Here is a 72089-nt window from a genome sequence, read left to right on the forward strand (position 1 = left end):
GATCAAAGAGAAACAGGATAGGAAGCATGGTTGAGGAGAACCAGGAGGACAGGAAGAAAGTAAAGGAAACCAACATGAGGGGTTCAAAAAACAAGGTTACTTGAATTCATCCAATCAATATTCATTACACCAGAGATCTAAGCAAGGAAAATATCCTCAGGGGAAGTGATTCTGGAGCGAGATTAGAAATGGATGAGGCTCTCAATCAGGACCCACGGAAAAAGTAGGGGAAAAGCTGTGGCTGCAGGAATACCAGCAGTCCCAAGAGTCAATTAGGACTTCCAGAGCACCCCCAAGCCTTTGAGAGTGACAGAGATAAAAGAAATAAAATTACAGTGCCCAGACCACAGGAGAAGTCTACTTTAGATTAAGGGTCTACCAAGGAGTTGTTACTGCTTCTAAGTAAGATAGCAGTTGGAAATGATTCACTACTAGAATAAATAGCTAAATGCTGCTGTGATCAGCTGTCAGAACTTTCTTTGATACCTAGATTTGAGCCCAAGATACTATGGCATCTTAGCATCTTATCATATTATCTTCCTATAGGGCATCTGAAAGGTGTGAGGACAGATTAATTATAATTCAGATTAATAACCTGGATTATTAATGAATATATATATCTATATGCTGTATAATGTAAAACGGGATAATCTCACTAAGGACATTTAATGTATTTATATAATTATATAATGCAACAAAATTTGCATTTAATAACCAGTGGAGGAGAAAGATTGAATTGCAAATTCCCTATTATATGTCAATGATATCATTACACAAATGATGCAGATCACCATGAAAGTCAAACAATTAAAAGAATTTAACTGACTCATCCAAAATCAGATGCAGAGAAATGTCCATTATTCCAAGGAGATGTCTAGACACAAATTTCAACTTTTACATTTGAAGTCTGCTAAACTGGAGTCCATTATATGATGGGTTCACTGTGTTATACAGGCTAGGCCAGTACATGTTGATCATGTGTTACACAAAGGCACTTTATTTCTCAGACGTGATACAATTCATATTATTTGAGGAGCAATCGTGACATTCTATCTTTGAGGCTTTGGCATATCCAGGACCCTGAAGGCTTTTGTGCATCTTTTGTAAAACAGCTTTGATGGCATCCATGTCTGCAGTAAACTGAACTTACGTGAAAATGAAGCTATTGTAAATGTGTGGCAAGATCAGGAGATAAATGCCACTTTGATGAACAAGGTCTTGACATTTAATGCAATGTAGGTTTATCTTGTGATGTCCATTTTCTCACTCGCGTCCTCCCAGTTCTCCTAAAGACCCCCTTTTGAAGGACTGCTGCAACTGCTTCATCACATCAATTGTTTCATCACTTTCAAAGTTTTGCACATCCTGGATATAAAATCAGTTTTGGCAGCAAATGCTCCTTGCACGTAGATACTCCAAAGCAATTTCAATTGATTTTTTTAATGTATAGTTATACTGAACTCTTTTTAATTTTATTATTGATATCCTGCCTTTCTTGATAAAAGCCATTCCAAATATTTTGCAAGCAATATGAACAGGTGGGAATAAAAAACACTGTACAATAGGATCTAGAATCCTTCCCACAGGGCAATTGTTAGTACAGCTTGTATCAGGTTGCAGAGGGAGAAAAGAGTCAAACTGAACGAGCTTCTGTGCTTCTTTTCATCTGCCTTCCTTTCTCTCCTTCAGTGTTTATCTTTTCTTGAAACTTAATACAGTCTTATAAAAAAGAAAAGAAACTTTGGGGTCTTGCTCCTCAGAGAAGCTGCAGGAGCAGTTCAATTCAACAGGCTTCTGGGACGGCTGTCATCAACATCCCCTTTTTTCGGTCTCTTCTCCAAATTATTGGTTTCTATGGTTTCAACCTCTTAGCTTTAGGCTCACTAACACATCTTACAAACAAATACAATGATTAATTATAATCAAATAGCTAGTGCTATACTATCGCACATTCCACACAAAAACCCTCCAACTTGTTATTTCAGTGAAAGCAGTCTCTCTCTGAATGTCTACGGAGATTCTCAGTCATCCAAGTTATGGTTGTCCCGAAGGTGCTTTTTAAAAAGGCAACTGGACTTTGTTTGTTTTTCCATGAAGACATCTCACTTCTCATCCAAGAATTCCAGTTGTCTTTTGAAAAAGCACCTTTGGGAAAGCCCAAAATTATATATATAGAGAGCTAATATGTGCATATGCCGGCTGGCGACCCCCAGGGGGAGAGCCTTCTCTGTGGCAGCTCCTGCCCTCTGGAATGACCTACACCCCCCCCGACCTACGTACAGTTGCGGACCTGCGCCTTTTTCGCCGAGCCCTGAAGGCCCATCTATTCCGTGCAGCCGGCCTGGCGTAGTTTGATTATGTTTTAGTGGGGGTTTTGTATGGGGTACTTGTAGAGCAGGCCTGTTATTTAATTTGATTTTAGAACAGAAACTTGTGTATATTTATCGTGGTTTTTATTATCGCCTGTTCACCACCCTGAGTCCCGTAAGGGAGATAGGGCGGTATATAAATTCAATAAATAATAATAATAATAATAATAATAATAATAATAATAATAATAATAATAATAATAATAATAATAATAATGATATACCCATACAAAGTTTTGATAAAGAATGTTCACAATAATAGGCCATATATAATACTGTATACATCTAAAAGGAACTTATTCGTGAATTGCAAATAATATCCAGTTTACCAATTACTCAGTGGGTTGAAGATCTGATGAAAACAATCTTTTAAAATTGTTTTATTTGTGTGTGTGGGGGGGTGTCACTTGTTTTTCTTTTCAATCATAAAGTCATCCTAAAACATTTTTTTTGACATTGCATTCCTCTCCTTTAGAAGCAAGGGCAGTACTGTGTAACTGTACTAAATTTTCCCCCCTGGATTTTTTTTAATATATATGTTTCTGTGTTGTTTGTTTGTTTCTTGCAGTGAGATGAGGCAAATTGTTTCAAAGTTCTTTTCCTACTGAAACATTTTTAACGATGCACATCTCGCCATTCATGCTTAGATATGAAGACCTTACATTGGGTACATCTAAGATGAATGCACCCTGTTTCTTCAAACTAAAGGAGCTAAATTTAGTACCTGGCAGAGATAGCACAATGCAGGAAATGAAGCAGAGCAAGTATAAAAGAGTATAAAGGTTATACTCCTAAATATACTGGAAATCTGCACCTCTTTTCTTTAAAGCAGTGGTTCTCAACCTTTTTAATGCTGCAACCCCCAACTGGTCATAAGTCAAGGACTAAACCGGTCGTAAGTCGAGGACTAAACCGGTCGTAAGTCGAGGACTACCCAACCAGTCATAAGTCGAGGACTTTCCCTGCCCAGGAGCACCGCGCATGCGTGGTTCCGCCCCCTGCGCCGGCCGAGGCGTAGCTGGCAAGCGGCAGAGACGGAGCAGGCCGACCACCAGCTGGCCCAGCTCAAGGGAGGTAAGGCACCCGCCGGAAAAGGGAAAAAAAATGGCGGACAGCCTTGCTTGGCGACCCCCGTGAAATGGTCGATCGACCCCAAATGGGGTCGCGACCCATAGGTTGAGAACCGCTGCTTTAAAGCATGTTTGTTTGTTTATTTATTCATTCATTTCCATATAAGAAGCACCATTGAAAGATCTCTGAATCTTTCTTATCTCCAGTCTTTTGTTTCTACTTTGGCCAATTAGGGAACGGGCTTGCCCAAATCTTGATGCTCTCCAGATATATTAAATTACAGGTCCGAACATATCTGATCAACATACCCAATAATCCAGGGGGAAATTATTCGAATCCAACAAAGTATCCTGTTGCAGAGGGAAAAATTGTAAAAAGCAGAAAAGAGTTTACAAGAAGCAACTGCAGAATACGATTTTAAATAAGTTATAAATATCAGGTATTCTCTTGTTCATTAAAAAAAAAACCTCAGGAAATCTTGAACTGATCAGAAAGTTTTCCAACAAAGTTAATAGGAATGCAAAGCAAAATCAGGCAAACGTAGGGAGGTGAACAAAGATTTGGGGATGCCAACATTTATAAAGGAAAGTGCAAAAGCTAAGCAACATTCCGGTCAATACAGGATAAGGGAAAATGCAGTCAGTAATTAAAAAAAATAGAATATTGATAAGATTTGCATAGATTTAAAGCACAATCCAGTTAAAAATCCAAAAGGGTTAGAGTATCTCAGGATTATACTGATGCTTGTTCTGAGACTTCATTGAAAAAAAAAATATGGTATGAGGAAATAAGAAAATGAGAAGCATAATTCTTGTATTTGGGAAAAAAAGGCATTACACGAAATTTTAGGCTGATCCCTTTAACTTCCTGCTAATGAAGTTAATTAAATGAAATGCTGATTTGTATTTCATGCATTTAGGAGTAGTTTGTCATTAATCATTATTAATAGCAAAAAATACATTTGCTTATATACTGAAGTGTTATTTTTTTCAGGTTGCACTAAAAGTGTGAACTTTCTACCAGCTTGGAGAATCTGGTCAGTTCGGAAATTAGTTTTGATGCTTAGAAAAACAGGCTGAAATCATTAAAATGATTTATGCAGCCATATACAGTATGTATGTGCATATATGTATTGGAGGATATGTGATGATTTCACAATGTTGTTAGAACTAATGTGTTTTTTCAACACAATAGGAGTAATATGGGATGAGTGGCAAGAACATTTGATAACAACTTACGAGTCATATCCTGGGGAGCAGAAAAGGAAGCTGCTTTTTTGGTGGTTTTGATATTCTAAATTTAACTTCAGGTTAGAACACAAGATTGAATATACCATAATACAGTAATTCTTAATGTATTTCTCCCATTCTGTTGCTGAAATTCTTCTTATCTTTCAAATTCTTCATATCTTCCATTGTTCCTCCATCTTCTGTGTTAAGTTATTTCACTTTCTACTAAAATATATATTTGATTTCTTTAAAGCACAGTTGTGGATTTTTCCTTTATGGAGCTTTGTGAGAAGCGGACTTTGGAGCTAAAAGGAAGAGCCTCGCTCTCATGAAAAAAGAGCAGAAAAAAGGTTTTGGGATACAGTATGTAGCATTTTGATTATGCTTTTTACAAACCATGTTCTCCATGGAGATCATCAAACTAAGTGTCCTAAATTTAATAGAACTTGTATCTCCCAGATAGTCTATGAATGAGATTGGTTTTGTTAAGATGACCCATATGACATTTCAGATGCTCATGTTTCTACAGGACCATCTTTCTACCTGTGCAGCCACTTTCTGACATGAAGTTCTGTTGCCCTGGAGCTGGGTCTCCATGGTTACATTTGCTTTTCAGACACTCAATGGAAAATGCTGGTGTGGAAAGACTCATGCTGAAATACTGATTCCATCTAAGTGACTGCAACACAGAGTGAATTTTAATGCTATTTAACTTGCCTATTGGCTAAAAATATACATCAGTTCTCTTACTAAGCTTTAATAAGGATCTTAAAATAATTCCTCTTGTCACATATAGCTTCACATTTCTATGAATTGACTAGACTACAGTTAAGCCCAACTGAGTATTTTAAGAAATATCCAAGTAAAACAATCATTCATCTGATTAGTAACTTGCAAAGATTCCCAAAGAAATGAAAAAACCAGAAACAGGAAGCACTTTGTAGTAATTCAAAAGAGAGAGAAAATTAGTGAGTCACAGCACAATAATATTGCAATACATACAGTAGAACAGAAGCAACTGGGACCTACAAACAAATAATTGTCGCAAGTTGTGGTTCTGGCTGCCAGCTTGGGCTGGCTTCAAGAAAGGATTGGACTAATTTGTGGAAGTCATGGGGATCAATAGCTATTAGCCTTGATTGCTCTGGGGCTGCTCTGAACTGGGAGACTAGTGGGCTTCTCTGTGCAGTTGGTTGCTCACTGTAGGAGGAGATTAGTGGACTAGATGGGAAGAAATCCACTCCAGAAAGGCATCACTTACATGCTTATGTTCTTAAAGAATCACAAAATGCTTTTACTCACAGTGTATTCTGCTCCAGTATAATCTCTCCCCATTAACATGGTTTTCACTCCCACCCACCATCCCATTACTGTATTCTGTGGCCATTCAGCATTTCCATTTTTCATTTTTCCTTGACTACTTGGGGAAGGGGGAGGAGGAAGGTATAAAAAGGTTTTGTACTTCTTTGAACTCTGAGGTTCCCTCAAGTAAGCCTCTCACTTGCAAAGAAGGTGTTAGTTTAGCTGCATAAGTGTCAACACACATATTCAAACATTGGAAATGGAAGGAATTAATGAAAGGGGGGGGGATGAATGAATGAAAGTTGGGAATTATTTCCAAACATTTCTGTAGATGCCCTATTTTTTTCAAGCCCATTGATTTTCTTAACTTGTAGGCCAGAGATGTTCATGGCATAACTGGCAACTGAACAAAATGCGTTCATGTGCTGGTTACCTTTCATTGCTGTAATAGATTTTCTAGGACTTTCATTGCCATAACAGATTCTATTGGAAGCAATGTGGCTTAAGCCCAGCCAACTTAAGGGCAGCCAATCATCATTTTGACCAATCTCAAATAGTTGTGAGTAGCAATCATTTCAATGATTAGCTGGTTTCCATCTTCATGTGGTTACCATCTGGTTTCCATCTTCATATGCCAAGGTTCTGGTTTCCATCTTCATGTATCCAGGAGCACAAGGAAGATATGCAGAATGATATGTGGCTATCTTAAAGGAGGTTAGCAGTGACTGTTGGCAAACTAAGGCTGTTAAACCTGATGACTTGGAGAAATTTGTCTAATTTTACATTCATGGATTACATTCAAATTCTTTCTGTTGATCAGGTATAAATTCAAATGTTCATCATTCCTCAAGGATTTTTATTAGAATTTTTGGTAAGGAGTTGGGACTTATGGTGGACTGATATTTTCCAAAAGAATAGAAAGACATTACAGCTGAGAACAGTAGCTGGAAGGAGGATTCTGTCAGCAAAAATGTCTCTGGATCAAAGGGAGATTGTGAGATAATCCATGTGCACTCTGGATATCAATTTCCCTGAAAATTCCCTGAAAGTTTTTGTAGTTAGGTTGAGAATTGAGTTGCCAGGAGCCCAGGATTCCATCTACGCTCAGAACTATGACATAGCCTACATGGACATTCAGTTCTGCCTTCCTCATTTCTTAATCACTTTGGGAAGTTATTTATTTATTTATTTAAATTTCTATACCACTCATCTCCCTTACAAGGTGACTCTGGGTGGCTTACAATATGTGGAAACAAGTGAAAAATAGTTAAAAGATTAAAGGTTTAAAATGAACCGACATTAAAATATTATTAAAAACTGTGCTAAACTTAATTGATCTATAAACATAAAAAGATTTCTTTTGTGGCAAAGATAAGATTTCTTGGGGTGAATCAAACTTTCTTTTGGAATTATAAAAAAAAGAAAGATGTTAAGGATGGAAAGATCTAAGAATTTTCAGCAAAAGGTTTAACAAAAAGAAGATTTAAGAAAGCTTTAAAGTGGATAAAGGATCGGTCATGGTGAAAAATATGGTGTGCATTATGCCTTGAAGTTATAGTCATTAGACTGAAACTCTTAAAGCCACAGAAAATTAAAAAAGAAGGAGGCTTGCTTTTTCCTTTGGCTTGTTAGAGATACTTTCACTTTTGGATTACAATATACAATGGGCATCTCAGAAAAATAGCAAGAGAAGGCAGAACAGAGTTGCTAGAGCAATTGGCAGAAAAAGTTACATTAGTTTTGCTTCAGAAATTATTTGAACAAATGGGCAATAAATGGGAAGCTTTTGAAAAAGAAGAATGGATGAAACCTTTGTAAAGTTGAGAGAGGAGATGAAAGAAGATATTTGAAAGATGGAATGTTCTATAAAGCAAGTATCTGCAGAGGTAAAAGAAATGATGAAGTGGAAACTTTATACAGTAAGTTATGGACAGAGAAATGGAAACATAATTAGACAATCTGGTTTTACTGAAACTGAAAGAGAAAGAATTTTGTTTGAGATTCAGAGTTGTTTCACAGGTTTTAAATGAAGATATTAGAGAACAGTTTATTAAAATATTGGTCAATTTTCTGGATTGGGAAAAAGAAGATATGGAGATTTTAAAAAAATCTACAGATAAAGCCTATAGAATAAATTCTTGATTTGCCAGAAAAAGAAATGTCCCAAGGGATAATTTGGTTCATTTTGTTAGAAAGAAGACAAGGTCCTGCAGCACCATTTTAATAAAATATTGAAAATGGACAATACAAATGAAATTATTTTGAAAGAGATTGCTATCAGAATTCTATGCAAGAAAACAAATATTCTTTCTTGGCTACTAAATAAAAATTAAAAATAATCCATTTTGATTAAAAATGGGAATTGGAAGGTGTGGGGTTCTTTTTTTACTTTTACACAGCATGGATTCAGACTGAATTCTGTTCAGAAGGTGAGGGAATTTCTAGAAAGATTTAAAGGAAAATTGGAGGAGGTGCAAATGGAACTCTCAGAGGCTCACAACAGATGCAACAGGAAAAAGATGATACTGAATTAAATGTTACAGGTATTGACTTATCTAAATTTTTGTCCTGAGTATGAATTACAAATGTTTCACATGGAATATAAATAGAGCAAATGCTCCTCAAAGGAGAAAATAAATTTCTTTATATGAAAAAAATAGAACAAGATATTATTTGCCTACAAGAGACTCATATCAAAAAAAAGATATCAAATATTTGACTTACAAAGCTTTAGATGACGAATTTATTTCAATAGGTACTAAAAAGAGAAATGGAGTTGTTTTGTATATTAATCCTCAACTTTGACTGACGAACATCTACACCTACATTTGTTGAGGTAGAAATTAATCCTCATGGAGTTAACACTAGGGTGTTGGGAATCTACGTCCCAAATGAAAAAGTGATATTTTACAAATAACTAACGGAGAGATCAATAGACTTTTCTTATGAAAGTTGGATATATCTAAATGTATATGGCAGAGGGGGGGGGAAACCCATAAGTTAAATATAAGGTATTACAAAAAGGAAAGGAAAGAGGAGTATTGGGTCTACCTGATTTGAAACTGTTCTACTGTCTGTTGCTTAGCTTGGATGAAAGAGTGGATGTTGCTGAGAAACAGACGGCTATTGGAATCAGAAGGACAGGATTTCAGATTTGAGTGGCAGGAATATTTATAGAACAGTGAAGGTGAGGTTAGACTTTAAAAATCATTATGTGATATGCTATTTTGAAAATATGGAATTAATACAAATCTAGGTTGTGTCCAAAAACCTTTGTGGCTCTGGTTCTATATTTTCTAGTCTTAAGGAATTAATTTTAATAAAATGATGTACTGTTCATGACACCAGATAAACTACATCGAATGTATAAAGGTAATTTGAATTTATTCTGGAAATGTAAACAACATTTTATCATGTTTGGTGGATTTGTAAAAAAAAACCCAGAAAATTTTGGACACAAATACAGACCCAAATTGAGAAGATTTTAAAAACTAATGTACAATTGCAACCAAAAAATTTGCTTTTGGGGACTAATGGATAAACAGCTGGAAAAAGGTCACGGAACTTTGATTTTATATATGATAACTGCAGTGAGATTATTTATGCTCAAAAGTGAAAAGGTGCTCAGCATTATGCACAATAGAGGAATGGTTGGTAAAGATTATGGAACGTACAAAAATGACTAAATTGACTTTCTTGATTAGAGAAAAGCAATATGTACATTTATGGTTGATTTGAAACCCCTTATATATTTTTTTGCATGAAACATAAATAATGAACTTTTAATTTGTGGCTTTGATTATTAGAAAATAATAGAATGTCTATGGAGATTCTCAATCATCCAGATCATGGTTGTCCCAAAGGTGCTTTTTCACGAGGCAACTGGACTTTCTTGTTTTTCTTTGAAGATGTTTCGCTTCTCATCCAAGAAGAATTTTCAGCTCTGACTGGATTGTGGGGAATGGAAGGATTCCATTCGAATAAAATCCTTCCATTCCCCACCCTGTATTTTTCAGAACACCTGTATTTTTCATAATTTTCCTAGATCTTTGTACTATGTTTATTTATTTGTTTGTTTGTTTATATCCCACCATTTCACCCAATTTGGACAATCCATATTAGATAATACATGTTGTGATTCCGTGCCAGCCTGTGTTCCCAACAGCTGAGTCTGAGGAATCTGAGGAGGAGGTGGAGGAGGCTGTTGAGGGGCCATCAGGGTCAGAGGGAGGCTCTGATGAATTACAAGACTCACGGCTTGATGAAGAGCCTGGCCCCTCCAGTCGTGTTTCTGATGAAGCTCAGCTGTGTGAGGAGCAGGAGTCAGANCTTGTTTGCAACGTGTTCCTGTGGACTATTTCCTTCCTTTGGACTTGAGGTTTGCTGTTTGTGTTTTGGACTTATTGACAGGATTGTCACCCAAATAAAAGGGATTTTGTTTTGTTTTAACGTTTCCAGCCTATTGTATCAGCAGGGGTTGGTCCTTGTGCCTTTAACAAGGACGGCAATAGGCTGGGATAGAACAATACAACAACAATACTGGAAAAAAATAATGGAATATTGTATGCCCAAACATGGAAATAAGCGGCATTATCTGCAATGGAAGAATGGTTGGTGAAGGTAATGGAACTTGCAGATATGGCTAAATTGACTTTTTTGATTAAAAAAAATACAATATCTATGTTTATTGCTAACTAGAAACCCTTACACACTTTTTGTACGAAACAAAAAAAATAAATTTATGATTTATGGTTTTGATTAGGCAGGATAGACAATAGAAAGAAGATAATTATGTCGTAACCATAGAGTAAGAGATGAATTGATAATTGTATTTACAACTGCTGTAAAGAAGATTGGAGCTACTTATTTGAATTTTTATCTTTTCTATTTTTTCTTTCCTTTCTTGCACTTTTACCTTTCTTTTCTTTCCTTTTTTTCCACTTTGCATTAATTTGTATTGGTTTTTATCTTCCCTTTTAAAAAAAAACATTAATAAAAATTATTAAATAAGTTTTAATTTTTAATATTTTAATATTTAATAAAATTATGTTTTAAAAAGGCACAATAACAATAGAAAGAGCAAAATCATAGCAATTCAAACCATAATTACGTGCATAAACACAGAGATGTCCTTAAAACCATTCAAAAGGCCCGGCTGAAGAAGTTCTGTATGCATGTTCTGAATTAATTTGAGAAACCTTGACTCTGAAACATTCAGGTTTTATCCCTTTTGCTTGTGGAGATGATGAGGCAAGAGAATAGAGATCAGAGCCCACTGCATGAACTTCCCTTAGAAAAATCCTTTCCGTGCCAGATGCTGTGTTTTGCTTTCATGCTTATAGTGCACTTAAAAGTATAAAGTTCTTGGGTTTCTGTCCTGATGCACAAAGGAAGCCTTGCTGCTCTGCTTTTTTTTTCTCCCCTCATTCTTTTGCACTTGAAAGTCACTTGCACACTAAAGTACATCCTTCTTTGTGCTGGCAGAAACAATTGCCTTTCCTTTGCAGAGGCTTTATGCCTTAACAGATGCCTGGCACATAAATGTTCAACAAATATGTTTTTCTCATTCCGTCATCTCCATGTTAGGGAAAGCTCACTGAAATTCTGTCAGGGAAATGTTGACTCTACATAATGGTTGGCATTTTTATTTCTGTTCCTCATTACCAATTTGTTTCCACTCAGTTGTGCTCTTGTGTATTCACTGTTCTGTTTTGGAAGTATATGCTTGAGCAACTGGGAATGTGTTTTGGGATTATACAGTCTCTCCTCTTGCATTCTTGTCTTCAACAAATTAAGCATATTAACTATCATTTCTCTCTCCATTCAGAACTACAAAACTAAGGAGCAATAACTATTATAATTAGGATTTAAACCCAATAGCAGTGATATATATATATATATATATATATATATATATATATATATATATATATATATATATATATATATATATATATCACTGCTACATATTTATTTTGGATTCTTGTAGCAGCAAGGGAGGCTGTGCCCATAGAACTGTCAGTCTACATACTCTAGCTCTGTCTCCTGCCTTCATATATTATTTGGAAGTTCTCATCACCTCATCTGGCATCTTCCCACTCCCTACCCTGGCATGTAAGAGAGAGGACTCCCAGAGCCTATGGACTTTACTGGCAAAAACAGAGGGAAAAAAGGATTGCATCTGAGATGAATGAATGCTGATCGAACTCATATGCATATGGCTTTCACTGGATGGGCAAGTAACTTGCTTGCTTATTACAGCAGTTCTCTTTCAAAGTTCTGGGTGGTTTAAGAGAACTAGTAGTCATTTTAAGTATCATACCTTATAATTAAGGGCCACCAGTTCTTGACTGCAAAATATTGTAGCCTTCCATAGAATTCCCAATGCAATGTCCTTTCAGTGTTAGGATCATAATTACTAGCTAGCATACTGTACACTAGCCTAAAAATCTAGGACACATTTGTTGGACAGCAGCCAGGTTTGGGGAAGATTATATATGAGTTCATGCAATATATTAAGCAATATCAGTCTTTATAGGGGTTGTTCAACAAATGATAATTAATGAAGTCATGACTTAACATAATGTGTGGACTTGGCCATTGTTAATATTTATATAAAATGCAATTGAAGGACCCTGGAACTCCATTTGGTTACCCAGCTGTAGTAGAACTCCTGTGCAGCTGCATTCAGGGCTGAAGAGCTGTTTAGACCTACCTGCAATTATATCTTTGTCCCAGCCATCAAGGAATCTGGTCCCAGGTGCAAAATGATTCTAATCTCTTCCAAATACAGACAACTTGAGCTGTTCTTATTGATCTGTAGCAAACTTAGAAATAGGCCCTGCAATATAATATGATTAGTGCCCAAGCAATGTAGTCAAAGCCATTACAGATTCAGCAGTGACACCATTTTCAGGACATCCTTACAAATGGCTGTTCCTCATTTCAGTGGAACTAGATAGTTTCTTTTTGTATTTCCCAGAGAAGTTTTATCTGTAATTGATTCTTGGCCAGCTTCCACAGTGCAATTGTTTAGGATTTGATGCTAGTTCCCCCCCCCCCCAGATTGATGGCTGGGGTTTCAGATGAGAGGGCTTGGTGCCAGCAGCCAAACTGGTATCTTTCCAAGTGTTGGGTTTTTAGGGCAATGGGATATAGAAAGAATTCATTTCAGCATACTTGCTGTTGCTAAAATATGAAGCTTAAATCAGAACTGAGAGACAAGTCAATTCTGCCCCTAACTTTTCCACTGAGAAGAATGTTACAGCAGGAGAATTGGAATAGAAGGTTTAGATTGGTCTCTTAGCCAAGAATTGGTGCTCTAGCTAGGATGAACCATTTCATATTGGACCCTTGTGAAGCTAACAGTTGTTTTTTTTATCCCACCTCTATTGTCTATTGTCCTCCTCCTGACTTTTTCCAGCGTTCTCTTCAGTCAGGCTACCAAGCATAACCGAAGCAGACAGAGGAACAACAGTGCCACTCAAAACATTTTCAATGGTAGCAGCCCAGACAGGAGGCGGCTATAGGGAAAATAATGCCTGCTATGGGAATGTACGTCTCTCAAGTCATAATATAAAAAGCAGTTAAGTAGGGAGTTGAAAAGGCAATGCTCCCCAGTGATTCAATCCCATTTCTTGGATGACTCTGCATTTAACATACATGCAAACAAGCAATCATCTTACTTAGCAATTTGGGTTCATGTTATTATGTAAAAGGACCTCCTGCTTGGCAGCCAGTGTGATATAATAGCTTTGGACGGTATATAAACTGCTCTAATAATATACCGATGCTGCAACATGCAGCTGGCAGTGCAGCTTGGTTTTGTTGCCTTTGATGAAGAACTGAAACCTGATATTTCACTAAATTAGCTTTTCTCAGTTTTGGTACTCTCCAGCAGTGTTGGACTATAGTTCCCGTCAATTGCCATGATGGCTTGGAATGACGAGCTCCCCAAGCTGGGAGGGAATCCGGTTAGAGAATGCTAGTTTTAAATGTTTTTGAAACATTTCATTTCACATTTGTTTTGGCAGAGAGCAACAGAATCTTCTCCCTGATCCACAAAGGCATATTTTTTTAATGTTGATTTTTATATTTGTTTTGTGTATATTCTGTAAGGATTTACAGACATTTATTTATATTCCACCTTGAGTTGCCAGAGTGGGAAGGATTGGGATATGTGCTACAAAACCTGTGCAACTATGTTAACATTTTTTTTTTAAAAAAAGTGTAGGTATCTTGTTCAGAGATTTATCAGAGACATTATACCTAAGAGATAGACACTGTCATTTCTGAGAGAGGAGAGTAATTCATAGGGCTCACTTTCATCCAAAACATGAGGTTGCATGTTCTATCAGAAGGAAGAATGCACACATGGCATTTTGAAAGTTTTTATTTAGGGAAGTGTGTGATATATAAACCATGCCCAAAGCAGGATTCTCTATTATCCCCTGGCACAGCCACTTAATACAATTGGCCACATTGGGAGAAAATCAAAGTGAAATATTTTGCATTATGGAATGGGAAAGAGACAGTTGTTTCCTGGATGTCCCACTGGAACTATTCATACTGAGGGTCACATTTTTGAGAATCTTGGCTGAAGATCTAACTTCTGTTGGCTACTTCAGAAAGAGCTAACATATAGTGGTGTACAAACACTTTCAATTAAAGTGGCTATCGAGCAGTTATTGAGAAGATCAGTGTCCTGTTTATGCATCAAAAGGTTTCTGAGACTTGATTCCTCAGGGACTGTGCTGGAGAGTGTGAAAGGCTACAACATGAATGCAAGGGTCTTGTGTAGATAATCAAGATCCATATCACTGTCATGACAATCCAATGAAACCTTATACTAGTTGTGGTGGTTCATCAAACAAGTTATTTTTAAAAAGGCAACAGCAAAATACCCAAAGTTGTAATTTAGTTCCCAGATCTTTTTATTAAGACTTTTGTTATAGTTTGACAAGAAGAGCCATGTGTACAACACAGAAGATAATAGTACTAAATACTGTCTGGGATGCAGTAACAGCACTAACAGCACTACAGTCTAATGGTTCTTCTTTTTCATTAAATACATCCACAAGCTAAATTCACCTTGCAACATCTTGTGGCTTCAAATTCCCAATAGTTCCATGAATATCATATATAGAAAGGGAATTTCCTACTGAAGAAGCCAGGAATACACACAGTAGAGTCTAAAACAAAATACTATCTGCAGACAATGCTAGGTTGGCACTTACATGTTGAAGCATCTGCAGAAGCCTGCCAGAAGGTATCTAAGATTAGCAATGTCCATCTGTAATAAAGTCCAGGAACCATTCAAATTTCTACAGTGAAATAGCAGCAATGTTGGCCAACAAGTTGGTCCACACAGTAAAAGGCTGATCATGAAACAGTTCAAATGCTTGTACTGGTTGTCAGCCCATCTTGACATTGATAACATGGAGTAACCCTGGATGTCTCAGATACATTTTTATATATTGAATACACAGCAAGCAGGATTACAGCAAATAGATGGGTCCTTCCAGCTTACATTCTCCTTGTATACACTTTTAACAGGAAAATTGCTTGAGCCAATCCCAGCTTCTAGTGAAACTCACTGAGGGTTCAACAGTCCTGAAAAAACAAGGATTTTCAGATTCTTTCACAGTAAAAGATTACAAACAGGCAATAAAATAAAATCCAACCAATCCCCCTTTTGTCTCTGTCTCATGGCCAAAGTTAGCGTTAGTTCTTCCAGTTCTTTAGATTGAATAGATCTGGTGCTGGTGACACTATTAAATACTTTTTGCTTCCCATTGACTACTGGGACTTGAATGGATTTAAAATAAACTTATTTATAGCTACTTGAAATGAGAAAAATGGGAGTTTTCTTCTAGAAGTTTCAAAGGGAAGAGCAGTAATGATTCATTCAGCTTTTTAAAGGCTTCAGAAAATGCCCAGATGTGGCTTGGCTGACCCAGAAGGAGAAGACAAAAACACAGAGGAAACTGAGAGTATCATATCTGACCAACTACACACAGAGCATTTTTGTTATTAGCTCTAGGTACCTAATATCTAGAAACTTCTATCATGCCACATTTTCATCTCCCACCAGCAGAAGGATCATCAGATCATTACAAGGTACCATTGGCTCACAAAAAGAAAGGTGATCCCCACACACACATATTTTTGACTGTACGAATATTGTTCTGTAATATGGCACCTAATGTTTATAGAAATACCAAATACACAAACCTGCATCTGGAATGGTACATCTTCAGCTGTAATCTTTTATTTATTTTTATTTTATTTATATCCCTGCCTTTATTATTTTTACAAAACATCTCAAAGCAGCAAACATATCTAATACTGCTTCCTCCTCCTCCTCCTTCCTATAGTCCCCTTCTCCTTCTTATAGTGAGGTGAGTTGGGCTGAAACAGGGTGAGTGGCCCAAGGTCACCCAGCTGGCTTTCATGACTAAGGCAGCATTCGAACTCACATTCTTTCAGTTTCTTGCCTGGTGCCTTAACCACTAGACCAAATTGGGTTGCATGGGCATCTCCAGGAAAAGGTAATCTCTAAATGGAATGCCATGAAAAGCGAAGAAATGTCACCGTACTGCCACCGAAGACAGATGAAATTTCCCCTCCCTTATTGCTCCTCCTCATTCCCCCGTGGAAAGAGCATTGCTTTCATAAAGGATTCAGAATTCTATTCTACTACAATTTCCTTTGGAAACACAACTTGATAACAGTGTGTAAGGTAACCTTTAATAACCTGGCTCCTTCCTGATATTCGCGTCATCTTTAGACAGAACAGTTAAATGGTCATGCTGATCACAGGTTATGAGAACTCCATGCAGACTAAACCACTTAGGAAACCCCAAGTGCAAAAAGACTGCTCACAGGCAATTTCTCATGTGGAATAGCAATAGCACTTAGACTTATATACTGCTTCATAATGCTTTATAAACCTCCCTAAGCGGATTATAGAGTCAGCATATTGCCCCCCCCCCAACAATATGGCTTCTCATTTTACCGACCTCAGAAGGATAGAAGGCTGAGTCAACCTTGAGCCGGTCAGGATTGAACTCCTGGCAGTGGGCAGAGTTAGCCTGCAGTACTGCATTCTAACCACTGCGCCACCACAACTAAACAGAATTAGTCCCTGAAGATACCCTTTCCCTTAGGAGAAACTGTAACCCAAGCTACTCAGGTATTTCTCAACTTATGATCACAATTGGGGCAAGAATTTCCATTACTAACCAAGGTCGTTAAGTCAGTCACACCTGATTTTATGACCTTTTTTTGCTATGGTTGTTAAGCAAATCACTGCACTTCTTAAGTGAATCATGCAGTTATTAAGCGTGTCTGGATTTCACCATTGATTTTACTTGTCAGAAGCTGTCTGAAAAGCTTGCAAATGATGATGTACTACCTTGGGATACTACAACTGCAATAAATATATGCCAATTGTCAAGTGCCTGAATTCTGAACACGAGACCTGTGAGGATGTGCAATTGTCTTAAGTGAGAAGACTTGTCATAAGTCATATTTTTCAGTGCTGTTGTAACTTCGATGAATCACGGTTGTAACATGAGGACTACCTGTATAGGATACAGATTCATATTCAGTTTAGATAAGGAGAATTTATTATGCAGATTATTCTTATATTACCAGCTTAAAAAAATGGGTGTAGATAGATGGAGTGGTATGCTTAAGTTTGAGAACATCCAGCTGATAATTAAATGAGTGGATTTTTAATTCATAGCTTTAATTGGCAGGCCAGCCTTTTTTTTGAAATTAAAAGGAACCCATTAACTGATAACTCGGTTCTCCCTTCCACTGCTGATCCTATAGCATTATCTTTTATGAGAAGGTAATGCTCTGAACATAAGTTTTTCCTGATGGAACAATATGCCTCAAGGGGCTGAACAAATCCTGTTCTCTCCAGAACTGGAGTTCCTTGTTGGGGAAAAGTTTATTGGTTAAATTTCATCCTGTTAAACAGCTGCTATTAGACTTGAAAAAAACAGCAAAGAAGGAGGACTAAACCTTCCAGAGTTTCATATTATTGGCACAATATCCTCTGTAGTTTTTATTATAGCCAAGTCATGATCAGAAATCGTTCCAGCTGATTCACATATGCATGTCAACATTGCATCACTCAATGATTAATCACTCTGGCTTGCAGCTGGCATTATGAAGTGCCTCAGTTAAAAAGCACATTAGTTCTAATGACAAGTGTTTAATCTCTAATAGTTGTTTCACTTATACAAGGCACAAGCTAAGTAGTCGACAGCTGTATTGAGTTTGCTATAAGCAGACTGGAACATCTCCATGAAAGAGGAAATCTATGCAAATCTAATATTGCTTCTAAAATCTCACACAGCTAATAAAGGGCAAATCTTGGAGGGGGGGGAGATTAGGGAGGAAACAGGTATATCAGTTCATTTCCCAGGAGTCTGAATTTGCAATTCTTGGCAATCAAAGGACTTACTTAGCATCTGTGATCTTAAAACTCCAAGTTAGTAGAGCAGCTTGTAATAGATAGATTGGAGGTGGGGGGGCGAGAGTACAAACCAGGAATAGTCAACCAGTTCAAAATACATAGAAGACCCTATCTTGCATAAAAATAATAAAAATGTTATTTAGCCATAGCAGTACAGTGTATTTTTTATACACAACAGAGTACACAAATGCGTCATACATAACTACACACAGACAGACAAAGCAAGTGCTATAAAAGTGAACCAACCCTCAGTTCCTTTCATCATGCCCGTTTTACTGAAAGAAAACATCTAGGAACAATTAAATTCAAATAATCTACAATGAGAATAAGAACCAAAGGTAACTTAATTACATTTGTCTTGATTTTAAAGTTTCACATAGAATTGCTGGAGGGTGAGCTATGCAAAACTCCGGTGGCTGATAAATGGGGGTCACTGCACTCAGTAAACTGTTTCTATATTGAGTCAGATATTGGTCTACACTCGTTCATTATCTGTATAGACCATCAGCAGCAATCTAGAATGCCAGGCTGGAGTTCTTTCCAATCTTAGCTGAGTCTGTTGGGATTTTTGATACGTGTTAACCAGGTTCATCTCTCTAAGCTATTGCTTTATTAGAGGGGCAGAAGAGGGAGTGGAGATTGCATGAATAAAGAATTTGCAACCTGAAGTTCTGCATGTTCCCTCAAAAATACGTTCTGCAGGATATTCCCTAATAAACATACAGGAAATTATATTTTTCAAATCCCCAAACTGAACTGATTTCTATTTTAGTTCTGAACCTTTTTTCTACAGTACCTAGTAACTCTTTATACAAAATTAATACATTTCAATCAAACCAAGACATTTGCATACATGTAATTTTGTAGCCTAATCTTTTGAATATATTTGATTGTGATCTTTTTTTGCTGAAAGGGGTAAAACTGGATGAGCATTTGAGAGACAACTCAGATTGACAGTTCTGTTTCCATAAATGTTGCAGGAATTAAAGGCTTGCTTTTTCTGCTAAGATTGTACTTGATCCAAATATCTATTTATTACAATAAGCAAACGCTAACTGATGTCCTTTTTTAAACAGTAAGCACAAAAGGAATCTTATTGGCAAAGCAGAAAAAGCACTAGTACAGATGATTTCTGGGCAGCTCAATTACTGCTATGACATTTAAGCCTACTGGCTAGCTAACACCCTCGTATTTCCATTTTCTCCACTCTCCTTGTACTCCTCTAAGAAAACAAAGATATTTAAGAATTGAATATTCATATGCAAACTATTTCATATGTCCATTGTGCCTTTGGACAAAGTAACTTGACACAATAGTGTATATAAAGGCTGCATTCTGTGTTTTAAAAGGATCAGGCTAATTTTCCAGGAGTCAGTCTCTGTCAACATCACTCATGTCAAAGGCTGCTCCTTGATTAGAATCAATGCATTTCTGATTGATAGGTATGATGAAGACACAGAAGTCTAGTTATCTTAACATGCCCGGTTGATATGTTTGCTGTAATATATATTGTAGTTGAACAATTTGCTGGAAACATAATATTGCCCGGGATTAGAAATGCAAAAATATTGTCTATCAACATTCCCTCTGTGCACCCACCAAGAATGAGTAAGGCTGAAAATGTTGCATCTTTTTTGCATATTGTAGACTTATGGAGGGTTAAGGAACACTCACTTCTGAAGCAATAGTCTTTAACATGCCAGGCAAAGCATGCTGGGGCCTCTCAAATCAACAGATGTTCTGCACCTCTTCACTAGACCAGCATGTCAATTCATATCTGCCTTGTATTCCTACTAGAGATCTCCATAAAACAGTGTATGTATATGGGTACAGTTGATTTACACAGTGTCTTTGCACCATTCCAAAAATCAATTCTGTGCCTGTACAATCCCACACAGTCATCTGTGTCGCTGGCTCAGCTACAGCTAAAATTTCCATTTGTAATTGTTTTAATTCTATAGGTAGCCTATTTTTCTGTTGCTGGGAAGCCTTGCCTCACCTCATCTCAAAGCAGCCATCATTCCACTGCTCCTCCCTTGTGCAGCTTCTATATTCTGTTCCTGGTACTTCTCTGTAAGCATCCCAAACTATTACTCCCCCCCAACCCCACTCAAGCTACCCTACTAAACTTGCAAGAGTGCTTAGAAATAATGGAGAAAGCCCTGGTTGCAGGAGACTTTTCAGTGCAACCAAGGAAAGGCATCTTTGCAGCTAAGAATTTTTCCTTAAGGTCAAACCATTCAGCATTTATTAGTAAACAATTAAATGTACAGAACACTGACTGAAAATAACAGCTGGATATAGACACCATCAAGTTAACTCATTTCTCTTTTGTATGGACTAGAGATGAAAACATGTTTGTTGGTCCAGGACTGGTGATAGCTCAGGGAATGGGACATTGTTCATATTTTTGTACTGTCCTTTTGATTTCCTAGAGATGAACTCTGACTGACTCAAGCTTTTCTTGTGCTTTCAGAATTTGAAGACAGCAGAAATTAAGATGATCACAAGTTGTTTTTGAATTGTTTTTGGAAAACTGAAGAACAAAAACAGTGGTAATGTGGAAATATTTATTCATATATTTTTGTTCTCTTTCCTGTTTAAGAATACCGGAACGAACTGAGATCTGAGTTCAAGAGTTTTAGGATTCAACAAGCATTAGCTTTTCAACAGTTCTTTTCTTATAACAATTCAAAGAACACTTCTGACAATTAGCAGAATTCATTTGATTAATACCTAACAGAGCTCTCTTCACTTATCAGGGCTGGTCTTACCACTATTGAAAAGTTTCTGCTAAGCTTTCTGGTGTCTTACTCCCCAGTTCTAGTTTTTGTTCTCAAAGCAGCAGGGATATTAGTCATGCTTTGTACACTAAGTTGCATAATGCCAAGTCTAAAAATTGCATAGTGGGGCTACATGTCACTTCTAATAAACACTGGCTCAAACAATATTATCCTTGCTGATTAAAAACACTTGGTGCACTAAAGTTTGTTAATGTCAAAAGGGTAAAGGCTCATCCTTGCTTTAAGCAGAGATCAGATTCACACTCAACTTCTGTCTGGTGCCAGATTCCAAGCAAGTAACAACCTCTGTCTGCCTATGTGGAGCCTAATTATGTCCCCACCTGCTATTATGCGCCCCTCTTCAACCCACAATCCAAGTTGCTTTTTAAAAGATTGGCAAATCATTTAGCACAACAAAATCATTCCTGTTTGTTTTTACTTGCTTCCTTACAAGCTTCCTGCATTAGTATGAGGAAATTGTCTGTAAAACATATACATGGAATGGTGAAATCTCACTGAGGTAATTTGATTAAACTTCCTGTCTTACAAAAGGCCACAGCTGTCTAATCAGGAATGAGTTAGATGACTGTGGCTGAATTCAATCCAGGTCTGTGCATACCTTCTGTTTTACTGTTGACTGCTATAGAAATAGGTAATTGCTACTTATCTATTGGAAGACAAGAAACTTGTTTTCAAATATTACAAGAAACAATTTTGTACAAAACACTGGACACCAATTGGACACCAATCAAGGAATAGCGAATGCCCAAATCTATACAACTGCTGGCCATTAAACTATCACTACTCAGGTGTACTAGCCCTCCAATAATTCATAAATCTCTCTTTCCTCACATCCCACCTATCTGCCTACCTGAGCCTGCAAAAGCAAAGCTTCCAATGGAACAGAATATCTGTAGCCCAGAGTTGAACAATGGAGTCTTTGGTGTTTTCTAAGCTTTATTGTTGTTTACAGATGTTTCATTATCCAACTAGGTAACCTCAGTGCTAGCGTCTGTGGGTTTGCATCCTGTTTATATGCAGCAGTCCTGCCAGAATTGGCGGGGGTGTGGTTTTCTCCTTTATAGTTTCTGATAAAAATTGCCAAGGAAAAAAACTATACCTGGCAAGTCAAACTATTGTATATAAAAAGGGAGAAAACCTCACGCTCACTAGGAGTGATGATGAAATGTCTACAAGCAAACAACCACACTGGGAGACTACCAAAGACTCCAAAGCAAAAATCAGCTGAGCATTCAATGCACTATGACTCAAGGCCAAAGGTCAGTGTCTAACATAGAAGAGGGAGATATTATGTAAAACAATCACCTTGTAGGAGAGATGGGCAGCATAAAAATTTAATCAACTGATCAATCAATCATAGGATTGCTTTAAAGTAAGGGCAGTTGACAACTGTTTTTACTGTTTTCTCTAACAGCTGAAATTTAAAATGCAGATTCCTGAAAGAACATGTTATGAATCAATGGGATGTAAAGATGTATAAAATAATATATAAGAAATCTACAGAACCCCAGGCTAAAATGTCATAAAATTAAAAACAGCAAATTTTCAAATCAGAATCCAACTTTAAGCTTGTACAAAACTGTTTTTTCAAACCGCAGGAAAGGCAAAAATGTATCTTTGCATACGAATGAGAAAGATAGAAAATCTTGCTCCTGCCTCCCTCAATTGCTCTCTGATATCCTGCAAAGTGAAAACATCCCAATTTGCAGGCACAAAAATATATTATCAGATATTATACAAGTCAGCTACTTGATCTCTAAATGGCACCTACTGTATTTTCTCTCTTCCATAGAATCCTGTTATCCTGGTCAGACATAAAGGTCTAAAGGGCACCGCTGGCTTGGATATTATTTCAGTGAAGCTGCACAAAGGAAAAGTGTGAACAAACAGGGTTCCTAAAATAACATTTCCTCAATCAGAAATAGCAGGAATTCCAGTAACGGTCTCACACATTATCAACAAGGAAACAATACAAGCCATCACTCTGATCATATGTACTGTACATAGATAGCCCTCAACTTACAACCATTTGTTTAGTGACTGTTCAAAGTTACAACAGCACTGAAAAAAGGGACTTTTTGTAGGTTTGTAGGTTTTTCACACCTACAACCATTGCAGTATCCCTGTGGTTACATGATCAAAATTTAGACACTTGGCAACCGGCATGTGTTTATGACGATTGCAGTGTCCCAGGGTCATGTGATCACCTTGTGAAATAAATCTTATGGCAAGCAAAATCAATGGGGAAGCCAGATTCACTTAACAACTGTGTTACCAACATAACAACTGCAATGATTTACTGCACAACTACTGTAGCAGTACAGTACTGTAGCAACAAAGGTTTCAAAATGGGGCAAAATTCACTTAGCAAATATCCCGCTTAGCAATGGAAATTTTGGGCTCAATTGTGGTCATAAGTTGAGGACTACATGTATCAAAAATTAGGCAAAGTAGAATGATCTCTTTTAGATTAGTGGGTAATCTTTACTTTACTTTTACATCAGCAGTTTTTAGGGTTTCTGAGGTAAAGAAGTGCATGGCAGATATCAGAATTTATTTTAAAAAATCACTGGAAATTTAAAAGTTTATTTTCAAAAGACAATTGTTATAGAAAAATACATTTAGTTTTATTTAAATATAATTGGGTGAGAAAGAATGCTGAGCACTCAAACCGTTCTAAAACTAAGTTAAGGATGTTATGTCATCTCAAACCATTTTGCACCGTCATGCACAAGTGGACACTCTATTTAATAAATGGAATTTCAAGAAATATGCTTTGATTTGAAGAGCCAAGAATAATTGTAGGTAAGGTACTGAAAAGTCCTGTTCTCTTTTGTAGTCAGTCATTATTAGCATATTCTAGCTACAGCCCCATAATACTTTCATTAACATTTATTTTCCTTTTGAGTACTGTAGACATGAATGAATAATCCTCATGAATTCTTTGGTTTTAGTCCTTTTGGCAGAATCACATTTGCAAAGAGGCTTGGAAGGAAACAGTAGACTTTGGATGGAAAACTGATAATGGAATGCTGAATTATAATTTTAAGAATTATAATCTTCATTCTTTGGATAAGATATATTAAATACATGACTGAATTATAAATAAAAGGGGAATTAGATTATGTATTCCAGTTTTTGCTTTTATTTGCACTGACTTCAGGAGGTAAAATTCTACCTTGGTGGTTAATGGCATTATCCTCTTGTTTTGAACAGAGTTCCCTGCACCTTGAATAACCAGAACGTTTGGGCTGGCTGAATCTAAAGCTGGAAGATTTCACTGCCTTTTTCAGATAAAGGAGAACCCTGAATCTACCCTTTGTGTTAAATTGGGCCACTTGTGTGTTTAACCTTGTATTTGCAGAAATGTTTATACATTGTGGTTCTACCAAAGGAAATGTTTTCAATCTACAGTGAGGCTATTTTCAATCCTATTCAGTTTCATAAAGCTTGCACAGAAGGAACTTGCACATGCACACAAAACTGATGAAGCAATGAAATGCTGGCTATGTGGCTTTCAGATTGCAAAACAGTATCCCACACTGAGGCTGGTCCATAGTTGGGCCCATTACAAATAATGATATTTTCTTCTCGGATACCCCAATGAAAATAGGAGCCACATATATCATCAGTGCCTTACCACTACACCGATTATCTGAAACTGTATTGTTTCCCTCAGCTGAATAAAGTATATACAGCATTCAGCATATTTCTTGCATGACTCATTACCTACCGAGAATTGAGAGCTTAATGAGCAAATGAATACACTTAATTAGTCAAATCACACAATGCCAAAACACACCGTTATGGAACAAATGCCTCACAAACCTGCTGGATTTAAACAGCATATTACTCACAGTACATACAAGGCAGAGGAATTCATTCACAGCTATCAAAGCATATGGTTTATACACGTGGCTAAAATCTTGCATCTTTGTCTCCTTCCATTAGAATCGGGGGTACATAGGTCACCTTCAAAACAGAATACAGCAGGCAGAGAGCAGAATTTGAGAGATCCTCTACTCCAGGGGTAGTCAACCTTGGCTCTTTTATGACTCGTGGACTTCAACTCCCAGAATTCCTGAGCCAGCTGAGCCAAGGTTGACTACCCGTGCTCTACTCAAATCTCCTAGTAGCCTTTATTATTTTCAGCCTTTTTTTTCTAGGATTGAAAGTCTCTGCCCAACGATAACTTTAAGGTGAAAATGCCATCTATGCTTCTTGACTTTAATAACAACCCAGACACAGCTTATGCTCTTCTTTAAAACACTGGCGTTCAGTTTCTCAGTGAGAAGCCCTTTAACAATTGCATCCTAAAGCCAGATGAGTCATATCAAGACCCATAGTGTCATCCCCCTCCTTCCTTCTGAAAGACCAGAGAGAGGAAGAAGATTGAGAGAGAATAGGAAAAGAGTGAATAGTGTTGGCAGACTTCACCGAGTTTGAAGAGAAGAGAAAAGACAATTTGCTTTGTCTTCTCCCGGGTCTGTCCTGGGTCAAACTAACAGTACACAGCACAGTAAGGTGGGCAAGAAGAGCAGTAGAGGAACAAAATAAAACATTTTGTGCTCTGGTTTCATGGACATCCAATTGAATTTTATATTTGTATTGTGGCTTTAGGTTTTATAAGGCAACCTACTAATGCAAAAAGGAAACGGATGGAATAAAGGCTTTGAAACAGCAGCTGTCCTGTTTTCATGGAATCATAGAAAAAAACACGATCTTTATATCAAATCAACTGTATATTTACATATGTACAAACCCTGGGAATCAGCACATTCCAGATGCTGTGGAAATGTACAGTAACTCTCAGCACTTCTAGGTACTGTGACCAATAATTCTAGGAGTTGTGTAATACAGCAAAATCCGGAGTGCCACAAGTTGCCTACCACCTCCAAAGTATGATTTATTTCAAAAAGGATGAGGACAAACAATGGGGTCTGGTAGCAAGCTACACTGACATACCTGTTGGGGAAATGGTAAATGGTCACGAAGAGCGCATTTTAATAATTTTTGTGCTGATTTTTAAGAGCACAAGTTAGATAAGCAACTTTCCCAGCAATATGTACAGATGCTAGTTAGAAGTCATTCTATATGCATAAAAATGCATTTGTTTGTTGCCAAGTAACTGACTAGATGCATAAAGAGATCTGTGCCACCATTAGTGCTTTTAGACGTATCCTTTATTGTATAAGTGTACTGCCTCAAACATAGGCCGAGTGACTTCTTGTGTTTCCCTCCTATTTTTGCTATGTTTTTAACCATTAAAAGAAGTCTGTTAAATAGAAAGATATAAATATGTGTCCTTTCATTAGTATTCCTGGGAATCCTCTGTTTGGATGCATCACAGAAAGATAGGGGATATTATTCTCTCATATCCAACAGTTTTAGAAGTTCAGCATTCTCCACGTGCAGCTACCCATACTGCATATAGGCACAGTTACAAGTGGTAATATAGGACCCCATGCACATGGAATGAACTATATAGCCTTATGGTGAATTACTCATTTCAGTAACTATATGTGTCTGCTTACATGTTTACCTTTAGTTTATGATTGCTCAAACCTACAAGAGTGGGAAGCTATCAACAGTTTGAGAGCAAGAAACTAAATTTCATTTTTAATGTGTGTCATTGTGCCCACAGTAAAAAATGACAATAAAGGTTATCATCATCATCATCAACCTGATAAAATTCATGATTCCATGTAACGATGTAAAACTATGAAAATAGGAAGCCTGTGAAATGAAGCCAGGACCACGCATATGCCTTTATCTGATATTTACTTACATTAGATCCTTCTATATTCATAGGCATGAATTTGAGCAATTCGTATTGTGCATTAGATTATGCAAACAGGCACATTCATTGTATATTTGACTACATATGATTCTCAGTTTGTTCACCTGCTCTTTAGAAATGATAATTATGTAAATTGCCAAAATCCATAAAATAATCTTTCCAAAGTGTAAGTTTTTAAAAGGCTATACATGTAAAACCTCCCACCCCCATCTGCCATCCTTACCCCTCAAATTCCACTGCCATAAAGAGCCGTGGTGATGCAGTGGTTAGAATGCAGTACTACAGGCTAACTGTGCTCTCATTGCCAGGAGTTTGATTCCTTTGATTCTGACCAGCTCAAGGTTGACTCAGCCTTCCATCCTTCCGAGGTCGGTAAAATGAGAAGCCTGATTGTTGGGGTGAGGGGCGATATGCTGACTCTGTAAACCGCTTAGAGAGGTCTAAAAGCTATTGCTATTTAAAATAATCTCCCCTAAATATGTCTTACTCTTTCATTTGTTGGTCCCAAACTACCCAATCCTATGAAAGTATGGATGGGCAAACCTTTATCTCCTAAAAAACTAATTTATTTAGGGATAATTTGGGGAAGGGATAACATTGAAATAAACAGAATTAAGCAGTCCATCTATTCCTCTTCCAAGCAGCTAATTCTTAGTAGAGGTTTGACCTGACTATTTCCAACATTTTAAAGCTGAGGGCTACTTGAAGGATGAAATCTGAAATGTTTTCTGTTGTGTTCCACTCTGACTTGATTGCAACTTCCCTCACCCACCCACACCTGAATATTAATATATTCTACAAAGTTTCTTTACAAATTGTTTCTTTCAGGACATGCACAAATCTTCACTGTGAGTGGCCATCTCTGAAGACTGCACAGACCATTCATGTCCCTGTTTGCTGCGTGAATCAGAAAGGTCCAGCATAGAGTGAGCTTCATATCTAGATGTTGCAGATATTAAAACAGGCTCTGCATTATTTATCTGGAACTCAGGAAGCCATTTCTTAACCAATCAATTCATTTAGCCCAATAATATCTACAATGACCAGCAGAGACTTTCTAAGTTTTGGGACAGAAAATCTATCTCAGACCCATCTGGAGATGCCAAAATTAAGCTGGATTTTATAGAAATACATATATCCTATGATGCTAGGCCAGTGATGGCGAACCTTTTAGAGACCGAGTGCCCAAACTGCAACCCAAAACCCACTTATGTATTGTTGGGTGCCGGGTGGGCGTGGCCCATTGGGTGGGTGTGGCCATTGGGTGGGCGGGGCTGCAGTGGTAACGGCAGACAGGGTGGGACTGAAAAGTTCAACCAATCAATTCCAACTTTGCAAGATCTTTTTTTCCCCCGAGAAGTTGAAATTAATTGATTGAACCTTTTTTTTTTCCACACGGCTGCAGAGGCCTAAAGCGAAAAGGTTTTATAAAACCCAGCTGAAGGCCTAGCACTGGGGCGACGGCACGCGTGCCCACAGAGACGACTCTGCGTGCCACCTGTGGCATGCGTGCCATAGGTTTGCCACCACGGTGCTAGGCTGTTCATATCTGATTCCATAAAACTACACTACATTTTAAGAAAAAAACATTTAAGCTTGTTTGTAAGATTAGATGTTAAGAACAGAAATAAAAAAAATGGTAAAAGAAAAGTGACATGATGCCACTAAGACAAACATCTCTCTACTCTAAACTCCTGACGTGACTTTGTACCAAATGCATTGCTAATTACTTTTGCCCTCTATGTTTCATTCTGTGTGCTGCTTTGTTTAAGAATGCAATTTCAGATTTATTTTTAAATCAGAAAATGCTTTGTTAAGCAATTATTAATTTACTCCCATGCTTGTGAACATACAATGCAATGTTTTTACTCTATTATCCCATCTTCCAACCCTGGTATTTCTCCTCCTCTACTCTGCTGGGTTTCACCACAGTGCCAGATAGGTGCTTAATCTAAAACACACCAAAGTACAATGCAAAATGACATTAAAGAATAACAAATGGAAATGGAAAAACAGATATCTGAAGAAAAAATGCATTTGGTATCTCATAATCAAAGATGTTATCTCCCAAGGTTTCATGAAGACTAAAGAAAGAAGTAGACAAAAATTATTCAATTCTATTAGAAGTCGTAAAGGCTTAAAGTCAGCCTTCTGCAACCAGGTACTTTATGAGGTGAAGGATAGCATACAACTTCCAGAATTCTCAATCAGCATGAAGTTGGGAATCATGAGGGTTATCTGAACTTCTGAAAGGCAAGCTAGATAGGATTTTGCTAACCCAACAGCTGAAGATGAAACAAAAGATTGTATGTGTAAGTGGTTTAGGAATGCCTGGTGGACTGGTTCTTCTTCTTTTGAATAAGATATAGATTAGAGGAAAGTATCGTTCCCTTGAGCCCAGCCATCATGTGTATTGGGGGGGCATGTGGGCATCACAAACCAAGGTCCTTACTCTATATTATAATAATTTAAACTTTACAATGCAGCAGGGGAGAAGGCAACTGCTGCTTCTCCCATCCTTTTTTCCCTTAATCCTTACCTTCTTGCTTGCCAGAGCCAGTGCAAAAAGAAGTCAACCGACAGAACCAAGGCAAAAACAAAATGGGAGGGAAAAGCTATAGCTTTTAGGTTTACTATTGCTTAGGAAAGGTTATAGAAATATAGCTTGGGTCTCTACCGATCAACTCTTATCACAAACCGAGAAAATGCAGAGAGGTCAACTGCTTTTCAAAAGTAGCATTGCCATTGTTTGTCAGTTACAGCCAACTGCAAAACAGGCCCCATGTATATTATTTAATATTTCACAACTTTCCCTCCATTCACCAACACACATCTTGCAATCTCCTTCATACCTTTCCGGATGCTACCATCAGCAGCACAAGAGAAATCCCCAGTGCTCAGGAGAAAGCAGGTTGCTGCTTTCTTGTTTTTGTCCCTGGTACTTGAGCCTCTCATGAGCTGCTTCTCCTCTTGCGGTGACGAAAGAGGTTGATCTTCATCTGACAGAACCACATTGGCATCTCCATTCTGCTTGGTGTCTTAGAAGGAGAAAGAAAGAAAGAAAGAAAGAAAGAAAGAAAGAAAGAAAGAAAGGAAGGAAGGAAGGAAGGAAGGAAGGAAGGAAGAAAGAAAGAAAGAAAGAAAGAAAGAAAGAAAGAAAGAAAGAAAGAAAGAAAGAAAGAAAGAAAGAAAGAAAAGAAAGATCAACTTTTGAAGCCAGAATTAGCCAAATCTGCACCTGCTTTGGCAACAGGAAAATGAATAATTTATATATACTGTATATAAAAGATTATATGGCATAATCCAGGAGAGGCAGCATTTTCATTTTTAGTGTCATTTCCAAAGTATATTGGAATCAATTTCTCACCTTCTTGACTGGAGTTTGGCATTAAGTCCTTTCACCAATATATGATGGTGAATCCACTAATATTGAGGGGAGAAAGTATCAAAACATCAGTCCTATATATACCCCTATGTTTCAAGAGACACAGCTTACAGAAAATGTCTATAAACATGCACTGTGTATTAATGCTACGGTGACTGCAGGGTGGTTTCCACAGAAACTGAAGTTTTCTAGAAACAGCATTCTGTTCATGAACGTATAGTCAGATATCACTCATAATATAGTAAATGTAACACTCAAGTACTGATAAAGTTGTTCCAGGCTAAATCTTTACTTCTCATGAATATTCCTTATCTGAGACTGAAAAAAATGATACAAATGACCTGCTCATACCTCGTGTCTCAGTCTTCTTGCTGGGAGATTCATCCAGAAGCTCAGTCTTTGCAACTGATGAAAGTTGTACCATATCTGGGTCCCTTAAGTTATGAGTAACAGAGCAGCCTTCCTCAGCCTAATATATTAAATGTATTGAAATCCCAGACTGCTGTAATCCCAACACAACTGCAAAGCCATAAGATGAGGAAAGATTTCACAGGATTTGGATAATCATCAAACTTCTGTCAAGTGACAAGAGATTTATTTTATTTATTTATTTATTTATTTGAATTTGTATACCGCTCTATCTCCCTCACGGGACTCAGGGCGGTAGACAGGCGATGATAAAAATCACAATAAATATACTCAAATTTCTATTCTAAAATCAAATTAAATAAAAGGCCTGCTCTAAAATACCTTATATAAAACCTTTACTAAAACATAATTAAAGCTACGCCAGGCTGCCCGCCCGGAATAGATGGGTTTTCAGGGCTCGGCGAAAAAGGCGCAGGTCCACAACTGTACGTAGGTCGGGGGGTAGGTCATTCCAGAGGGCAGGAGCTGCCACAGAGAAGGCTCTCCCCCTGGGGGTCACCAGCCCGCATTGACTGGCCAACGGCACCCTAAGGAGGCCCTCTCTGTGGGAGCGGACTGGTCAGAGGAAGGTGTTTGGTAGAAGGCGGTCTTGCAAATACCTAGGTCCGTTGCCATGGAGCGCTTTAAAGGTTGTTACTAACACCTTGAAGCGCACCCGGAAGGCCACAGGCAGCCAGTGCAGCTCGCGCAGGAGAGGTGTTACATGGGAGTATCTAGAGGCCCCCAGAATCCCACGCGCAGCCGCATTCTGAACTAGCTGGAGCCTCCAGGTGCACCTCAAGGGAAGCCCCATGTAGACAGTGTTGCAATAGTCCAGGCGGGAAACAACGAGGGCTTTGTTCTAACACACTGGGAAGACAATAGGTGGGGGAAAAGGTGTTATAGATTGGGTACACAATTTGAATTAAGCCCAAATATGACTTATTTGGTTTTCACTTACATTCTGTGTGAAACCAGTCCTTGTGAGTGATAAATTATTGTGTGTAGCTTAGTGTAGTATGAATCTAGCTAACTGGGGCTTATTCAGTAAACAATGATTAAAAGTGACTTTTGAATCAGGCCGATGGCTTAGTCAACATGTTTACCCAGCAACGTTGCACAGTCTGTTAATCCAATTGCTGAAATTATTTCATTGGCTTTCAGTTACAAACTGGAAGAAACTGAAAAGTTAAAATAATGAAAAGATTTGCTTTCTGTTACATGTGTTGCACTAGGGGAAAACAAAGTGCTCCTCAGAGCTGAGATTTTCTTTTTAAGGTTTAATTTTGTTTGTTATTGAAATATAGAGACATACCATTCAAGCCAAGTCTATTCCAGCCTGGCCATATAATGAGGTATTTAAGCAGGGGTCTTCAAACTTGGCCTTTTTATGACTTGTGGACTTCAACTCCCAGAATTCCTCAGCCAGGCACACGTGCCTGGCTGAGGAATTCTGGGAGTTGAAGTCCACAAGTCATAAAAGGGCCAAGTTTGAAGACCCCTGTATTTAAGGAAGCAACCTTTGCAGGTGAAGACCAAGGCTTCAGCACACCCTTCATACTCTGCTGTCCTTGCTGCTGTCCAACTGATGGCCTGAAGGGCCGCAGGCAATCATCCCATCTCCCATCTCCCGGGCCAGAGAATCAGTCATTTTCTTCACAATTCTGCTAAGCTGCTGCTACATGCCATCAACACATATATACAACTGGTGATGATGGAGAGGTACCCTCAGCCACTGGGAATCCCTCAAGCAGAAATGCTGTTGCTTCTTGGTCCAGACTCTAGCATGCTGAAGAAGATTTGTCTTTTTCAATCTCTGCTCCTTGCTGTTTCCCACAACACATCAGATCAAACCAGTATAAACTAGTATTAAAAAAGTTTTGTCTTACTTTCTAGTCCTTCTGTCCTAAGATGCAAGCTGTCTTTAATAGGTTGATAGTAGCAAAAAAGGCTTACAGGTCCTAAAGATTACAAAAACTTTCCTCCACTGACTTTTCTTTTTCTTCCACCAGCTAAAGTACAATTTCTAACATTGAGTTCTCTAAAATAAGACCCTATTATTCTCAGTATATATATCATAGCCTATATCTACCATCTCACTAAAATATAGTAGAACAAGCCATGGTGTTCAGGGGTCATAATAACTGGATTGAGACAATATACTAAGACAGTGGTTCTCAACCTTTTTAATGCCGCAACCCCAACCGGTCATAAGTCGAGGACTAAACCGGTCGTAAGTCGAGGACTAAACTGGTCATAAGTCGAGGACTAAACCAGTCGTAAGTTGAGGACTACCCAACCGGTCGTAAGTTGAGGACTTTCCCTGCCCGGGAGCGCCGCGCATGTGTGGTTCCGCCCCCTGCGCTGGCCAAGGCGTAGCTGGCAAGCGGCAGAGACGGAGCAGGCCAACCACCAGCTGGCCCAGCCCAAGGGAGGTAAGGCACCCGCTGGAAAAGGGGGAAAAATGGCGGACAAAAAAAATGGCAGACAAAAAAAATGGCGGACAGCCTTGCTTGGCGACCCCCATGAAATGGTCGATCGACCCCAAATGGGGTCCCGACCCAAAGGTTGAGAACCACTGTACTAAGACAAAATCAAAAGAATGCCCATGGCCATATGACTAAATGGTGTTTGCACGATACACTGAACCAGAAAAGAGCCCAGTATTCAAATGTTCCACAAACTCAGTACACATGATTACTTCACGGTTTAGTGTATTGGGATGAGTAAGTAAGTACATCAAGTGAACATACAGCTAGTGAAACATATGAACTCAGTCTTACTTTATTAATAAGTAGTTTTAATTAGAGAAAAAGAAGCATGGGATTTTCTGTATTAAGTGTCAAAAGAGCAGCTTTTGGATAAGATATGTGAAAAGGAGGAGCCATCTCCGCTTCCGTTTCACGTACCAAAATGCATTGAGTTGCTCTCATTCCTCTGCACATCTGAGTTTGAGATGTACAACTATGTATGTACCAACCACACCCCATGCAGTCCATTCTGAAGTCATTTACTGGAAGGCTCTTAACTGCACACTCCAGAGAACAGACCATTATGACTTGCATGACTGGCTTAGGACTCCAAAGACAATCCTCAGAGACTTATTGCTGTAGAAAAGGTCAGATGGTTAATCAATGCTTAAGAAGAATGGAGATCATTCAAACAGAGCAGGCATGATAGACCACTTAAATGCAACATTAGATTGCAACGAGCATGACTTTACATATTAAAGGAAGTAGGCACCAAGCAATTTTGGACTCTGGAAATCTTATGTATGCCACTGTGTGAAGTATGATAGCTGGATGTAAACTGTTGTTCAAAGTAGGGTGGGAAATTATCCTTTTTAGACAGACTTGTATTTATTTATCTTCTAAAATGGACAAAACTCAGTCTGGCCTAGTGATCCCATTTCTCTAATTCTCTCCCTGTGGTCACTATTGTAAGTATAGTTAAGATCAATAATTAGAGGAAAAATTCTCTGTGCTCTCCCCAAACAACATACCTTTATCCAAATGATACCCTACACCAGAGGTCCCCAACCCCTGGTCCGTGGACCAGTACTGGGCTGTGGCATGCCAGCAACTGGTCCACACAAACAAGCAAAGCCCTATCCATGAGATGCAGGCAGCACACAAAACCACGCACTCTCCAGTCTGCAGAAAAACCTCTCTCCACAGAACAGGTCCCTGGTGCCCAAAAGGTTGGGGATCTCTGCCCTACACCATATGTATATATAATCTTACATAACATATACTTCTTTTAGAGCCACTGCTTTACACATCCACAAATTTATGTCCAGAATCTTCTTACCACTTCTCTCTATTTATGGGTTTTGGTTAGCCTGAAATCTTACATCTCACCTGATCTTTTCCTCTCCATCACACCAGCTGCTGTTGCTGCCGCTATAGGACTGTTGTAACTCTGAATACTGTTGTGAGGTGAGTTGTCCTCTGATTTGCAGAACGTTGGAGACTCAAGTGGTGCTGGACGGGGTATGTGCTTCTTCTTCTTCTTTGGGAGCTTTTGCTTTGCCATGGCCAATGAATAATACATTCCGAAGTTGTTGACAATGACTGGAACAGGCATAGCAATGGTAAGAACACCAGCCAGGGCACAAAGAGCTCCCACCAACATGCCTGACCAAGTTTTGGGATACATGTCTCCATAACCCAAAGTTGTCATAGTTACCACTGCCCACCAAAATCCTATGGGGATATTCTTAAAGTGGGTATGGTCACTACCACTAGGATCAGATGGCTTGGCACCAATCCTTTCGGCATAATAGATCATGGTAGCAAAAATCAAAACTCCTAGAGCCAGGAAGATGATGAGAAGGAGGAATTCATTGGTACTGGCCCGGAGGGTATGGCCCAACACCCGAAGTCCCACAAAATGGCGGGTCAGCTTGAAAATTCGGAGGATTCTGACAAAACGAACTACCCTCAGGAAGCCCAGCACATCCCGTGCAGCTTTGGATGATAGGCCACTGAGTCCCACCTCTAAATAGAAGGGTAGGATGGCTACAAAGTCAATGATGTTAAGAAGGTTCTTAATGAAGATCAATTTATCCGGGCAGCAAACAATGCGCACCAGAAACTCTAGAGTGAACCACAGCACACAAACTCCTTCAATACAGGTGAGAATAGGCTCTGTCTCCATCTTTTTCATTACAACAATCTCAGTTGTGTTGCCCACTACTAGGGTCTCAGTCACATTGGTATCTATGATGAAGGCTTCATGTGTCTCCAGACAAAAAGTTGTGATGGATACTAGAATAAAAAAAAGTGAAGCAAAGGCAATGATCTGGAAAAGAAGGGAAAAATATGCTCAGTGGTTAAAAGAACTATGGGTGAAGAAAAGCAATCTAAGAAACACGATTACAAGTTTTAAAACTTTTATTCTCTACCTTTTTCATTTTAACCATTACAAAGAAAGCTTGGAATAAAGAAGCATGCTTCATTTGAATCTAGGATGAGACCTAATCTCATGCTTATACAGTTTATAGAGCCCTCTTCTTCTCTTTCCTACATTGTAAACCATCAGTTTTCAATCTTCCCAGTTTTCAATCTTCCCATCTATTAGAACTATTCATAGAATATTCTTTATTGGCCAAGTGTGATCAGACACACAAGGAATTTGTCTCCGGTGCATAAGCTCTCAGTGTACATTACAAACAACAAAGTGATGTCATAGATCATAAATTATAGTTACAATCATAAATCATAAGGTAGAAACAAGTGATTCGTGTTCCAATTCTATAGATTTTACTTTTAAGTTAGCCTCACTAAACTGTACAATAGTAATAGGAATAATAATAAATATATTTGTACCCAGGTGTTAAGACACAGACTGAGCAAATGAGATTCAGCTTCTCTTAATTCAGTTCAATTCTTTTGCAGCATGAAATTTGTCATCTCGCAGACAACAGTAAAATTTATTGGCAAATTTGGTTTTACCTTCCATCCCAAAGGTTAATCTAACACCTTCCCCTGATAGTAACAATAAACAGAGAATTCAATTGCCCAGCTGCGACTGATTACATTTGCTTCTGCTCCAGCCTCATTTATGTTCATTTTCCTTTGCAGATTAGTTTGCCAACAAAGGGAGGAATTAACACTTATATGAATATGCAAGATAGCTACTTCTCTGCTTTATTTCATGAGCAGTGGCAGCAAAGCTCTGATGATTCAAAAGAATAAGGAGACTATTATTTAAAATCATGTTACTTATTTGTTAATCCAGGAAACTATTTGCTACCCTATACAATAGTTTTACTACTAATTGGAATTTTCATGTTACTTAGAAAAATAATCTAAGAGTCTTTTATAATCAAACCTACAACATGCTTTTTGGATGGAACTGATATATCACTTATAAAATGTGATTATTTATCACTTAATGTATTTCCATTTTGCTTTTTCTGTATATGTGCAAGCATATTTCGATATATAGTAAAACTAGTTAAATACCCAAGGGAGCTGCAGGTTTGCCTCCTCTGATCAACAATCACTCACATCACATATCAAACAAGTTTAGAAAATGAGGAATTTCTAAAGGGAAACACTGGTTATTACTGAACAGAACTGTTTTATTCCATGTTATGGAAATAATTGCCAATTTTTATTATTATACAGTCACTGTTTTCTATCTTCTCCCCACAATGGTTTCTCATATGCCGGTATCATAACCTGTGGCTTATGGTAACTAAGTCTCATTTCCAATTAAGCAATCAGTGATTGTGTAACAGAACAACAAATGCAAACTCTATATCTAATCTGATTTTAAAACACCATTAAATACAGGATCTAGCAATACAATCAATTGTACTGAGACTTTAAGAAAATAAGACTTAAACACACTTAAAAAATCAGCTGTTTCGATTTACCTTGCTTAAATGACATTGAACCTACTCAGTGATACCCCCTTAATAGCATTTCCAGCCTGTTTTCTAAAGAGAAATTCTTGGCTGCAGCTCCTCAAAATGCAGGATATTTCAAAAGCTGTGTAACTGGGACAAATGTAAAACTAGTACAAAAACATGCAAACAAATATGCACCATTTTCATCAACCCTATCAAGCACTCTTACTGAATTAGTAACCAGCATGTTCCAAAAGCCAAGAGGTTTTCAATTCTCCTCTATGGCATTGGTTAACCCAGGGGTCTTCAAACTTGGCTCTTTTATGACTTGTGGACTTCAACTCCCAGAATTCCTCAGCCAGGCACGTGTGCCTGGCTGAGGAATTCTGGGAGTTGAAGTCCACAAGTCATAAAAGAGCCAAGTTTGAAGACCCCTGGGTTAACCTATAACCATTACAGTGGCATATTGTGAAAATCAACTCAAAAGGACACTAATATAACTCTGTTTTCTGGATGGAAATGGTAGTCTGAAGGTACAAATGAAGAAAGGAATGCCAGTAACTTTATTTATCTCCATGCTATCTTTTCCTCCAAGTCCCACAAAAGAGCCTATTAAAAAAATAACCATAAAACAACAACCCAATTCTTACTTGAGCATTCTTAAGCTCAGTTCTTAAATCTGGAAACATGCTATCCATTATATTTATATGACATACTAAACTGGAATTTCCCCCCCTCTCTCTCCTTTAGTAAATACACTTATATAAAAGGACAGGTCAAAATAATTCTGCTAAGGTGTACACTTCCATAAAATTGTTTTTTACTTTAAAATTAATTTAAAATCAGCAGCCCAAAAATAAACAGAATGTTGGCAAAACATATGTTTTTAATACTAGTATAATATGTATCAGAAATAGTGGCAAAAAATTGCCTTCCTTAATATTGTGACCTCTCTGTGATCATTTCCAAGGGATTCTTCCCCTTTCAATAGGAAGATATGGTATGAGATTGGTATGAGATGAAGGCATATTACAGGTCCAATTTTCTTTCATTCCCTAATCTTGAAATAAATAGCATTTATAAATCAAAGCTCAATTCTTGAATCTGGAAACATGCTACCCATTATATTTATATGACATACTAAACCAGAATTTTTCAAAATGAGCAATATCCACTTGTTCCTCCTGAAACCAGTATAATTAACACACCTTGGACAATTCCATGTATCTGCAATTTAGTATGCTTCCTGATCCAGGGACTTTGATTTTCTACTGTCGAAACAAGCTATCAAAAGCCAAATAAACAAGCCAGAGCCAGAGAGAGCACTGTAAACAAACACTGGATAGAACTGTGATTTTTTTTTAAAGCATCTTTGTTTATAAGAAGAGGAGACATAGCATACAGTCAGAGGAAGGTACAATGGACACTCCTTGTTAGCTGAAGAATTCTGGTGTAAATTGATTCTATAAACTCAATAAATTTAGTTGTCTCCTTCGGAAGCAATGGGGGCTTGTGGATAGCCTTCCTATTTAGCTCCAGAAGAGTATAGTATTACAGTGCTCAATTTGGAATGTTATCAATTTAATTTAATTTAAAGGTTGAACAAAGTTTCAAAGGAGTGCTTTGCTGAAGGTTTCAAAGAGGTGTTGTAAATGGTCCCCTCACTTCTAAGCATGACATCATGTGAAACAAAGTTGATTCCATCTCATTTTGTTTTAGAACCCCCTTCTGCCTTCTCCCATCGAAATTGCAATCCTTGCCATCATGATTCTAGCTGGGTGCCTTCAACAAAGACCATCTGTAGTGGCAGCTGAAGAAGACCACCCTGGACTATCCCTCCTCCTCCAATATGTAGCAAAGCTCTTCCATTTGCCATTTCTTTCAACAAAAACTACAAAGGACCCATCATTCGTATAGAAACTGCTTTATCAAAAACTTTGGCGAGTAATTCAGAAGTGGCAAACGGTACACCCTGCACAAAGGAAGATATAATTGATCCAAAGCTATCTGATCTTTTGAACCATCTATTAAAAACTTTGTGTGCCAAAGGGCTAGTCTAAGTGGCTTATGTGGTGGGTAGTTCCAAAGCCTGGAAGCAATAATGGAGAAGCTTCATCCTACATCATGGCTCTCAGTGGTTTCATGGACACCCAAACTGCTTGCACAAGGCAAATGAGACTACTTGCTTACTATTATAACATATGCCATGGCATAAATTATCCAAGTCAATGCATGCAGGCTTTCTACCTTACAAATAAACAGTAAAACTACTACTGCCCATGGTGTGCTGGACATCCAGCAAATCAGCCTTGTAAAAAAAATGAATTATGTTACAGAGATGCTTTTGAACTAGAGAAAAGTTGGACAGAATTGATGTAATAGCTCCCCCCTCTCCATTATGAGCTTAGTTAGAAGGAGATGATTAGTGTAATCAAACACTGTAATCACTTGAATTGTGGAATGTTAACTTTCTTGAAGAAATATAACTGTACATTTGTGTATACATTTAAAATGTGTGGTATTCTGTATATGAGTCTTAACTGTTTCTATTTAATCCAGCTACAGTATATGTTTTCTTTCTACTTCAGTAGCTAAGAAAAAGTAGACTACAAAATATTAAAAAGTTTTAAAATCAAGACTAAAATTAAAGAGTGATTAAAAGCCTAATAACAAATAAATAAATAAATAAAGTCTTCTTCAAGTCAAGCTTTACTCTTAAAAGGTATCAAAACTGTGCTAGAATACAAGAAACATTCCTACCTGCTGGAACTCACATAATCTAGGATTAGGAGCAAACTGTGCAAATTAGAAGTCATGTCCCAAGGCAGAATTGAGCCCAGGCACTTTCCTTACCATTGATAATTTGCTCTCAAATCATTTCATAGATAATCAGTTTTTACTGAAATATAAGACTACAGTATGCTTATTCTCCCATTTCCTCAATCCATATGTTGAATAACCAGGTTTATCCAACATGCTAAGCCATAACATGTTTGGTTTTGATGTTGTGTGAATTCACCCATGCAATTTTTGAACTATAATTCAAGATTTATTATGAACTGTGAACCCAGTCAGCTATGGTCCATTCAACAAAGTACAATGAAGCAAATCATGTGCGAAACAGAGGTGTACCAGTCTGTTGCCATGATTCTCCATTATAGAACTTACCCTTGGAGTTCTGGCATGCCAGCCATCAAGGATACCAGTGGGGGGGAAAGACGGCCACAGGTGCCTCTCATGCTGAAACTCTGAAAGCTTTCACACACTCACTCCTATATCTACACAAATAGTGAGGTTCCTAATAACAAGAGCTCTACTTGCATGTTGATACACATGATGGCAGAGTCTAATGATGTTTGCTGCTCTCTTTTCTGTGGTCTGCCTATCCTGGATGCTTGTGCTGGAAGTCAAAGATATGGCTTAAGTTCCTGTCCTTGGTCATTTTCCTCTACTAGGCTCCCATCAACTCCCTATGGGGCGCCTTGTGATGAAGGACAGCTGTTTCCTTCACTGATGCTTTTTCCCCTCATGAACGGGTTTGTTTTCCTTGCTAGGAGTGTTTTTCTCTCCATTGTCAGTTTGGGGAAACTACCCCACAATCAGGTTTATGAAGGAAACTTCTTGAGATTCTGTCTGGCAGGTTATATTATGCCCTTGGTGGTTCTACTGCAATACTTTTCAAAGTTGGCAACATTAAGATCAACTATAATTGGGGAATTCTAGGAGTTGGAAGTCCAGTGTCTTAATGTTGCCAAATTTGAAAAATAATGCCCTACAGGAAGATGAAGAGAGTGGGAGTCAACAAAATGGCTGTTGCATAATGAGGGATGGATGGAAGGCAGACGGCCATAGTGAGTTTATGAACAAATAGATATATTCTGACAGCCTCATGGCTGTCACAATAAGGTGTTCATATGCCTTTCCAATAGAACTTCTTAGGAAAAAGGGTTTTTCTGCACTAGTTAATTATAAAAGGACTTTGCAAGATATCCTATTCATGTTTTACTCACTGTTTAAACATTCTTTTTGAATCCAGTGCTGATATTAGAATAGGTACTTGATAAATGTTGAGATAGCTTTGCTGATTTTTTTCTAGATTTTTTAAAATCCTTATCATAGTTGGGAAGAAGCCTGGAAATGAAGAAGAATGGAACCTCAATTGCCAAGTGTTGTCAATTCTTTTAGAGTGCAGTGAAATCAACCAGGACAGGCTGGCCGGATGCTAATATATATTTTGTCTCCCTTAATTTAGGCAATGTTGGATGTTCTTACGTAATGGCTCTGTGCCCTTTCCAGATTCTTTATCTGACCTTGATATTGGATCACTTATTTTTATCTTCTCCAACAGGTTGAAATATTTTCCTAATTAATAACACTGATTCTTTCCTTTTAAAAAAAAGAAAATGGAAGGTTTAAAAAGGTAGTTAGCTACTGAGGGAAAACTGAAATGAAATAACCATGTTTTTATGGATTCATAACAAGCTGGAAAGAGGCTGTCCTCACTCTCCATTTGCTTGATATTGGTGATCCTTATTAGCAAAATTGTTCATTTCTCATCTATGATCAACTTTTCATCTCCCAGCCATGGAAAAAAGTCACAGATTTTTTTTTTCTAATGTAGGCAAGATTCAGCCAAAGGTGATGCAGAAAAATCTAGAAGATGGTTTTCAACAAATCTGTTTATATCTTCTGATCAACAGTAGAAATCTGTGATCTTTGAGACTTATACATTATAAATAGGTTATAAATTCCATCTAAAATGAATCTTTTGGGGATATGAACCCCTAAATTGTCTGAATTTAGGTGACAGAAAATATTTTGGATAAATTTTATTGACACTTCCCAGTTAACCCTCCCTATGGAATATACATTTTGAGGTGAACTTTTTGAGAGGCAAAACTAGGTTCAAAGTTTACACTTTTAAATCTTACTATGTTCTTTATCCAAGTGTTATACACAAGATGGAAAGCTCAGAATATATATGGCAAAATGTATATATACCATATGACTAAGAAATTCATCAATGGAGGCTTTCAAGAAAAGATTGAGCAGGGGATGGGACTAAAAGATCTGCAAGGTCCCTTCCGATCCTGTTATTCTATGTTCTAAAGCAGATATATGGATATTTATTTCTTGAATGTAAAATCAAGAGTTTGCCTGTATCGCAAAATTGAACTTATAAAAAAAAATTATAAGGAAGAGCAAAGAAAAGTTAGAAAACTAACACAGGGATTTCTATTAGACCTCAATTTCTACCATCCAGGTATTGCTGATTTGTTTGCATTTTACTGAAAATATTAAGGGTGAATTCATTCAGATATGGGGAAACTATAGGAAAACATAGCACAATAGAAAGAAAAAGGTAGGTCAAAATTAAGTCTAGTAAGTTTCTTTGATGTTTGTTGTGCAGGTGTATGTGGAGTTCTGTAGACGGGCAAACACAATAGAACTTTGTTTGCTAGAGATGAACAGATTTGGACGAATGAAATCTTTCTTGATGGAGCCCTGTTGGATGTCTCTCAGTTTAAGAGGAAATCTTCTGTACCGAGTTAAACTCAGAGTACAGTTCTTTTAGGCAAAGGTCCACTCATGACTGCACAAAGCTTACTTGTATTTTAGCCACCTAATTTCAGCAGAAAAATCATTTTGCTCTTATTATTGTTTAACAATGGAGAACCAGAAATGTCTGATTAATACCAAGGGGACTATCAGTACTATCCTTGTTCTGATGTATACTAGATCTTATACCACTAGTAAATTCTGCCTGGCAATCCGGCAGCTAGAAAAAAAAGAATATACAAAGAAAAAAAAATCTTATTAGGCTTCTCCAAATTCTGTCAAATGTTGGATTCAATGGGAGGAAAAGGACATGCTGGTAAGCAGAGTTTTCCAACCCTCCAAAGAGACTCCTAAATATAAGCTCTGTTCTTCTCTGCAGAGAGTTGTGCAGTACTGATAAATAACTTGGGAATATAAAATAGCTAGGTATTCACCATGCACAATAAAAACACATACACAATGAAAGAGCAAGAGCAAGACAGGTCACCTGTATCAGAAAAGGCAAATAAAGGGGAAAATAAGAGAAGCACCAGAGCAAGCAGGGGTCGCTCTCAGATGAAGAGCTCCACTGAAAAACTTTTGAGAGCTTGAAATGTAAAGCAACTATTAAATCCATAAAAAAAAAACCATGGAGGGGAGGGGCCCCCTTTTTGTTTTGCATGGCCCCAGTCCCAAGTGACTAATTCAATCTTCCTCAATCAGATATGCTACAACACAGTGCCTTTCACCCTAACTGGTCACTGGTAATGTTGCCTAGGAATGATGGGACTTGTAGTCCTACATATCAGAAGGGCATCAAACTGTATTCTAAGCATTAGAAGTGGGGCACATGCCTACCCTCCCGCCTATCCACCCTAGGAAACCGGGTCTCCGGTTTCCCTGCCCTCTCTTAATGACTCACCCGGGCTGCCTTTGATGAATAGGGATCCTCAAAAAGTGCCCACATCTTAGGCTGCCAGTTGCGGCAACAGCCACTTCCTCCTCCTCCTCCTGCGGCCCCAGGAGGCCTATCCTCCATGCCCAGGTGTTGAAGGGTCATCTCCCGGGCCCCTTCATCTTCAGTCTCTTCCCCAGCCAGCCCACTGCCAGGCTCAGGGCTCTCAAAGATATCCAGGGCTTCCTCAGCATCCCGGTGCTGCCGATAAGTCATCCAGCAGCAGGGCTCCACATCAGTCTCGTCAATGCCCCAGTAGGTCAGCTCCTCTTCAAAGAGGGGCCCACAGATGTCTGCCGGGCAGTGTAGTTTGCCCGTGCGGTAGTAATTCAACACGTAAGAGAAAATGCCTGGGTGGCGGTCAAAGAAAAACTCATTGCTTTGCCCGTCAAAGTCAAAATTGCTCTGGGCATCGGGGTCTGCCAGCCAAGCCAGGCGGGTTCCAGGCAGGGTGCGCAAAGTGCTCTTGTAGGTCTCATGCCGGGTGCCCCCCACGTTGATCGTGATCTTGTCTGACTCTTCTCCTTTGCCCATCTCTTCCTTCAGGCATGTTTTGGAAGATGGCTTGTTCCCTGATTTGCGCCCACGGTAAGATGAGACACACACGGAGCTGATCATAGATTAGGTTAGGTGGGCCAGAAGTGCTTCTATAATAACCTTTATTCCTTCTGGCCCAGAAACAGCGGGGAAAGGAGCAGAGAGAGGCCCTGCACCAGCTGCGCCCTGAGGGGGGCTGGCGGGACGGAGCTCGGCTGAACACCCGCCCTTATTTTGGAGGGAGGAAAGGAAGCCTCCTCAAGCCTCCCAAACCCCAGCGAGGAGCTGCAGCAACAAGTGCCTCGGTAGCGCCGGGAGCAAAGCCCCGAGGTGGAAGGAAACGGCCCTCGTCTGGCCAACCAAGATAGCAGAAGGATTATTTCTCCTTTTGGGCGGGCTGGAAGCAAACGGCCACAGAACTGAAGCGACGAGGCGGGGAATGCATCGACGGCCCGGGGCTCCCGGCCAAGCGAAAAGGAACCAGACTGGAACCAATACCGCCCCCCCAACCCCAAGAAGAGATTCCGAGGAGTTGGAAGAAACGCCTCTTCTGCTTCCCGCCGCTGCCCGGGCTCAGCAGGTTGGTAAACAGCCCGGTCTTGCAAAGTAGAGAAGAGAGCTCGACGTGACTTTCCCGACGATGTTAAACTTCGGAAGACCTCCTCGGATAGATAAAAACAAACGGACAAACAAACACGCTTCTCTCCTTCACGCACACCCGAGATACGCAACCGATTCGCCGGGTCTCGCCTCGCCTCCCCCTCGTTCCAAAAGCCTGGCGCGATGGCCCGCCTTTCCCTTCCAGGCGATCGGCAGACACAAAAAACACCGACCTCGTCAGCGCGGCAGAAAGCCCCCGTGCCGTTTCCTTGGCCGAGGCGAGGAGCCGGTGTGAAAAGCCGACGCCACAAGGCGCATCCTCGGCAGTGGACTCTTAGGCTGAACGGTTCCGCCGTAGCAATCCCAGAGAGAGAGCCGGGGAGGGCAGGGAGGCTCCGAGCGGGGCTGGGCTGCCTCCGGCCAGCTGGCTTGGGCGAGAAGATTCAGGCTTCCGACAGGATCCGCTTCCCGTCGGAGACCGTGGGGTCCAAGCGGGAGAGCAACGGCCTTTCCACGGCCGAGGCGAAAGGGGGCGGCTGGGCTCGTCGGGCGTCAGGTGCGCTGGCGAGAAAGCGGGAGCAACCCGAGCCCGCTTGGCGCTGTGGCATTTTCAAACTGTGGGAGGGCGAGAGGGGGAGTGGAAGGGGCGCACCGCTCGGGCGACTTGGGCTCTCTCTCTCTCTCTCGCGGGCGCCCTTGCCTCTCTTCTTCCCCTCCTCCAGGACTGGGAGGGGCTGGAGGGAGGGGGGAAGTAGGGCTGCCGGCGAGGGGCAGCTTGGCGCAATCCACAAGTTGCAGCGCGAGGAAAGCCGGAAGGAGGGAGGCTGCGGACAGTGCCGCCCGTAGCTCTTCTTGCCACAAAACATCCAGGCGGCAAAAGCGGAGCCAAATCGCCCAGCCGAAACGCCACAGGAGGCGCAAAGCCAACAGAAGCGGCCGCGTTTCTCTTGCAGCCCTGAGAGGGCGCTCGGCTGCAGGGCGGCGGGAATTTGGTAGCCCCGCCGGTTTTTCCTCGGGAATGGCTTTTGCGCTTGCCTGTTGCCCGGATACTCGGCTCGTGCATGCCCGGCCCTGCCCTGCCCTGCCCAGCCCAGCCCGTCTTCCAAGTCGAGCAGGAGCTGGCAAGATGCTTTAATGCCTTGGCACAGTCGGGGCGCGCGGACGATTATGGGCCAAGCTCGCCGCGTGTTTCCTTTTGCATTTTATCTAGCAAAACAAGCCCTCTTGGAGTGGAGAAAATGGAAAAACCTATCTCGCTGAGGCCTCCTAGGCTGAGTAGTACAAATGCGCTAGTTCCAAAGGAGATCCTAATCTCCCCCCCCCCGATCAAATGCAGAAAATGAGAAATCTGAAATCTTGAATCATTTCAGGAGAAGAAGCGACAAAGAACACGAGAGATGGATTTGGAAGTCCATACTTTTGGCCCATCCAGCCAATCGCTGTCTGCGTTGCCTGGTAACGGCTGTGATTCCTTGTCGCTGCTGATGCCTTGTATTTCGTTTCTTTTTGACTTGTTAATATTCCTGCCCCAGACGGAATACTCCATGTTATAAAAACAGTGACTTGCAGACAACAAATGCTTATGGCACAGAGGAAATTACTTTACACACGAAGTCAGAGCATGAATCCAGTGGGCTTAAGTTCAAGGAGCAGATTTTGGATGCACGTTAGGAAAAATGCTCCGACTGTAAGAGATATTCTTCAAATCAAGAGAGGTGGACTCTTCTTTCTGTCTGAGTGGGTGATAGGATACAGTGAGCTTTCTATTAAGGAAGCAAAGTGTTTCACTACCCCCAAGTAATTGTTCAGCCCACTTCAGAATTCCTGACATTATAATTCCAAGTTTTAGAATAATGTCCTACGTATATAACTCTTGATATTTTAATATAGTTTGTATTTACATTTACTCATATTTTTTAAGAAAATCAAAAGTTACACAACAGGTTGAGAAATATAGATAATGAATTGGGTGATACAGCAACTTTGGCAGTAAAATAGCATTAAAGGGCTACCAATAAGCTGACTGTTTAGTGGCTATTGAAATTCTCAGAAGAGAAAATTCTTCACTATGTACTAATTCTCAGCATAAGTTTTCCCTATCAAATTTCTTAGATTTTCCTAGAGAAGTAACCGTGGTAATACACTATTATTATCTATTCATTTGGGGGGGGGGGTTATTCAGAGTGCTCAGTTCTGTTTATTTATAAGAACCTTGACTAATTCAAGGGCAAAGCCAATGTTGTAGCCATGTCTAACTGCTCTTGAAGGAATAATCATATTTTATTAGGCAGTGATATGTGTTGGGAGCATATCATCCTTGGTGTGAACCCATTTCATCCTTCCCCATAAGAATTGATGTGCTGCTTAAAATGTGCTGGACCATAAAGCTGGAACTATTTTTCCTTGTGGTGAGTTGCAAGTATGCAATAGTGCAGGATAGCTTGTATTATGAACAGGTGTTATAAAAGAATGTGTGATTTGGGCACAGATCTTATCTGTCATAGATAGTTATTTTCCAGAGCTAACTGGCTCAATGTATACCCAACTTTGTTTGATGTGTTTTTTTTAATGAGTCCCATCACATCAATATTTATTCTCCTGGACCTGTGAGTGCATGATTTGAGATAACCCAAAGATGTTTGGTGTTAGAGAGACCCAATTACTCAGTGATTTCTCTGGTTTGGGTAAAAAGCAATACGATATGGCAGTGTTTCTAAATCTTGGCAATTATAAGTTTAAGTCTAAGCATTTTGAACTTGCCAAACACTGAGAAACACTGGAGTATGGTGTTCCATGGTTGATAGTATATAGGCAAATTAAAAACTTTGAATTGGATGAACTGTGTCCAGAACAGTATCTTAAACTAGTTCATTATTTGGATTAACCCAAAGCAACTTTGAAGTGCAGAGACCCAATGACTGATTTCTTTCTATATACTTTGAGCAACCACATAAGATGTAGCCACATAACATCCAGCATCACCTTCTGACTATATGGTGTCTGATTTGAGGTTGGCCATAGCTAGCTATTAGCTGCAACATTTCAGAACTATAAACTTAATTATTACAGGGAACTACCATAAGTTACTTTTTGTTGTTCTAAGTCAATGAATAATACTACATTTGATTATTTATTTTGAAAAGTAGAGTGTTCTGCTTGTATACATATGCTTAATTTTAGATACAGAATTATATGAACTTTAGATTGATACTCACCTCAATAAGTACAGGTAGTCCTTGATTTACAACCACAATTGAACCCAACATTTATGTTGTTAAGTGAGTTTTGCCACATTTTACGACCTTTCTTGCCACAGTTGTTAAGTGAATCCCTGCAGTTGATAAGCTAGTAACCCGGTTGTTAAGTGAATCTGGCTTCCCCATTGACTTTACTTATCAAAAGATGGCAAAAGGGGATCACATGACCTTGGGGCGCAGCAGTGTTCATAAGTAGTTGCCAGTTGCCAAGCATCTGAATTTTGATCAAGTGATCGTGGAGATGCTACAAAGATTGTAACTGTGAAAAATGGTCATAAATCACTTTTTTCAGTGCTGCTGTGACTTTGAACTGTTGTAAGTTGAGGACTACTTGTAATCTATCTTTTGAAGTTTAACATTAATAAGGGGACATGAATTTCAAAGATTGAGATCAAATTGAGGAACTTTTCATCTTTTTAACCAACTTCACATCACTGACACTGGAGAATTTATTTGCCTCATGGGAGCAAGTAGGTTTATTTAAGGCTATAATTAAACAAGTCAGCAAGAAGTAGCCTAGGTATACGTAATGAGAAAAATTCTGTTGAGACACGCTGTGGCTGAAGGGAATTAATAAAATGGAAGGATTATTGGGGTAGAAAAGATTGGGATGACAGTGATTAGGCACAGACCCATCCAAAATACCATTATTGCTTGACTAATCTTCAGAAATATAAACAAATCCTGAAATGTTAAATATGTCCCACTTAGCCAGGAGAAAACAAGCTTCCTCTGTTGCTGGTGCCTTTTCAGTCTGGTTATTTCTATGTAATTATTCTAAGATGTGACTGAGCGCCTAGACCAGAGTTTCTCAAGCTTGGCAACTTTAAGATCTGTGGACCTCAGTTCCCAGATTTCTTCAGCCTGCTGTGGGGTGTTCTGCTGGCTGAAATATTCTGGGAGTTGAAGTCCACACGTGTTACTGTTGCCGAGTCTGAGAAACACTGGCCTGGATAGAGTAGAACCCAGAGCCTTTTTGTCTCAAATTAGGCAGGAACATATCACTATGGGAGGCCAAGAGAACCATCCAAAGTCTTAGGTTCTCGCAGTCTCTCCCATTGGCTTGTTTTTCCTCCCTGTTTCAATTGGCTCTGATATCATACTTGTCCTAGCAGTAAAGATTTGCTATAATTGTTTACCTGCCCACCTGCCTCCTATTAGTTTATTTTGTGTCATAAAGGAGATTGTTTGGAAGAGTCTCAGCATGAGAGGACTTTGGGTACTTTAGCAGCGTGTGAAACTGAACTCCTGGGGCTTTAGATTGTTATCTTGTAGAGCTGTACCTCAATCTTGATTGGAACAGGAAAAGGTTATTAGGAGGGTCCGTGAGGATGCAAGTCACCCCTATTAGCAGCTCCATAAAAAAACCCTTAATGTTTTCCTGAAATCTCACAGGTGCATCCTCTTTCTTACACAAGTCAGATTGTACATACGGCATCTCTTGTCAAAGACTAAAGATTCTAGAACAACACCTCTCTTGTTTTCTGAGATAGGCTTCTGGAAGCAGAACAGCAGACAAACATATTAATCTGAGCAGGAAAGATTTTAATCGAAGCAAAATGTTGGTAGTCAAGGCCAGCCCTCCTGATCAGCAAATCCATATAACTGCTTCAAGCAGCAGATGCTGAGGAACAACAGTAACAGTCCCAGATCTAATTCCTAAAAACTTCTGAGGTTCTCTTCCGTTGTAGAGGATATAAGTCAGTGGTTCTCAACCTTTTTAATGCCGCGACCCCAACCGGTCGTAAGTCGAGGACTAAACCGGTCGTAAGTTGAGGACTACCCAACCGGTCGTAAGTCGAGGACTTTCCCTGCCCGGGAGCGCCACGCATGCATGGTTCCGCCCCCTGCGCCGGCCGAGGCATAGATGGCAAGCGGCAGAGACGGAGCAGGCCGACCACCAGCTGGCCCAGCCCAAGGGAGGTAAGGCACCCGCCGGAAAAGGGGAAAAAAATGGCGGACAAAAAAAAATGGCGGACAGCCTTGCTTGGCGACCCCCGTGAAATGGTCGATCGACCCCAAATGGGGTCGCGACCCATAGGTTGAGAACCACTGATATAAGTGATTATCAAACATCCCATCAACTAGGATCCTATCAATGCAAATTCCATGCATAAATGTAAGGTACCCCAGTTTTGCATCAATACAAAAAGTTTCTTTTTCTGTGTGTACGGGTGGAAAAAATGCCTTAGGGAGGTATTAACCCAACAAAAATTGCATACATTAATTAGTTACAAAATGTTGGCAAATAAGGAATGAAAAATACTAAAAGGGAAATAGACAGAATTATCCTTGAGAAGAACAAGGCTGGCTGGCTAAGTGGCTTTCCAATCTCTTCTTAAAAACTCCAGCGATTGAGCACCCACAACTCCTGAAGACAAGCCATTCCACTGGTTAATTGTTCTGTCAGGAAATTTCTCCTTAGTTCTAGGTTGCTTCTCTCTTTGATTAGTTTCCATCCATTGCTTCTTGTCCTGCCTTCAGGTGCTTTGGAGAATAGCTTCACTCCCTCTTCTTTGTGGCAGCCCCTCAAATATTGGAACACTGTTATCATGTCACCCAGACCTTCTTTTCACTAGACCAGATATTCTTGCAACGTTGTTCATATATTTTAGCCTTTAGCATTCTAATCATCTTTGTTGCTAATTGTTGCTTTGTTGTTAATTGTCTTAAAGCTCTTCAACAGAACATTGGAATATCTTGGAGAAGATTTGCTCCTCTTCTGTTACAAAATACATGGTCTTTTGCATTTTTTTTATGCCAAAGTCACAAAACTACAATTAGAAAGGAATAAAATCAACAAGCTTTGTTGGAGCTTTGATCAACATCCTGGGAGCAGAGAGAAATCTTGTGGTTATTTACGTCTCAGAATGGTATGACATTTTCCAGGCTGTGCAGTCTGAGCCTATACAACTTTATTTTAGGCAACTCCTAGCTTTGCTACCTATATGAGGCACTCAGAACAAATCATGCTTTCTATTCAAGATAGTAGTACAACATCCAGAGGGGACAAGAAGTAGACACATGGGGCATGTGTACCCAGCTGTCATCAAGGTTTGTGTACACTGCTGCCATCCACCCCCTGGTAGGGTCTTTTCCCAGCCTCTCATGCTTACTCGTTGCAGAATCTTAATCTACTCATCTCAGATGCCACTTATGAAGGAAACTGAATGAATAGTATCTTCCTTCTGATGTGGGAGGGCAAAATGGTTTTCTACCAACATAGAGGTCCATTGGTAAGGCACATGTGTACAACTAAATGCCCTCCATGGTTCCCAGCCACTGGGCCAACCACTGATTATCCTGGAAAGACACTTGGATGGAAAAGGCTTCTTTAGAGATATCTTTGAAACAGTCAGGGACATTCATGTAAGCCAAAGTGGATAGTATAATGTGGAAGCAAATGGGCTTCCCGAGATTGGGTTGATGAGTGGGTAACCGACTTTAATTTATACCTTGGATAGAAGAAACACACCACTGAAACTTTCATGGCACTCCACACTATATCAAGAACCTGTGAATATTGTCCCTAAGCCTTTTGAAACAAGGGACACACAAAAAAAAAGCCCAGAAGACAATGCAAGGTAAAGAAGAAACTCTTTTAATTGCAGGCTGCTGTGGGTTGTTACAGTATTTCTCCCATACAACAGAATTCTCCTGCTGACACAGGGTGCTTGGGATAATAGTTACACTGGCTATGGTGTATATGAGATAAGTCACTACAAATTGTGCTTCCCATTCACCCCCACCCCCCCAATCCAGTTTCATCAGCCATATGCTTTCTCATTTTTTCTATGCAGGCAATTCAGAAAACCCAGCGGCCTCCCTCCTCAAGTTCATGTACAGCCTTCTTAGCATGGATTCAAGAGGCAAATTTGGGAACCAGCTAATCCAGTGCAGCAAGATAAGTTTAAATCTACACCAGGGGTAGTCAACCTTGGCTCTTTTATGACTCGTGGACTTCAACTCCCAGAATTCCTGAGCCAGCTAAGATGGCTCAGGAATTCTGGGAGTTGAAGTCCACGAGTCATAAAAGAGCCAAGGTTGACTACCCCTGATCTACACTATCCTCATCTTGACTCTTTCCCCACGACTAATATAGCATTTAATTCTTCTCCATCTTTCTGGATTACTGTAAAATCAGTGTATATTTATTCTGTCCCAAAGATATTTTGAATGACATCAGTCGATTCAGGCAATCAAAGTTTCTTCTGGCAGCAGTTTCAATAATATTGTAGTTTTTTGATTATAAATGAAGATGACATATGTGAGACTTCCTTTTTTAAAAAAAGATCCCCCCCCTTTAATTCCCTATGTCTAATATACTCTATGTCAGGGGTAGTCAACCTGGCTCTTTTATGACTCGTGGACTTCAATTCCCAGAATTCCTGAGCCAGCTTAGCTGGCTCAGGAATTCTGGGAATTGAAGTCCACGAGTCATAAAAGAGCCAAGGTTGACTACCCCTGCTCTATGTTATAGTCTATATACTGTATGACACAAGACTATGGACTATAGCAGGTTGAGGGAAATTCCTTGGTGGGAACTCTATACCATAGAGTTAAATATTACTACAGGCTTACAGTAGGCACCATTTGTAGCTGCCTATAGGACCCAGTAGCACTTTAAAAAGCCTAACATTCAATACTATAAAAAGAATGCCTAGTAAAATTTGATAGGTTAAAAATATTCTTCATAAAGCCACCTGAGCTGTGTGGGATGATTATGCAGTAAGAATGTAGGTTCACGGTTTGACTTCCTGCTATATTGTTGAGTATTTTTTTTCTTGCTAGATGTTTTGTAAAAACTGCAGAATGTTTCAGTAATCTGAAAGCAATGCTTAATTTCAAGATTACAGTCAGTGAGGCTGACTGGAATATTAGAACATTGAGGCAGGTAAAAGAATATCCAGAAGAGAATTATTGTAGAACTGATGAGCACCAGACTCAGTTCTGATGTTGAAATTTCAGACTGATAACATTTAGGTCTGAAAATACTAACCATCTTAAACTAACTCAGCTTACAGTGTGGTGGCTTGCAGAATCTAATAGATGCAGTCATATCTCATCTAAAGGGTAACTATCAGGAGGAAGGCTGAGCTGATTTCAAAAGCTGCCATTAGTGTTCAATGGTGCTGTCTTTAGAATAATCCCACTGTGTTTTTGTTTTACAGAATAATCTGATGCACATTTAAGATTACCATATGTGAGCAACAAAATTTAGATGGCTTATAGATGGCAAGAAAAGTTTCTATGCTGCCATCTCATGGTCATATATGGTAACTAAGCATGCCTATATTTGCATAGAATCAGACAGATAATATTGCCACCCCTTCCTTACTATATTTCTTTCATAATAATTCCATTTCACCTCATAATAATCTAATGACATATCATCATACTAGGATTCATCATATCTTCATTCATTACTTTATAAATCTTTATAAATCTTTTTTAGAACCCAGAGTGAAGTATATCTCGGCAGCATTGATTCATTGACTAGAAGGATCAACTCATGTTGGCAGAAAGTTGGACTCAATTTATGATGTCGTAGGTGAGCCAGGAATAGTTATAGGATCCATTTTGACCTTAAGCATGAGTATGGTTCAAGCAATTCATGCTTCCAGATAGCAATAGCACTTAGACTTAAATACTATCCCATAATGCTTTATAGCATTTTCTGGGTGGTTTACAATGTCCGCATATTGCCCATCGGGTATTTTTGGTAAGAAAACTACATCATTCCAATGCTGGAAAGGCTGATCAAAGTGGAAGCCCCCCAAATTTAGAGACCACGACTTGTAGTTATATGTCTTAGATAAGATTTGATTTTGGACCAAGATATAAGAAATGTACTGTATAGCATATTGTTTCAGACAAGAGTTTTAAACTGTAAAGACCTTGCTTCATTCCTGGAATCTTATGGAGAACCTACATGAAGTTGCCTGCCATTTCAATCTTCTCATGGTCTCCTTCTTTGGAAGCACATAAAATCAGTAGCAATATTGGCGCTAAAAGCATTTTCTTAAGACTATTGGGCTTATTATTTATCAGACATGTTCCAGATGAGTTACATTTCTCTTCTAGATACTAGTATTTACAAAAGCTGTAGTTTGTGCTATAATTTTTTTTTTGCCTATCCTAAGTGGCTAGATAAGGTCTTAGCTAAGGGGTAGCCCAGTGATAAATGAAAGAAAATAGTCTGCCTTTCCTACCTTGGAGCCCTCTACTTGGATTAAATCTCCCTTTCCATAATTTCCAGCTTTGAGATTGGTTGGTTCAATGTTGGTTGAGATTATAGCAATTTAACTCTGATAAATCCAGAAGGCATCAAGCTGGAGAGGCTCATTCAATCAAGTGAGCAGGGATATAGCATATTTATTATCTTCTATTGGCTATTTGTTTTACAAAGATTGGGCATATATGATCCTACATCTGTTAAGCAACAGGCCCTACACATTATTCTACGCTGACAGAAGATGATGTCCCCACCCACCACTATCCTTTTCTGTGTTTTAGTTTAGAAGCATACAGTACATGACCATATTTTGGGCTCATTCTATTGGCAATATAGTTGTACACAGGACACAAATTAATGTAGTGCTTCAGTAATATTCCTGTCAAAATAAGCCAGACATTTACCTTGGTCCAAGTCCACAGACATAGAATATCCATACAAAAGCAACAGAATGGCCTTGAAACGGATTATATTATAGGAAGAAAACTAACTCTAGTAGAACAAAGATAAGCACAACAGCAGATATGAGTCTTAACACAGAGAGACTCAATGGATCAATTGCTCAAGGCATCTAACACTTATTCCCATCACACCCCAGTTGCTGCTTAGCAAAATGCCACAATGAAATACTGTTACATATTTTCACAGAAATAATGACAGGAGTGCCCTTTTGTGCGCCACCCCCTCCCTCCCGCCCCACGGGCAGCTCAGCAGGATGTGGTCACTAATCAGACACTAAAAAATTATAAATATATCAAATGTACAACAAAATATATCTGTACAGCACTGAGAATGAAAATAGTTCACTGATCACTTTGGAATATGTTTCTCATTTAACAGAATTTACACCAATATTTACAGAATAAATATACAATAGAAATAGAATCTATAGATTATTTTCTTCTCTCTTTATATATATATTTTATGTACAAACAAACAATATATGTTTCTTTGCCTTCCCACTGCCACTATTCATATCCCACACACACACACAAAAGAAGGAAGGAAATGCCATGGATCCATTGTGGAAAAACTTTTCCCTAGACAGCTTCCCCTTGAGAAGCCAGTCAAGGGGCATTACATGGAATTAGCTCAGTCTGTCCAATGGCAGTTCAAACATGTCCCAAGGTGCCCAGAACAAATCAAGAATTCTGGGAATCTCTGACAACTTCCTTCCAAGCAAAAGAAGAAGTCTTCAGGAGAGAACAATATGGACAGGAAGAGGAAACTCTGTATTCAGCAATTAGCTTCTTCAATGATTGCCTTTTCACATTTTGCATGATCTCTAGACCATAGGGGCTGGGCTATATATTTTTTTCCTTAAGGGAGTCCACAGGGAAAAAAAAAGCTATCAAAAGATAAATAAAAAAAGAAATGGAACCTTCTAGAAGAGATTTTTTTTTTTATCCCTACTTGATTCATTCCCTTTTCATGACTCACAAATTGAAACCATCAAAAATCAAGTGGTATCTCCTTCACTTTAAAATGTACGGTTTACAATCTCTCTATAAAAATGAAAACAGTCCATTTAATTGCTCATACCACAAGCTCACATGATCTCTGCTTATAGTCTTGTCAAGACTATCCAGAGAAGTCAGAAGAGGAATCAAAGGACAGGAAACAAAAATCTGCTGAAACCAATTAATTATAACACTATTCTGAAAAGAACCTTTGTCCTAGAGCTGTCAGTGTCTGTAGTATGGGGAACAAAAAGTAAGAAGGCTTAATGAAACCTACAAGCCCACTCTTGATTGTCTTTCACATCATAACCAACTAATACCCTTAATAATTTCTAAAACAGTCATCACAAAAAATGTTTCCAAGAGAAAATCCACTCTGAACCATCTTTAACTGCAGCACTGCTTCTAATTAATTGATTCCAGCATAATTACTCCATCTTAATCAGTCTTTCTGAAGTGGTTTTCTTTGTATCCCGAAAATAAACTTCCCTAACTATATTTCTAATGTCTATAGAGCTGTGCAGGCTTTAAAAAAATTGGATACAAATGCTCTAAATCAGTACACTACTATAATTTCTTAAAGCAGCCCGGCTTTTTCAGCTCTCTGCATGAACCTGAAGAAAGATGCTGCTCTTTAAACTTATCTAGGGGCCTAAAAAGCTGGGGATGTTTTAAGAAATAGAATAAAGGTATTGGGCTTTTACCTCTTTCTGGGCACTTCATTCAAATCTTTTTCAAAGCATGCAAAACTCTACAGCACATAGTCATGTGTAAAAATTAGTTAGGCCTGAAGTAACAACAAAAAACCCACCTGCCTTTTTAACATTCATTGTACAATTGTCATAATCACCAAATCGGGATATGCACATCAAAAACAAAAGCTGCCATAACTCTTATCCTTCTAATCATTAACTGCTTTGAATCAAGTTTTTCTGTTGTCTTCTTTCAACTTTTCATGTTTTAGAATATAAAACTATATAGGGAAATGTTAACATGATAATACGTGGAAGAGTGAAAAATGTCTTAAAATGCTTCTGCATACTATTTGATTCATATTGTTGGCCTGTTGTAATATATCTGCATAACTGAGTGAAGGGATGTTGGAGTATATTGGCCAACCTTGTAGTAGAAATGGAAAAACAGTGCCACACACTGGCACCCATTTGCTTCTTTAGCAAGTGGCTTACTTAAAGAAATGATCAAGAGATTACTTCAGATATTTCAAGGGCTGTCATACAGGTGGTACACTAATGTGCTTTTCCTCTTCTATACATAGGATCTAAATGAACAGATTGATTTTAAAAAAAGAGGAAAAGGCAGATTAAGAATTAGAAAAGACCCATTGGCAGAGTAAGCTGCTTGCTTGGGACCAATGCATGACCGGGAAGGTGGTGGACTCTCTTATTAAAGATTTTTAAGGGAGACTTCATAGCAGATTACTGCTGATGCTGAGATTCTAGGTTTCCTATATCAAAAAAAATATGAATCTTCAGATATATGTGAACTCCAATTCCCATCATCAGAATGACCAATACTGAGCATTGATCAGACTTGATGCTCACCTTATCTCAAAGGCACGCACTCCTATTTTTGAAGTCTATCCCAATTCTATAATCAGATTTCCAATAGCAGTCATTTAGTTTAATTGATTCCAGTGGAATTATATTGACTCACATCCAAAAGATTTATTTCTGACTAGGAAACATGTAGAACTATCACAGAAAATGGCTTCTTTTCTTTTTCTTTATGCAAAATTGCTGCTTTTACAGAACTCAAATAAAATAACTTGTAAAGTAATGTGATGCTTTATCACTGGACTAAAAAAGGTCAGAAACTGACTGAAATATGAACTTAGCTACCTCCATTGTCTATTCAGATTATAATATATCATAAGAAGGCTTACTTAAATAATGTAGCATGTGGAAAGGGAGACATCAAAGTATAATTATGCATATTTCTCCAGGTTACCCGAGTAGTCTGAAGTCAAATCTGAACCCCAAGAACAAAAAGAGAATCCATTGTCTGCTGAAATGAAATGCAGAGGTACTGGCAAACCAAATCATCAGGAAACATTGTAGAAAGACTGTAAAAATGCTAAGTCTCTGGAAAGTAGGGCATTCTTTATCATTTTATTGACATCTTGACATTTCCCCACTGACACTTCCTTGCCTCTATGGGAATAAACTAGTTGTTTTTCACTATTGCATAATGAATACATCCTGGATAATTGGGATTCCTGACATTAATTTAATGCATTGTGATATACTGTTCAGTGTTGGGCTACATTGTGTTCTGGAAACCCAATGAATAGAATTAGGTGGAGTTAGGACACTAGATCTTGGCTTCTGTTTAATTGCTGATTTATGCCAAACACAAATTCAAACCCTATTTTTCTATTCCACCACTTTGTAAAGTTATATCGTATATTTAAAGCAGAATAAAAATCAGCCTTAACTAATAGTGGCAGGCAGCAATATTCTGAAAATATAAGTACTATCCACTGACTAATCACCTTTTTAATTTCCCATAATGCCCTGGACACAACTTTAAAAGTATTATTGGTGATTAATATTCCAGCAGATTCAGGCTCTCAATAATGTTCAAAGCATAAGATTTTCTTTTTTGTTGTTGTTTACTGCTAAAAAATTATGCATAATATTAATCTCAGAAACTAACAAACAGCTGGCCATAGAGAGGCAATCCCAGTAAACACATTTAAAGTAGCTTCTATAAATCTTTTGTACCATTGCAGACATCTAGTCAAGATCTAGCCACTCAACTCTCTGCACATGAACTCTTAAAGCATCTTCTGCAAATGATTTACAGCTACTACTTATTCCTATCAATACGTATTATTTACTACTTAAAAAAAACAGACTTGGTGGTATTTCAGTCCACAAGTTGCAAGTAAGGGAATATTTAAATATCAAAACTAGAGAAGGATGAAATGAAAAGGGGAGGGGGAAGCCATTTAAAATGTTCATTAATTATATGGTTTACCTGAACAACTTTGTAAAGACTTATAACAGTTAAACTCTCACAGATAAATCGTACAATTTTGGAGGAGGAGGAGGAAGAGAATATTTTAAAATTGGTTTTAAAAATTGGCACTTCTTGTTTGAATCACCAATTGAATGTGACTGAGTGGGAGGCAAGAACTCTGCCATTAGACTTTAGTAATCTTATCAATTCTATCAGTATCTGATACTGTGATATATGTGCAGTTATCTTCCTCACTGCAGTTAAAGAAAATAGAGGTAACAGTTTGAAGAAAACATCTAAATTATCTTAAATATAAAATATAAAACATTGTTTAGAAAGTTTGATAATCCTGCTACACTAATCCTGGCTGGAGGACATAATTCACATGTGCTATGCTGAAGGAAATGTGCTATCAATGTTTTTTAATGTGCTTGTCATTCCTTCCAAAATTATAATATAGGAAATTCCTTCCATATATTTAATGGGCCCATATAACAGGAGTAGAGAACCTGAAGCCCTGCAGATGTTGCACTGCAGTTCTTTGCATTCCTTATCATTAGCCTTCCTAGCTGATGCCAATGAAATCAGCCTGGGGAGCTACGTATTCTCTCCATCTCTATTATAGAAAAGAGCTGCTACTGGAATAGTTCTTACTATGTCCTATATGTCAACATTTAATTAGTGTTGTGTAAATAATGTCAGGAATGACATCCTGAATTCTGGAAAACTACACTGATAGAGCTAAGTTTTGGTTCTGACTGACACACATGCCACAAACCTGAATTTGTGATAGAGGAATACTGTGAGTCTCAGCAGCATGCATACCATGGCCAACTTCCCTGAAACAAAACACCCTTCAGTTTTTGATCCATCTTCAGAAATAATATCACCAATCTCACACAATGCAACAGCAAGCATTCTAATGTGCTGTCTTACATAAAATGTATCTTAGTCAAGAGTTGTAAGACCTCTTCACTAAGACTGTGCAAATTGGATTCAGTCAAAGTGTAAAACCAGAAACGTCCTGGTAGAATCCATATTGGGCTATTAGTCTTTTTAAATCTTGTGCTATGAATAATGGTAGTTATTTGGCAAATGGGACAAAAGCCTCTTCTCCTAACTAAAAGTAAGGGACAGAGAAAGAGAGAGAGAGAGAGAGAGAGTCAAGGAACTAGCTGCTTCTTGTTTTTGTTTCGGCTGTTTCCTTATTCCATCTCTCTCCCCCAATCTTATATTTCTTGAAACAGGTTATCTGTGTTTTTCAATACCAATTAGCTAAAATTTCCCTTTTGACCATAAGATTTATTGCAATGTCCTATGACTACTATTATTCACTGAGGAAAATTCTGGTATTTCATTTGGAGAGCACCAGAAGGAAAGTAACTTTCCTTCTCACCTTTTACACTTGGTATCATCTACCTCTGGTTGCTATGCATGACGGGAAGGGTTTTTTTTTTTAAAGCATAGATGTCCTCCTGAAGGACTATCTTCTCTTTCACCCAGAAAGTAGGGGAAGGCTACTGGTCGATGGTCACAGTTCAGATTCAGGAGTGGTATCCATGAGGTACCCACTGCTGTAGCGTCCATTAGCAACATTGCTCATTTCCATTGGGGACGTGCTCCCAGGGCCCAGGTAAGAGCGATGTGCAGGCATTGGAGAAGGCGTTTCACTAGGAACTTTGCTCAAGATGAAACGGGTCTCATCATTGTCTTCCAAGTTGGATATGTCCTTCATCATACGCCCCTTTTTGTATGTGACAGACAGAGCATTAGAACCATCTGACACCAGGTGGAATTGGCGGAGGACAAAGACCACTGGCAGAGGAAGGGTGGCCAAGATGATCAGAGACACAAGGATGCCCATTGCCCATTTGGGGTAATAGAGAAATTTCTCTGCCGCCTGGAAAAGGAAACAGGAACAGTGAGATTTAGCATATATTTTTGGTATTATACACACATTTCTCAAATTAATTAGCTTAGCAGTTCTTTGAAACTAAGGCAAACATAAAACCATTCCTCTTCTATCACCTTTTAGGGAAGGAACACACTTTGAAAGGAGATGTTTAGAAGAATTAAACTGCTACCACTAAACAATTTCCCTTTCTCTTCATTTCATATAGGTAATTTCTTCCTTTTCTGTGTCAACAATTTGTCTGCTTCTTATTCACTATTCACTTTAGGCAGCTTACACCTGAGAGAATATAAAAATACAATTCTAGTAGTCCAAAGTCAGCTATGACTGGCAGGATAAAAGCCTTTATTCTATATGTACAATCCTTGCCTATTGTTGATGAGTGGGAATTTATTTATTTATTTGATTACAATTGCCACCCAACTCAACCAAGTCGCTTTTGTTTGAAAAGCGATGTGAAAAAAATGGCTGTTTTCACTACTTTCATAATCTAGGAATTTCCTGCAAAAGGAATAAATGCTTAAATCATTTTTCAGTCAGAATCTTCATAGTGCCCTGTCAAAACATAATTCTGGATTACTTTATTTTAAAGCATATGAAACTGTGATATATAAAAATTGTGTCATCTTGAAGGATTAAATGAAGCAGGAAGAAAATATCACAGTTCTTTGGACCTCTAATGTACAATCAGCATACTGTTTTTAGAACAAGAGTTCCCTTTGGTTTAATGTATATGGGCCCTGATCTAGTATTTATATAACTTCATCTGCACTGAAGATTCGGTGGCTTTATTACATGTTGTCATGCAGTTTTTGATCAACTGATATTCAGCAGCCTATGCAAATAAAATGGATCAGTTTCATGCTGATGCCCAGTTTATAGATTTGAAAATCTTGAGGTGTAACTTAAGCAGACTCACCTCTTCTCTTATCCAGGCACTATAACCTGGTGGATTGACTGCTAGCTGAATTATACTGGCTGTCATCAGGCCAGCCATACAGATGGGTGAAATGTACTTCCACGTATAAAAATAATAGTTGGAAGGCCGGAAACCCAGCATTTCTGTTAATTCTTGCATGAATCTAAAAAGGGAGAAGGAAGAAAGGAAACAGGTGAAGCACAAATGCCAGATTCTGTCTTTTTATTTCACACTGGATGGAGAAATTCAATCGAGAAATTTTGCTGGCACTAGAAATCTAAAGAAAAATCAAGAAATCTGAGGTTTTCACAATCAAGTAAAGTCATCATATAAAAAAGTGGTTTTAGAAGCAAAGGAGTAAAAGAAAGAAGAAATATAAGAACATCAGTTCCACTGATTCCTTTTGAAAGAACGCTTACTTCTTGGTACCGTAAATCCAAGCCACAGTAATGTTCTCCAGGATTACCACAAGAGTAAGTGGCAGCGTTGCAGAATAATCATCAAACATGGTGACGAAATAGTTGCCTGAGCGTTGCACAAAGATCAGACCCACGAAGAAAGCAAAAATGCAACAGCCAACTGTAAGGAGCAGATGACAATGGTTAACACATATAACTTTCTCTTAGATGCAATGGCTGTTATGTTGGTCTGGTTAACATATACAGTACTGTTATGTTTGTCCGATGAATATAATTATACTGTCTAAAAAAATAGCACACAAAACAAAAAGTCCTAAATAGAAATTCACAAATCATGAATATACTCCATACTGTGGAATAAATTAGTGCACTTCTATTGTATGTTTAGGCATGACAGAATTGGCATGTGCATTCAGTGGCAAAACAGGCAAATGTGTGTAACAGACCAAATGCAGGATCCAGCAGAACTTCTTATATGTGCAGTAAAAGCTATCCTCTTATGCTAAGCAGTCCATCTACATCCCTATAGGGAAGCTAACTGAAGGCAGAACAGAGCATAGCATTTAGTCTTCCTGTGTTTAAAAACATGATTTCAGCATGCAAGCTTCTCTGAAAGTAAATAGCCGTTGCAGAAAATGGGGATTATTTCCATAGGAATTGCTTCCAAGTAAACATGCAAAAGCCTGCAAAGTATCATGGGGCAAACAGTATAACTTATCTTTAGAGAAAGGTAAAACAAATTTTTGCTATAAATAAGTCTGGGAGATACTTGACTTAATAGTATGATGCATTGCAGAGAAAGCTCTTTAATTTTACCTGAGCAATCAGCAAAAATGGCACAGTTCACAACACGTACGGATTAGAGATGCCTCCAGCTAAGAATGTGTGGATTGGGTGAACTCAAGGTCAACTTTAGCCCGTAGAGAAGCCTCTCATTTATATGCTACATTTGGGCTGTGGTTACATATATTATTTTATCACAGTACATTTCACTGAAAACAGGAAGATTTACGTCCAAGGAACAATACATAAAATACGATGTAGAGTGACAAAACCACTTTCCAAACACAACTCAAACCTACTCATCACAAACTATTCTGTAAACCAATACTTTGGTCCATTTGTTTCCAAATAACATTAGCTATCACCTCAGTATCATAAGATTAACTTCCCAGAGTCTGAAAGGAAAAGGCTATTTCTTCTTTTTAAAGTAACAATGTTGGTGGAAACATTGATTAAGGGTCTGGATTAGGATGTTGGAGGAAGAGAAAGGATACCTGCAGTTTAATGGGCCCAGAGTGGTCCGCCTCTAATATATCTGCAGTGTTCTCCATGTGACTCTTTGCATTTCCCTGAAAATGACCTTACCTGTTAATGCTTCTTTGCGCACTTTGAACATGTCAATGATGGGGGTGGTGATGCCAGCCATGGTCCCAATCATGCTCCCCAAACCCAGGTTTATCAGCATCAGGAAGAACATCACTGACCAGAAAGGAGAAGCTGGGAAGTGGGTCATTGCTTCTGTGAAAGCTATGAATGCGAGGCCAGTTCCCTGCACTGACTGTATACAGCCAAAAGAAGATGCTTGTGTTATTCTTGACAAGAGAAAGAGCGTTATAAAAGCAGATGTGTGTGTATTCTTGTCAATAGGTTTCTTTCTGTAAAACTACAAGCTTTCAGAGCCAAACAGCCAGTCACATATTAGCCTCTGGTCCAATGAGGGGAATTTCCTATGTGGATAAGTAGAGGAAAAAGCATGCATGTACTAGGGATTGCACAAGCATCTGCTGTTTTCTATATATACATGCCCTGGAAGAGAGAAAATAAAACTCTGGCTTTATATTGCATGTATATCATAGATATGATGGGATGAGTATTTATTCCTCAAGTTTTCCCAACATCAGTAACGTCATATGACCCAAGCACATTTATTCACTTATGGTCCATAAGTCCTGAACCTCTTTCTTTTCAATAGCTGTGGAGAAAGGCTACCCACCACTTCAATAAATTATGACCCACACATTGGGAAAAACTACTTCACTGTGAGAAAATTCATGAACTTTCTTTCATATCAGGTTTAACGTCCAATGGTATTTTCTTATCATAGATGTTTCCACTCAGAACCCCTGAAATGAGTGCTAACTGGCAATAGATTTCAGAAACCTCAGAACATTAAAAACCAGTGACATAATTGTGGGCTGAAGCATTTGCTGTTGCAATTCTGCTACAATAAATTACATTAAAAACAAAAACAAAAGATGCCTGAGCCATTCCTCTGGATCTAAATATCATGTCTCTTATGATAAACCAGCAAGAGGATTGATCCATGCTCTACTATGCTGTATATCCAAGCAATAGTTTTCAAGAGCACCTGTGGGCTGATAGACATTTTCTTTGGCATCTCCAAGGTTCTTTGCCCCACCTGACTTTATTTTAAATCTTTCAATTAAAATAATTATGTGGGAATGCCCCCCTATTTCAAAACAAAATATAAGAGGGTTATATCACCTTTCTTTACAAAGATGCCTCTGTTCCCTATGCATCTGAAACTTTAGTCACTGCTAGGAATCAGAGGCTGCTATGAGGAATGTTCTAGACATCTGCCAGATAAAATTTCTCAGATCAGGTCTAAGTTGGATTCTGAGTAAGTGCAGTTCAGTGGTGGGATTCAAATATGTGAACAACCAGTTCTCTGTGTGGATGCCGCTTCCAGAAGTCCATTCTGGGCCTGGGCAACAAAAAATTAGCTACTGGTTCTGCCGAAGTGATGCAAACTGGCTGGATCCCACCACTGGTGCAGTTGAGTTGATCAGTGCATGGACTGCCCATTTATGTGGAATGGGTTTGTGCCAGTTGACCCCAACGAAATGGACAGTAGTCAGACTACAGCTTCAGAGAGTCCCGGAGGAAGAAGATTAATCTAGAACTTTTTCAGTTCAGGTCAGACCTGGATATAGTTCTGAAACAGCATTGGTTGATTACCTGTGGAGGGACTGGGAAGGTGGAGCTGCATCTATTCTAGCTCTCAGTCTCTTAGCAGCCTTCAGTATCATTGACTATGCAAACTTCTAGTTGAGCTTAGGGGGCTAGGAGTGGGAAGCAGGATGTTGCAGTAGTTGGGGTCCGTTCTAATCATTATTGAGCAGGGGGAAAAGTCTAGCCCTAAACCCCTAATGTGTGGGTTGCCAAACGTTCTACTTTCCTACATGAGGCCACTAGGTAAGGTTATCCAATGACAGAGGTTTACGTATCATTAGTACATGGTTTTATTTTGTTTAAATCACTTAGTAAATGCAGAAAACTATGCCATGGACTAATACTCCATCTATTAAAGTAGGCATTCTGAAGTTAAAAACCATAATGAACTGAATCCAGCAACTTATGTTTCCTTCCTCGAAAAGGCTTATTTTACAGTATCTTGGGTTTTTTTTAATATAATTTAATGAACAAAGTTCTTAACTTTAAATAAATTCAATATGAAGACTTTGCTCATGCAAAGTTCTAAATCAGATTTTTTTTTTAAAAAAAGACTTGTTGAATAATCCATGATTTATTCTTGATGCCTTTGGGCTTCATGCCTTTATGCACAAACTCCAACTGTGCCGTCGAAGATACAGTAGTCATGGGCTTTCTGGCCCAGTTTTCTCCAATTGTCGTGCAAACACTTAGAATGAAATAGGTAGATCACTAAACAAACATTTGAATAAGTTAAGATCTGGGATTAGATGTGTTAACAAACCTGGAACTGGAATTTGTAAATCAATAAATCATGGTTGCACATTGTGGCTTATTGCTTTTACATCATGATCTCTGTCTTGGGATGACCATGTCATTAGGAACTTATCATTATTTACAAACCAAACCAATACCTACAGTCAGTTTATGTAAGGGATTTGACATTTGGGCAGTATTTGATCAAGTCTTCATTCCGGAAGAGATATTGCTTCAGAAGAACTATAATGTGTTCTTTTTCCTGTAATTTATCTCTTTATTTTCAAAGGAATTAAGATGGCCCCAAATGCCAGTCCTTAAACATACCTTGTTAAGCTCGTCTTCCAGCAGGCAGGGATCCAATCCCAGCTTCTCAAATTGATCCTTCTTCACTGTCTTTATGACAGCATACATTTCAGTGTAATCCTTGGCTGTCAGATGGGAGAAGTTCACTTGGGGTGGTATCAGGGCATGGCTGAGGATATTTGTGTTCAGATAACCCAGGATCTTCTCAGCATTTCTACAGAAGGAAAAATATATATATACTTACAGAGACATTCTCTAAATCCCAGAGAATACAATGAATTCCATCTACTCTCAGCAAAATAAGCTATCATTTTTTTAGGCTGATGTAGAAGAATTAATTTTATTATTCTCAGGAGTTTCTTCAGAAAGTATATGATGAAAAGATCTCATCTCTATTTGTTGTAAGCAAAAGATCTCTTCTCTATTTGCTAGGAGCCGTGGTGGCACAGTACTTAGTATGCAGTATTGCAGGCTAATTAACAGCTGACTGTTAAGGAATTTGATTCTGACAGGCTCAAGGTTGAGTCAGCCTTCCATCCTTCCAAGGTTGGTAAATGAGGAACCAGATTGTTGGGGGCAACATGCTCTCTGTAAACCACTTAGAGAGGGCTGTAAAGCACTATGAAGCGGTATATAAGTCCAAGTGCTATTGTTTGCTATTGCTATTGCTGTACACTTGAGATATCAATCCATTTGGAGGAGAATGATAGATTACTGAAATTGTAAATTAGAATAAGCTGTACTTCAGAAATGATAACTGTATGTGCTAGTGTTCCCTACCCAAATCACCTGGTACTTACTCAATCACACACTTTTCATTCATGACATTGGCTTTGAAGCCCAGCACAGCAAAAACAACCAATGTGGCCAAGATGGAAGTGAAGAAATTGATAAAGGAGACAAGGGCTGCATCAAAGTGGCAGTTATTATCCTGTTTGTTATAACTGGAAAAGGCAATAACTCCACCAAAACCCAGTCCAAGGGCAAAGAAGACCTGAGTGGCAGCTTCTCGCCATACTTGGAGATCCAACATTTTATCAAGCTGCAAAAAAGAGAGATGGACAGAAAGGTCAAGTCATCCCTGCATCTTTGTTGGTGAGCAGGGAAACACCTCCTACAGTATATTATAAACAAAGAGAAAGATTGTAGGTGTACTTTGTATATATGCGGGCAAGGGCCCAATAACTTTCTCCTCTGCCAATGGAATTATGGATGATAATGGGCAAATCCAAAGAAGGTGGGGCATTTTTAAGATCTATTAAAATCAGACTATTTGTTTGGAGTGCTCATATATTAATGTTGCCCAATAAATTATAATCTCTGGGCAGCTTACAGTCATAAAACATATATAGTTTTTATGCGATTTTTACTTGATGAATTACAGTTTTGCTGTTTGATCAGTATTTTGGTGTTATTCATTGGAACACTATTTAACTATAAATAGCCATCAAATTACAAACTGTAAAATAAATTTGTCGGTGGACCAGCATCACAACTAAACTAAAAATAAGTGTTACACATAGAGTACTGTAGTGAGTAAGTTAAAGATAATGTAGGAAGACTGACTTCAGATTCAATTCGCCAAAGGTGGTCAATTTCAAAATTCTACTCAGGGGTGCAAGTTCGTCCTTTCTCAAAACTGCCTCTTTGCCAAGATCATGCAGCTGCCCTTCACAGCTGGCACATAGTTCCAGAGAAGGATGATATCTGCTTTGGGAGTTGCAGATGTCATCTGCCTGACAATCCAGGCATTCCAAAGCACTTTTGAAAACATCCCCAAGCAATATAAAAAAACCTCACCCAGTGCTGCAGAAATTTCCATAAGGAAGATGCTAACGTTCTGGGATAATATCCAACAACTAAATTATTATTCCTATATATCTGACGTGTACCAAAATGGGAAAAAAGTGCCTTAAGGCACAACGAAAAGTAGAGACAGAAAAACTCCCTTAAGTTTTAAGTACGGGTAGTCCTCAACTTACAACCACAATTGAGGCCAAAATTTCTGTTGCTAAGTGAGACAGTTGTTAAGTGAATTTTGCCCCATTTTATGACCTTTCTTGTCACTGCAGTCGTTAAATTAGTAACAGGGTTGTTGACTGAATCTGGTTTCCCCATTGATTTTGTCAGAAGATCACAAAAGGTGATCACATGACCTTGGGACACCGCAACCATCATAAATATGAACGAATTGCCCAACATCCAAATTTTAATCTCATGACTATGGAGATGCCTCAATGGTTGTAAGTGTGAAAAATGGTCATGTCACTTTTTTCAGTGACTTTGAATGGTCACTAAATGAACTGGTGTAAGTCAAGGACTATCTGTACACTTAGTGAGCCTCTGAAGGCTCTTCTCCCTCAGCCTAATCTACCTCTCAGGGTGAATGTAGAGTGGAGAAACCTGGAGACCCACCTTAATAGTTAGGCACAAAACCAACTGGGTGACTCTCAGCTTCTAGGAACTAACAATAATGTAAAGGTATTTTAAAAAGTCTTACCTTAGGAGTGAACATATGTAGAATCCCATCTACTGCCCCTCTCAAAAGCAAACCCCTGATCAGGAAGCAGATCAATACCACATACGGAAAGAGAGAGCTGAAATACATCACCTAAGTGGGGGAGAGGATGTGATGTAAATCAGCAGTAGCACCGATAGGCACCAACCCTAATCAGTTGTTTAATGCGTCATAGTTTTCTATAAAAATGTTGGGAATTGCAATTTGATGAGATTAGATAAATTATCTTCTGGTTATTCCTAGCCTTCCTTATAAACAGAACTATGATTTCCAGAAGGGCAGTCCACTAGACTGAGAAACTGAAAAACAAGAAGATGATGGCAACCACTTCCACACATGGCCAAAAAATCAACATGGGCATGGCTATACATTCACCAATAATCAAGTTTGTGAGCTCTGTTGAAATAAGAGTTATGATGTCTTGTGGCATTTTAAATATGAATAAAGGTATCAGATCCATACATTGGTGAAGTAACCATGGTCCATAAAAATTGTTACAATAAATTTGTTCATTCATCTTGTAATATATTTATAACATTCAAGACCTCTAGTACTTTAAATCGAGCCATCTAATCAGAGTAGCTGGTCCCGAAAGAGCTGGATAATGGTGAATATAACCCATTGTTGCCATGGGCCTGTTCACATGCTTATCTTTTAAATAACTACCAAAAAGCACAGGACCATGGAACATGGAACAGGCATACCTACACTTGGCAAGTGTTTAGACAAAATCTGCATGTTTTCAGAATTCGCTTGAACACTCTGGGTGTGTAGAAGTGACTACTGATTTATACTCTTAAAAGAATCAATCAGTTCTAAAGATCCTGCTATTCTCTATTTCAACCCATCACCATGATACTTACCTTTCCTGAGGATTGGATCCCTTTGATCATAGCTAAGCATACAATGCTCCAAGCTATCAGTAGACATAAGGTCATTCTCCAGTTAAGTCCACCACTCTCTGAAATGGAGCTGGAAATATCCAGGGCATCACGATACCAGAAGAAAGTAGTTGCAGAGCTTTTGTCACATTCTGGTTCTACAACTGTAGAGGATAAGAACTTGGGTTGAATACAAATCTTTCATTTGGCAATTTACAGTGGCATGCCTAAGGTGTAGCTAAGTGAGATAGAATTTATTTAGAGCCATTGCATAGGATACATTAGGAAATATGCCTAGAGGTCTTTTTCAGAAATGGAAGTGGGGAGAATGTTGCTATCCAAAATTAAAGATTAAATAAAAGGGGTGATTTATACTCACTATAAAAGATTCATCTATGTGCTGGGAGATGTTCAAAGTCTATTAAATGCTCCATTAGCTTCCAAAGTGTCTCAGTTGCATCCTTTGGAAACTATTTCTTACCAGCTCATACAATCTCTTATTCTAGAAGGATGAAACAGACCTGAGCTATTGTCATTTTTGGAATGGAAGCCTCTGCTCTGCTACACTCTTAACATCACAGAAAAAGAGATATCGAATGAATACTTTGTGTTTCTCACAGAAGGAAGGAAAAAAAGTGAATGCATCCCACCCTTCCAAGTGGCATTAACAGGAAGCAGCATTAAGTACTATTTCAACCATTACCTTTATTGCTTTATTATCGTAATAAAAAGTAGACAATTAGAATGGAAATTTGCCTCATCTTCTTTCCCCTATACAGATAGTTGCAAAAAATGGCTACTCACTTGTCACTGAGCCATTTTTCAAAATAGGACATTCACTCCAAGGTAAAGGATATTGGAAGGATTTGAAAAAGTAGAAGATGCTCCATCCAATGATCACATTATAATAGAGTCCAACAAACAAGCAGACCTGGCAAAAGGAAACTGAAATCATGTCTAGATCCTAGATAACAATATTTCATTCAAACACAGGAAGAGGACCTTCCAAAGTGAACCCCAGAAAATGGCCAACTGCCATTTATTTATTTAGCATATGGCATGTCACACATGGACTTTCATCATGAATAGTTTTGTGAACATATTTAATCTCCAAGTTGCCATGGGTCTGGGAATATTTATACACCAACAGGGTGCTCCTGAAGAACCAGTCTAATTTAGGGGCTGTAGATCATGTTTTCACTCAATTAATGGCATAGATCTACTTCACCCATTGAAATGAATAGAGCAGTGCTCATGGGCAAGAAATGTGAGTGTACCTTAAAAGTAGAAGCAGAAGCCTATCTGGGTGTTTATGATTACCCTCCACCATGGCCATTCTCCTAATGAACTAGGTTCCCATATTAACTGTGAATTATATAATATTGCAAAATCCAATAGGAGAACTTGCAAAATGATCTCAAACATTATTCTCTGTTTCATCATAATTCCTCTAGTTTTCAGCATTATTTATTGCTTTTTAGATCTTCTTTTCTTTTGCCTCCATTAAGCTGCTAGACATTTTAGGCATTTAGGCATTTCACTTAGAAATAAATACTTTTCAGGATGACTCGTAATATTTCTCCAATACTGAACGAAATTTTCTGCAGTGATAATGTACTGTTACACAGTTGTTTAGAAGTCAGAAGTCAGCACATTTTATAAAATGTCCCCAACCTAAATGGCTTTTTTTTCTTATGCTAATAGCCTGATTGTTTCCTAAATTCCTAATTAGGAAAAAATGGACTCTTAGGAGAAGGCTATGAATGTTGATACATGCAAGTAGAACATATAGCACTTTTAGAATTAGAATAGTATAGAGCTAGAAGGGACCTTGGAGGTCTTCTAGTCCAGCTCCCTGCTCAAGCAGGAGAACCTATACTATTTCAGACAAGTGACTGTCTAGTCTCTTCTTAAAAACTTCCAGTGATGGAGCGCCCATGATTTCTGAAGGCAAGCTGTTCCACTGGTTAATTGTTCTCACTGTTAGGAAGTTTCTCCTTAATTCCAGGTTGCTTCTCTCTTTGGTCAGTTTCCAACTTTGATGCCATTCCCTTTCAGACATTGTGCAGCTTTTTGTTTGTTTTCTTTAAAAAAGCTGTCCTAAACATGAATGTCAGATCCCTAATTGATTCCACATATCAACATATTTTTATTCCATTATTCATAATTAATCACCCTTATTTAACATATCTGCTAGATTATTAATGGCCAGACATTATCCTCTTTTTTCCTGTTAGAACTTTGACATGCATCAACATGCAGATCTCTGTATTGTACACAACAACTTTATTTTATGAAACAGCATAAAACGGCATTGCAAAAAGAAAACCCTATCCAGGTAACCCCAAACTTCTTAAATTTTAGAAGTAGAATTTACCGAGCTAGTCATCCCCTTCTTTTCCTTTCCTTTTTGGCTGTTTCTGTTAGATAACTCAGAGTTAGGAATTTTGGTCCACCTACTGTAAATTTTGCATAAATTTAATAATAGACCCAGACTTCCTTTTTTGGCAAAACCACCTACATATTATGCACCCATTTATAGCCCTGAATAAGACATATGAATTCATCCAATCACTCACTAAGAGGCTGGCAAATCCAATGCCACCTAATCGAGGGCAAATGTAATTCCACACTCCTATGCTG

At 38.7% G+C, this 72089-nt stretch overlaps 2 protein-coding genes across 2 annotated transcripts in view; both read right to left on the minus strand.

Moving 5' to 3' along the window:
* Positions 1–14896: 14896 nt before the first annotated feature.
* On the minus strand, positions 14897–44327 carry KCNC4 (potassium voltage-gated channel subfamily C member 4). The gene is made up of 4 exons (XM_015814611.1): positions 43677–44327; positions 34719–35661; positions 29918–30103; positions 14897–15583 (listed from the first exon to the last, which is right to left on the minus strand). Exons 1-4 carry the CDS (start codon positions 44325–44327, stop codon positions 15564–15566), a joined length of 1800 nt encoding a protein of 599 aa, XP_015670097.1. The 3' UTR covers positions 14897–15563.
* Positions 44328–60311: 15984 nt separating this feature from the next.
* Positions 60312–72089, minus strand: part of SLC6A17 (solute carrier family 6 member 17) — a 22706-nt gene continuing 10928 nt past the window's right edge. Inside the window, exons 2-11 of the mRNA XM_015814613.1 lie at positions 72026–72089; positions 70251–70377; positions 69429–69610; positions 68548–68658; positions 66848–67089; positions 66069–66261; positions 63399–63591; positions 62031–62190; positions 61612–61774; positions 60312–60680 (exon numbers count right to left, since the gene is read on the minus strand). The exon at positions 72026–72089 is cut by the window's right edge and continues 94 nt beyond it. Coding sequence (XP_015670099.1) covers positions 60312–60680; positions 61612–61774; positions 62031–62190; positions 63399–63591; positions 66069–66261; positions 66848–67089; positions 68548–68658; positions 69429–69610; positions 70251–70377; positions 72026–72089 — 1804 coding nt within the window. The remainder of the gene's footprint in view (positions 60681–61611; positions 61775–62030; positions 62191–63398; positions 63592–66068; positions 66262–66847; positions 67090–68547; positions 68659–69428; positions 69611–70250; positions 70378–72025) is intronic.

This window comes from Protobothrops mucrosquamatus, unplaced genomic scaffold (assembly GCF_001527695.2).
Source record: "Protobothrops mucrosquamatus isolate PMUCROS unplaced genomic scaffold, P.Mucros_1.0 scaffold267, whole genome shotgun sequence".
Taxonomy (NCBI): domain Eukaryota; kingdom Metazoa; phylum Chordata; class Lepidosauria; order Squamata; family Viperidae; genus Protobothrops; species Protobothrops mucrosquamatus.

What these genes read in the sequence shown, in the direction of transcription:
- KCNC4 (XM_015814611.1), bottom strand. Translation starts at nt 44,327, where the DNA reads ATGATCAGCTCCGTGTGTGTCTCATCTTACCGTGGGCGCAAATCAGGG. An exon ending in ATTCATCAAAGGCAGCCCGG is followed by an intron (nt 35,662 to 43,676) that starts GTGAGTCATTAA and finishes CTTCTTTTCCAG; the next exon opens with ATCATTGCCTTTGCTTCACT. An exon ending in TGATGGTAGCATCCGGAAAG is followed by an intron (nt 15,584 to 29,917) that starts GTATGAAGGAGA and finishes TTGTTTTTTCAG; the next exon opens with GACTGTTGAACCCTCAGTGA.